Genomic DNA, 70,405 nt, shown 5'->3' on the forward strand with positions numbered 1-70,405 from the left:
CACTGTGCAAACTCTTGTGTTGTCACAGTCGAGCAGCAACAAACTTTACTGGAACCACAGAGAGTCGTAGAGACTAAGCACATAGAAGAGTACACTAATCCAAAGTTCAGTCGATTGGCTTTTGGTGATGTAATTTAGTATTGAATCGAAATAAAAGTAATGCAAAAAACATTTTGCCGTTGAAATGCATGAAATGGCATGAGGGAGATTAATGTTTGCTTGAATAAATCCTTGCATGATAAGTCTTCAAGCTCAAAATCAAGGTGAAAATGCTTTGCATGATCATATAGATCACTTAGAAACGCTTAGTTCATTACGTGGCATCTATTAATTGTCACACTGGGTTCAAGTAACACTAAACAACTGGCACAGCACCCTTTGTGGGCCTTTTCCAACATAGAACAAATATGCAGTGGCTCTCCTTTTGGCTAAATGAAATAACAACAAAAAAGACAAATTATTATTACCACTGGCAAACTATTTTATGATTCTTAAATTACATTGCTTTTTGCATTTAGTGTTTTAGTATGTAAAATTCATATAAAATAAAATAATGTGATGGTTGAAGTATTTGTGCCTCGCTAGATTTGAACATATTTGTACTTTCTACTGTTTATTTGTGGTCCGATAATTCGGGAACAACAAAATATCAGAAAATAAACAAATTAAAATTGTTTATTTCTGATAAGTCATTTTTGGGCGTGCGTGTGCGCGCATCCTTGCATTCATTAACATTTTTTTTTATTGTTGTTTCATATGGTTGAAAACAAACAAAGCCATTGAATGAATCAACATTAAGTCTGATTAGCATTTAGTGAGCACACCACAGCCTGCCCGAAATGTTGCTAATATCTCTATTAGATCACTTTGGAAATGATGATAAATGAAATGCATGATCACCGATTCATCACAAAATGGGAGGAGACAAGAGACGACATCACGCGGAAAGTGGGCTCATCCCACTCATTCAAGGTGTATAAAGAAGATAGCAGAAGAAGACCTCACTATCCTGTCTGTTTGGTTTTGAGGCAAGAGAGGAAGTCAGCAATTGGTAAGTTATTCAATATCCAAATCTCGTTACCTTTTCCATTTTCATAACATATAAAATGATCAATCATTCATTCCAATAAAGGATGATTTTTTTACTCACCAATGTTGAACAGGCTGCTTTACCAAAGTAACAGAGACAAATTAAGTACCGTATTTTTCGGACTGTAAGTCGTGTTTTTTTTCATAGATTGGGTGGGGGGCCGACTTATACTCAGGAGCGACTTATATGTGAATTAAAAAATCCGCAACGTAGTGAAACCGCGATAAACGAACCGCAATGTAGCAAGGGATTAGTGTAATTTGAACTGCAAGTGACGTCAGCGGCGCCACGCGGTGGTTGTTTACATAAAGGAGAAAGGATTCGAATCATGGGATGACGAAGATGACCAAGGGCCCCTCGTTTGAAGGATTTAATGATTTGGAGTGACACAAAGTTTGAAAAACTTGTTATTTATGTTATAATTATTTGATATATTTTATTTCGTGTAGCAACTTGTATATGTTTTATCGTTACAGTCCAGTAGTTGTTGGCTCGTATCGTTTAGCCTGTATCATTAGCTTGTTGTCGAATAGATTTGCCCCAGAAGTGCGACTTATACTCTGGAGCGACTTATATATGTTTTTTTTTTATGGCTGGTGCGACTTATACTCCGGAGCGACTTTTAGTCCTAAAAATACGGTACTTGTTCCAAAACAACGTTGAAACAACATGCAATATGGTCGAATGCTTGCCATCAGAGTGGTCAAAGGTACAGATGCCTACTTTTTGGCCAGGGATATTCTGCATTAGCGTAGTGTTTGCCTTGAGGGAACACTCTACACTAGTCTGACAGTATATACTTTGCTTGTTGAACTTTGACATGTGAAAAGCGTTGTTGGTCTCATATGTAATCAGAAGATCACTTTTACACGTTTGAACTTTTGTCATAGTCTACAACAATGCATACGGCCCTGGGTGTCTGGATCTTATCAGCAGTGGTCTGCGTGGGAAGAGCCCACCACCATGAAGGACACGCTGATGACAGCCTCTCACACGTGAGCACGGGAAACAAAGAGTTTGCCTTCCGACTGTACAGGCAGTTGGCGGCTCATTCTTTGAACCAGGACAAGAACATCTTTTACTCACCAAGTAGTGTGTCCGTTGCCTTTGCCGCCTTGTCTGTCGGAGCCCGGGAGGAAACCCTTCAACAGCTTTTGAGTGGTCTTGGTTACAACAGTTCCCAAGTTACACAGAATGATATAAACCGAGCCTTTAGTATGATCCTCAAAAGGCAAGAGAACTCATCAGACATCAATGAAGGGACCGCTGTGTTCTTGAATAACACCATCGAGCCAAAACCCGAGTTCCTGAAAGATTTGAAAGAATCCTTTTATACAGATGTGTCGAATGTCAACTTCCGGCAAACAACAGAAAGTGCTGACACAATCAATAAATATGTAGCGGATAAGACTCATGGGAAGATCGATAAGTTGGTGAAGGAACTGGATGACCGGACCATCATGTATCTCGTAAGCTACATCTACTTCAAAGGTACTTGAGGATAACAATTACTGCTGAAGTTTGTGTCTTTTTCGAGATCTGACATAAAACGTGGTGTTCTCTGTAAAGTGACTCATTTGTGTTCATTCTTATCATACAGGAATGTGGGACAGTCCTTTTGATGCCAAACTCACAAAAGAAGACGAGTTTACCGTTGATGAGAACACCAAGGTTTGAAGCTACATCTTGAAAGAAAGAATACCCATGCCGGAATGGAAATCTCCAACTTCACTCTGAATTGTTTTCCAGGTTTCTGTCCAGATGATGAACAAGGAGGATGATTTTGGTGTCTATCATGACCTGGCAATGAACACGAGAATCTTGCGCCTTCCCTTCAACAGCTCTTACTCCATGCTCCTGCTGCTGCCTGAAAGCCTGGAAGCACTAGAAAAGAAAATAAGCCCAGAACATGTCACCAGATGGTCAAAGGTGATGGAAATGAGGTTAGTTTGTTCACATTTTTGATGGAGGACCTTGCTAGATTGCTCCTGGTGTGATCATTTTAATCACAATGTGCTTGCCTGTTTCTTTTAGGAAGTACAATATATATATTCCAAAGCTCTCTATTAAGACTGACTACGCTTTGAAGGAAGTGCTGATTGAGATGGGAATAACTCACCTATTTGATGGGCGAGCAGATTTGAGTGGCATTTTGGAGGACGGGAAACTGTGTGTCTCCAAAGTAAGGATGCGGTCAACTTTTTCTACTCTTCTTTCCGTCATCGCTTCATCTCACGCCGCCTATTTCATTTCAGGCTGTGCACCAAGCCACCCTTGATATTGACGAGACTGGAGCCACCGCTGCAGCCGCCACAGGTGTTGAGTTCATTGCGTTTTCCTCCCGGTATCCCAACCCTGTGCTGAAGTTCAATCGTCCATTCATGCTTCTTATCACTGAAAACACCACAGATGACATTCTCTTCTTGGGCAAGATAATCAATCCCACCATTTGATCAACAGCAGTTGATGTATCACCATCATTGTTACCATAATAATAAAAAATACAGCAGTCTTTGTGATCGTGATTTTACTTTTCTTGTTAAGTAAAATCTTGCCATCCGTCCATCCGTCCGTCCATCCGTCCGTCCATCCGTCCGTCCATCCATCCATCCATCCATCCATCCATCCATCCATCCATCCATCCATCCATCCATCCATCCATTTTCTGAACCGCTTTGTCCCCACGGGGGTGGATGGATGGATGGGTGGATGGATGGATGGATGGATGGATGGATGACTTTGGCACCATCCTTTGGTGAAATTTGGAACGGGAATGGAGGTTTACTGGTTCAACCAACAAATTCCCCTTTACCAATTTAACAATAGTTAATTTTGAAGAATTAACTTTTAAGTAACCCCTATTCAGGCTCCCTTCTTCAGGTCTTCCATGTCAAGCTTTGAAATTTGGAATTTCATCTTAGCCAATTCGTCTGGGCCAAATCCAATACGCACTCATGCACCATCTTTCACCATCCTATCCACCAATATCACTCGACAATTCCCACCCCCGTTATTGCATACGAATATATTTAGAGGAAGAACTATATGCACTTACTAGATTTGCGGGTTTCTGTACACATTGCTTCAGTCTTTATCTGCACTGTGCAAACTCTTGTGTTGTCACAGTCGAGCAGCAACAAACTTTATTGGAACCACAGAGTCGTAGAGACTAAGCACATAGAAGAGTACACTAATCCAAAGTTCAGTCGATTGGCTTCATTGGTGGGATGAAAGTCGAGATCACATTTTGGTGATGTAATTCATTATTGAATCAAAATAAAAGTAATGCAAAAAACATGTTGCCGTTGAAATGCAGGAAATGGCATGAGGGAGATTAATGTTCGCTTGAATATGTAAATCCTTGCATGATAAGTCTTCAAGCTCAAAATCAAGGTGAAAGTGCTTTGCATGATCATCTCAGCCACCACCGCTTCCTCACAAAATGGGAGGAGACAAGAGAAGACATCACGCGGAAAGTGGGCTCATCCCACTCATTCAAGGGGTATAAAGAAGACAGCAGAAGAAGACCTCACTGTCCTGTCCGTTTGATTTTGAGGCTAGAGAGGCATTCAGCAATTGGTGAGTTATTCAATATCCAAATCTCATTACCTTTTCCATTTTTATAACATATAAAATGATCAGTCATTCATTCCAATAAAGGATGAATTTTTTTATTTAGCAATGTTGAACGGGCTGCTTAACCAAAGTAACAGAGACAAATTAAGTATATTAAAACAAAGTGTCTTCAACAAAAATAAAACGACAGACTACAAACATTTGTTACGCTTAGCGTTAAAGAAATCCAGATATTTACTTTGCAAAAGAATAGGAAGCTGTCAAATGTTGATCTGAGAAAATCATAACCTCCATCATCATGTTACTTGCAGTAGAAGGCATACTTGTTCCAAAACCACATTGAACCCATCTTGCAATATGGTCAAATGCTAGCCATCAGAGTGGTCAAAGGTACAAAGACGCCTACTTTTTGGCCACGGATATTCTGCATTAGTGTAGTGTTTGCCTTGAGGGAACACTCTACACTAGTCTGACAGTATATACTTTGCTTGTTGAACTTTGACATGTGAAAAGGATCGTTGGTCTAATATGTAATCAGAAGATCAATTTTACACATTTGAACTTTTGTCATAGTCCACAACGATGCATGCGGCCCTGGGTGTCTGGATCTTATCAGCAGTGGTCTGCGTGGGAAGAGCCCACCACCATGAAGGACACGCTGATGACAGCCTCTCACACGTGAGCACGGGAAACAAAGAGTTTGCCTTCCGACTGTACAGGCAGTTGGCGGCTCATTCTTTGAACCAGGACAAGAACATCTTTTACTCACCAAGTAGTGTGTCCGTTGCCTTTGCCGCCTTGTCTGTCGGAGCCCGGGAGGAAACCCTCCAACAGCTTTTGAGTGGTCTTGGTTACAACAGCTCCCAAGTTACACAGAATGATATAAACCGAGCCTTTAGTATGATCCTCAAAAGGCAAGAGAACTCATCAGACATCAATGAAGGGACCGCTGTGTTCTTGGATAACACCATCGAGCCAAAACCCGAGTTCCTGAAAGATTTGAAAGAATCCTTTTATACAGATGTGTCGAATGTCAACTTCCAGCAAACAACAGAAAGTGCTGACACAATCAATAAATATGTAGCGGATAAGACTCATGGGAAGATCGATAAGTTGGTGAAGAAACTGGATGCCGGCACCATCATGTATCTCGTAAGCTACATCTACTTCAAAGGTACTTGAGGATAACAATTACTGCTGAAGTTTGTGTCTTTTTTGACATCTGACATAAAACGTGGTGTTCTCTGTAAAGTGACTCATTTGTGTTCATTCTTATCATACAGGAATGTGGGACAATCCTTTTGATGCCAAACTCACAAAAGAAGACGAGTTTACCGTTGATGAGAATACCAAGGTTTGAAGCTACATCTTGAAAGAAAGAATACCCATGCCGGAATGAAAATCTCCAACTTCACTCTGAGTTGTTTTCCAGGTTGCTGTCCAGATGATGAACAAGGAGGATCATTTTGGTGTCTATCATGACCTGGCAATGAACACGACAATCCTGCGCCTTCCCTTCAACAGCTCTTACTCTATGCTCCTGCTGCTGCCTGAAAGCCTGGAAGCACTAGAAAAGGAAATATGCCCAGAACATGTCACCAAATGGTCAAAGTGGATGAAAATGAGGTTGGTTTGTTCATATTTTTGATGGAGGACCTTGCTAGATTGCTCCTGGTGTGATCATTTTAATCACCGTGTGCTTGCCTGTTTCTTTTAGGAAGTACAATATATATATTCCAAAGCTCTCTATTAAGACTGACTACGCTCTGAAGGAAGTGCTGATTGAAATGGGAATGACTCACCTATTTGATAATCGAGCAGATTTGAGTGGCATTTTGGAGGGGAAGAATCTGTTGGTCTCCAACGTAAGGATGCGGTCAACTTTTTCTATTCTGCTTTCCCTCAACGCTTCATCTCACGTCGCCTATTTCATTTCAGGCTGTGCACCAAGCCACCCTTGATATTGACGAGGCTGGAGCCACCGCTACAGCCGCCACGGGTGTTGAGATAACTCTGATGTCCTTCCAACACATCCCTGTGCTGAAGTTCAATCGTCCATTCATGCTTCTTGTCACTGAAAACACCACAGATGACATTCTCTTCTTGGGCAAGATAATCAATCCCACCATTTGATCAACAGCAGTTGGTGTATCACCATCATTGTCACCATAATAATAAAAAAATACAGCAGTCTTTCTGATCGTTATTTTACTTTTCTTGTTAAGTAAAATCTTGCCATCCATCCATCCATCCATCCATCCATCCATCCATCCATCCATCCATCCATCCATCCATCCATCCATCCATCCATCCATCCATCCATCCATCCATCCATCCATCCATCCATCCATCCATCCATCCATCCACCCAAGCAAGCCCAAGGCATGACATCACCTACACCAAGCCTCACAGATTAATTTGTGTGTTTCAGATCATAAGTAGATTTACTGATCCGTTCTTTTGCCATACATTTGCTTTTCCATCACTTTGGTAAAGGTTAGTCTTGGTTTTAATTGTTCATAACATTTTGTTAAAAAGCTTTTGTAGCTAATCTCTGTACTTTGCAAATTCCAATCTGGCCTTCTGATTCCTTTTGGTGATGAGTGGTACAGCATGTATATTTCTTTTTTCAAAGTCTTTATTGACAATGTATCTCATGATGGAGGCCTGTAGAATGAATATACATACATTAATATAACAAGAATAATAAGCTTCAAGTATTTCTTCCCAATTACATTTTCTCTTCCTTTTATTAATCAGAGATGCAAGTAAACTTTTCTAGATTCTTTTTTACTACCACTACTACTACTACTACTACTACTACTACTACTGCTACTACTACTACTACTATTATATATATGGTAATAATAACAATAATAATAATAATAATAATAATAGTTATTATTATTATTATTATTATTATTATTATTATTATTATATGTAATACGTATAGTGATATATTTATAAGTTCAGCAAGAAGGGGATTTTATTTCCTGAAACGTCATAGTTATAACTAGTGAATACATTTTAGAATTTAAAAAGTCAGCGTCATTATACGTATAGGGACACATAAAACTATGTCGTATTAATAGTTGCTCTTGACGAGACAAGACTAGCGTTATTATTTAGGGAAATTAGTACGCATGCCTGGGAAACACTCAGTAGGTGGCGGTAATGCATCTAAACGTTTTGTGCCAACCCAGATAAATCACTAACGAAGAAGAAGACTTCGATGCTTCCCAATTTAAGGCAAAGATGGCGGAAACAATAGAGCAGGCGCCGCTAACCGGCGAATTTCTTCTCAAGGAAAGAAAAAAGTTAACCCCCGAGGAAGAAGCCAAGCTAGAAAGGCAACATTTTTGGAGGATAATCGACGCCTTTAGGTTTTACAGGTGTTGTTATCTGTCAAAATATAAAGAGTAAAAAATGATAGCTTTAAAGGCAGAGTTCTTTCGTAGCAAGTGTTCATTTCTTTTTGTCCATTCATTTTCTAACTGTACTTATTTACGCATTTGTCTGCTTTTTAATCTCTCAATTTGTGTCAGGATGTCTCTTCTATTACTCTGAAATAATATTTCTGAAAGGTTGTAATCCATCCTTATCCATGGAAGAATGATAACGTTTTAGACAGTTGGAATTGATATGACGTTTTTAGATGTTTCACAACTACCTGGATGTATAAATCACCGTATTAAAGTTTGACTCACCATAGCAACAACGTTTATGTTTACCTACACATTTGTAACCTATTTATTCATTTTCTTTAGGGTTCATGTCCAAGAGCATGTCAATCGAGCCGAGCGTCACTTTCGTAGTCTACCTCAGCGCCACCAGAATTTATTGCCGTCTGTTCTGCCCAACCTGGTCCGCATCCGTCAATGTGCAGACCACAACCATGAAGTCCTACAGGCCATTGTCGAGCACAGCATTCACATGTTTGAGAACATTGAGTATGGAGAAAGGGTGAGTCATGGGTTTTTGCTTATATGCCTCTTTTGTACTCGTGTGGGACCTATGTCTACGCTGGCTTGGTTCGATTGTCCAAAATGACGTATACGAATTTAGTTGGAGACTTCCTCATAGGCCTAAATGGTTACTTGTATGTGTTAGGAGTGCGTTTGACTGGTGATCTATCCATCCACGTTTTGCTTCAGCTTGCATGAGCCTCTGTCTAGTAGAGACTGGTGGATGGATATGTTTTTATTCTTTTTTCAGGAGGATCAGAGAAAGGTGTGTCCATCCTCAACATTTGACATGGACAAGCTCAAGTCCACCATAAAGCAATTTGTCCGAGACTGGAGCGAGGCGGGTCAGGGGGAGCGGGACTCCTGTTATCAACCCATCATCCGGGAGATCCAAAGACACTTCCCAAGTGATATATAGTAGGAAGGATACACCATACACACATGCAGAAGGATACTAAAAGTATTTTGCTCAGATTTGTATCGCACACAACGTAAATGTGTGATCAGTTGTGGTCTTGTAAACTCGTGAGTCTTTTACATGTGATATGTGTGTTTTATTCTGTCAGCGATGTATCTAAGGTCAGCGTGCTGGTCCCGGGGGCTGGACTTGGTCGTCTAGCCTGGGAAATTGCTCGTTTGGGCTACATTTGCCAGGGCAATGAATGGAGTTTCTTTATGCTTTTCGCTTCCAACTTTGTTCTTAATAGGTACATTGTGCACAAACATAAATCCTCCATTATATAATGATTACTTTCCTGTAAAGATATGTTTTTCTGTTTCACTCAGGTGTGAAAATGTGAATTGTCTGACACTGTACCCCTGGATTCACCAGTTTAGCAACAATAAGAAGTCTTCCGACCAGACACGGCTTATCAGATTTCCCGATGTCAATCCTCAGAGTTTACCGCAAGATTCAGACTTCTCCATGGTAGCAGGGGACTTCCTGGAAGTCTATTCCGATGCAGGTCAGTAAACTAAAACCTTATTGGGGAAGGTATGTCTCACTATGTGAGGCCAAAAAATGTCTGTGTTGTTTAACAGATGCACACTCAAAAAAGTTGTTGGTACCCTTTGTTAAAGAAGGAAAACCCGACAGTCGTTAATGACGAGACTGCATTTTTTGCCAGAATGCATTATGAAAAGTTTCAGTGAGAATGTCCTTTGGACAGATGAGACAAAACTGGAGATGTGTGCAAGCCACAGCAGATCACAAATGAAGCATTGTAAGAAAAAAAACGCTACATACACTACTGTTCAAAGGTTTGGGGTCACTTAGAAATGTCCTTATTTTTAAAATAAAAACGCTATTGTTTTTTTCCAATGATGATAACATTAAATTAATCAGGAATAGACTCTATACATTGTTAATGTGACGAATGACTCTTCTACTAGATACTAGTACTGCACTATTCTACTAATTATTCAGACGTTATGTATTTAATAAATGGCATGCATCTGTTAGATTCCTGGGACTGTGTGGCAACGTGTTTTTTTATCGACACGGCTCATAACGTCATACAGTATGTGGAAACCATCTGGAAGATTCTTAAACCCGGAGGAGTGTGGATCAATCTGGGTGAGTCCCCATCTAACAATCGTCATAAAAAATAAAACACGTTTGTTACGTTGTTTGATTATATGCAGGCATTCACATTTTCGATTCCATTTTATTCTTTGTAGTAGTTTGTACTGGCCTAAAATTCCAATGATAAAGTGTTTTAGCGATTAACTGCAATTCAGAAAATTATTACATGCTTGTATTCTGTCCATGAATTACAACTGTTGTGAGGTTGAGGCTCAATATTTTCTTTTCTGGGAGAAATTACATAGTTTAATGTCATTGTTCCTTTCAGGTCCACTGTTGTACCATTTTGAGAACATGGCCAATGAGCTCTCAGTGGAACTCAGCTATGAAGACATCAGGGCAGCTATGGTGAAATTAGGCTTCCACATAGTGGTAAACCCAATCATTTTATACAATAACATAGTAATTTTCTTTTTAAGAATGTTTAACACAACATTGTAATGTTGAACACTAAATAAAATATTTTAGGTAAAAAAATATAAAGCCAGCCTCATCCATGTTTGTTTATCTTCAGAATGTTTCATTTCACCTGCTTATACAAGGCTTGAATGGCCTTGTGGGTTATTCTTTTTTTTTTTGATCTGTTAGGCGTTTTATAGAAACGCTGTCAGGAAATGCACGTGCATGCTCTATTTTGTGTTTGTAGACTGAAATCAGTTTGCTGTTTTTCAATAACACCTGTTATCCTACAGGTGGAGAATGAGTCTCTACATACCACCTACACAGAGAACGAGCGTTCCATGTTGCGATACATTTACGACTGCGTCCTCTTTGTGGCACGGAAACCAGAAAATCTGTACTCGAACTGTCAAGCAGAGGATGATCCACAGAATTCACCGCCAGCTGCCAAATCGCCACGACAAGATAACTCAAAGTCTCATACGTGAGTGGAATTTTTTTTTCAGCCAAGGACGGTAAACTTTGATTCGCTTGGGGAAAAAAAAAAAAAAAAAAGAATGACCAAGGATGGAAACTGACCCCGATTATCTTTTTGTTACATTGTGTTTCTAAGATGCCAAAAAATGTGATCAACTCAGGAGAGGGAGACACTTAGCAGAAACTAAGGACGATTCATATTTAAGACAATTTGTGATTTTGACATTGCATTAACAGGGAATAACATCAAGATACATCAAGAAGTGGCTTTTCCAAGCACCTTGTGATAAAACGCAAGTTTATAGACAGGTTTCTGTTGAGCAGATTTTTCGAACGCTGGATGGAATTAGTCAACTGCAAAAAGTGCAGAAAGTACAGTAGATATAAAGAGACTACGCTCTTGTTCAAAGGACTTTTTTTTTTTGTGATATACAGTGTATAAAAAAATCAAGCTTTTTGCACATGCTTTTATCAATGGGGATGTGGCAGTGTTCAGAATTAACTACTCACTTTGAACATGAAGTGGAAGCCAGCTTGGGATGGAAATGAAGCTTTTTTGAAGCACTGAACTATGTTGAATCGCTTGGAAACTGGGTTCAGTTCAATTCTTCAAGCTTTGGTTATAGCGACCTCTCCTGGAGAAAATCAAGGCTGCAGTGTATTTGAAACATCTTTGCTTTGAAATCTTAATATACACAAACAGACTGAATATCACATTTCTACTAATAAAATATATTTTTATAAATAAAGCTGATGAATTTGTGTATTGTGATAGCTATTGGAGAGTACTGCGGAAACGTGTCATAGTTTGGATGTGCGTATTTGGATGAGGCACATTATTTTTTTTCTACCTTTCTGAATTAAGCTGTGATTTTCTTTTTTTTAAACCTCACATCTTCTCCAGCTTTGTAAAATAATTGCTCACAAAAAACAGATGATGCTGGAGTGCATAAAAATGGCTGATACTTGGAAGACAATAGTATAGGGTTAGGATTTTCCTAACCTTGTTAAAGGACCTATCAGCCAGGATGTTGAACAATGCGGTTTCAGATATGCAAAATATTGTCAAATTTAAACAGGTTAAAATCTCTGCATTGTTTGACTAATTTGGGGATTTTTTGAGTTTATAATCACACATTTTCTGTAGTTATGTATCCTGTTCTGTTTTCCCCCTAAAATTCTTTATTTCAATTGCTCCCAAATAATGAGGCATACGCTATAGCTATTATGTGCCAAATTCTAAATGCATACCGTTCCAATATGGCGGCATAAAATACGCATCTCAAGAAGCATAGCCGGAAAAGACGTAGGTATTTATTTTTCCCCCTAAGGCGGGGCCGAACCGTGATTGGTCCGTTACAACTGCGCCGCAATAAGCTACTTCCGCAGATAAAGCGTTAGGTGAGTTTTTGTCAGAAAGTAGCTCCGATAAAATATTGCGCATTTCTGCAATCTTGTGATTTGCTCTTTGATGGCAAAGAGGCTCACCGACTACACTTTGATTTCCCAGTTACCCGTTAAGAGAAAATTCCTGTCCCCTTGCCGTGTTGCTGATCTGCAGCTCGGGAGCATGGCTGTGTACGGAGGCGTGAACCCATCGAGCACACGAGATTTGTTGAATGATCACAGCAGAAAAAGGAGACGTAGCGTAGACATTTCAGAAATTCCAGATCTCACGGCGACAACCCCTGACGCGCGCAAGGAAAGTATTAGTACGTTACATGCGCAGACGTGCGGACGCTATAATGAATCTCTCGACTCCACGACGGCCAGAAAACGACGCCGAGAAGAATATGTGGAATCGGGGACTATCTCTTCTGAGGTTTGCACTAAAATAAGTCAACTAAAAATGTAAATTAAAAAAACGACAAATGTACGTACGTGTTGAATCAAAATCCATTAGCTGACGTTTCCAGAATAGTGACTGCCACTAGATGTCACCCTTTGCCCATTGTTTGTCTTATAGTACGCACTGAACAAGTGCGTGTTTGTCAACCTTTTTTTCTTCGACTTTTTTTTTTTCCAGACAAACATCGATTCTGAAGATTGCACTTACAATTCTTTTCAGTACTGGAGGGTCCCTTTGCCTCAACTTGACCTTTCGCTGCTGGAAGAAACCACAGAACATTGCCAAGTAAAAGACAATTCAAATGTCAGAAACGCTTTGGATGCAATGGAGACCTGAAAACGTCACACTTTGGCAAGCAACCTAAAATATATGTAGAATTGTCAATGTCAATTTCTTGTGACTTGAAACGCGAAAGGGATATGTACAGTTGTTTGTTGACCAAGTGACCAGCACATTTTCCAAAGTTTTCTTTTAAATTGAAAGCTGGTTATATACTGCACTATAGTAACCTGTTACATTTCAGTATACTAATGGTCTTACTAGTACCATTTTTACAGTACTGCCTCCTGCTATTGAATGACGTTTGTGCACGAGTATGGCAACTTTGGCATATTAGTAGGACAACTGCGTTACTCGTGTGGAAAATCTGCTGTTGTTAACACTTTTTGTGCTTCTAAAAATATTCACCGTAGTAGAATTTCACAATGTCACTCGTAATGTAAAACAACCACAATTTAGCCTTTAGAAATAACACAATTACAAGTTGGCCTTTAGGTTCCTCTACCATCATTGAAACATGAAGCCTACATGAATGAGAGAAACTCCCAAATCAACCAGCATGGTCCAATTGTGATAAAAGAAGACACAGACTTGGACAAATGAGAATTTTCAGTAGTATTATCACTGGTATACATTCTACAAGTGAGGAAAAAGCCCACACTAGTAAGTACATTGTTTTTGGCCATCATGTTATTGAGCCGTATCCTAGTTTTGGACATGTAGTGGTTTTGTACATGGTATTGTGGGTGAATTGAGAATAAGTGCACCTATTAAGAAGTTTTATAATCATCTGATGATGATCTAATACAATAAATGACTTTTTCTTACCAGCCTGATCAAATTGTCAAATCTGTTTTGCTTGATAATATCGGAAGACTTTGGTCGCTGAAATATATTGATTAATTAGAGTGTGGAGAAAACGCAATGACCAATGGTAAGTTCACATGGGTAACCATGCCACATTTGCTAAAAAATAATTATGCTGCTCCTCACATCTAAACATACTTGGAAATAAGTGTGTCTCCTAAAACGTTTCATTAGGCTACTATGGTGTACACTATCAGTACACTGTAGTAATGTTGTCACGATACCAGAATTTTGACATCAATACTATACATACTGCATAAAGTACCTTGATGCAATACCGTTACCGTGTTATCAGTGTTATTAGTTATTAAAATGCTATTAGTATTCAATGTGTGAAATGGTAACGGTATGAATATATATATATATGGTATGAATATATATATATATATATTCTATGTATATGAACGAGAAAAAAAGAAAGTTGCGCTTTATTTATGGTGAATATATTTGTCAAGTTATGCCTCCTATTATGGCTTATGTAGCCCTTATTTTTCCATAATGACACATCATCACATTTCAGCACAGTCGTGTACCATGTCCAGGTACTAACGACTGCATTAAAGATAATTAAAAGAATAAATCTTATTTGATTGAGGGTGATTCGTTGACTGGACACAGATGCAGCGTGGATTGATTGAAATCACAGAAGCTGCACTTATTGTGTAAAACAACATCGAGAGCATTTTTAGATATTGAAGCGAGTTTTGTGGGAAATCAAAACTATGGAGGAAAAGAGGTAGGGTGCTAAGTGCGTCAAGGCGGAGACCGCGACCGTCTCAAGTCTACTGTCAAAGACTCGGTCATTACCCTTTGGACTTACAGTATCATTTCTGATAACAGTGCCACTTTTGTCGGTTACCAATGAGAAAAAGCGTACTTAAGACTTTCGAACATTAATAATCACGTCTGAAACTACCTCATTCCTCCAGCTATGGTGAGTTGCTGAGTAGTTATATTGTAACAAGTTTAATATGTTTCTATTACATTGCAATTTATGAGGGAGTTGACGTGCGTGATGAAACTATTTAAGCGACAGTGCTTAAAGTCCTAATAACTACTATCTGCATGTATTCTTAATTAAATCAAACTTGAGAGTCTCCTAGTATTTGTTTACGCAAACTTTCGTGTTGGTGACAAACGAATTGTTATTATGCAGAACTGAGATGCTCAAACGCGCAAGTCATGAGGACACCTTTGATATCCCTGTAATTTTTTCTTTTCTTTTTCCAAATTCCTTTTTAGCACCAAGATCAGCTTTCCTAATTTGTTACATTTACCGTTCAGTCAGAACAAAACACATAGCAAAATTGGCATTGTGTCTTAAGGAGGTAGGGCGTCGACTGCAAACGTACACAAATCACAGGAAAAAGATGTGACGTGTATTTCCTTCCCTCAATACATCACGTCGGGCCTTTTTTTTTCTTTTTTTCTTATTAAATGTTGCTTGAATTGCTGGACTCGGGAGACGAAGAGACCTTGAGAAAGAAGAAGCGGTATGAATAAAATACTGCTTTGAACCACAGAGTCAAATTGGGCACCTAAATTGGGAACCTTAAAAGAGATCTGATATCCTGGCAGAAATAATGCAATTTAGGTCTCCTCTGACTGTTCTCTGCTTCACTGTTTAAAATTCTATTAATTGGGCTTAAAACCCCAAATATGTTTTTTTCCTCATCTTCCAGTCACATAAATCCTGGATTGAGGAAACCTTCTCCAAGAGAGAATGTGTGAAGTTTATTCCCTCCTGTCGAGATCTACACAGGTATAATTGTATTTCCTTTAGTATCAAGGAATTATTTTCCTCACCTAGCCAACATTCACAGTGACCTTACAATAGAAGAAGTGGGTTTTAAATTCCCAATTTTCTGCAAATGTAAAACCTTGTGCAACCGATGTGGCTGTCATTTTATTTTTCCAGAAAGCACAAAGGACAAACCCAAATACTGATTAGAAAATAAAAATATTGGATTTGCCACATATAATCTACAGAAATAGGAACCACGTCATCTACATTCTAAAAATCTAATTTCTTACCTTTTCCAGATGCATTCCAGTATGTCAAGTATGTCAAAACCTGATCAGGTACGATTTAAGAATTACGTGTATGTAATTACAATGTCTTGCAGCAACTCACTATTCGGGAACTCTCAATTCCAGCATTAATTAAACCCTTAAAGTCACTTTTTCAACACTTTTTTTCCCTTAATTTATTCTTTCGAATGTCAAATTCTTTGATATGTTACAAACGTCTTATGCTTAACTCCACCATCACTTGTGCTACTATTTAATAAAAATATTGTTTAGGTGTTGTTGTGGTCGTCTTATGGTCGAGCACTCCTGGCAAGAGGCACCTCCCCCGACATTCTTTACCGATCCTGAACAAGATGTATCAGAGGACTGGTCTTTGGAGCTACACACCAGAGCCAGTCCCACCAATGCCTATGGGACCATCGCATTTCAGGACAGTGCAGCACGTGTGTGTCGGGCCAAGGTTAGTGATTACATGATGCAGTTTGTTGGTCCTGGACCCACAAGGGTCCCCCATTAAAGTTCAAAGTGTGGCAGCATATGCCACACTTCTGCCTGGACCAGAGTGAACAGAGAGGTTTGAACTTTCATCACAGATTAGATCTCTCTGTCTGTCAGTCTAATTTTCATATGTTTCTCTTAATAGTTTGTACGTGTGGCCGTGGACTCAAAGCCAGAGGCACTCCTCCAATTGATGCTGAGGGAATGGCAGATGGATAGACCCAAGCTCCTACTAACTGTTCATGGAGGATCTGAGAACTTCAGCCTTCCTCCCAAAGTCAAGCAAGCCTTCACTAAAGGCCTGATCACTGCAGCTCGCAGCACCGGAGCTTGGATACTTACTGATGGCATTAATACTGGTAAGTGTTTCTTCTTCTTATTATTTTTTTGACAGTATGATCCATATTCCAAATGAATGTTTTCATGGCAACGTCATGGTCATTTAAAAAGCAGAATAACTCATGGTTTATGTAACCAAGAGTCATTCTGCTTTTGTTGATGTTTTTTTTACACCTGAGAGTACAACAAAATCACTTTTATTATCTTTCATCATCTTTTAACCAGGTTTTCATTTCACAAATTATTTTAAATGCTTTGTGTAAAAATGTACATTTCCACAGTTTTAATGTATTTTACAGAAATGTATTACTGTAAGAACCCTGTATAGAATATGCATTGTTTCTATGTGACTCGGTTAAATTCCATAATAAGTAAATTTTGAATGGTATGTTTGCTTTGCCATCTGTTTTTCTTGCCATCTTGTATAGGTGTGTCCAAGTATGTGGGTGAGGCAGTGAAAAGCTTTGGTGGCCACAACCTGAGGAAGAGGAACACAATTGGGCTCACATCTTGGGGAGTCATAGATAACAACACAGACCTTATAGGAAGAGATGTGTGTATTCAAATTAGGTTCTTTGTTCATGTCATTCTAACGATATACCGTATAATGCGCACATCTTTGTCCCCTCCTCTTTAAGGTCTTCAGGCCTTACCAGCCACTGGGAAACCCTTTAAGCAAGAGGGCCTACCTCAATAGTTTCCACTCCCACTTTCTTCTGGTGGATGACGGAACGTTAGGAAAATTCGGTTGCCAAGAAGGCCTCAGGAAGAAGCTGGAGAAACACATTCAACTGCTGAAGATCCACACTCGTGAGTTCTCAGGACTTTGGTTTAAATCAAGGCTCTGTCCTTCCTGTGTGGAGTTTGCGTGTTCTCCCCGTGGCTGTGTGGAATTTCTCTGTGTACTTTGTCCTCCTACCCCATTCCAAAAACGTACAGTGCATTTGTCGCTGATGTAAACTAGCTGTTCCTTTTCAGAAATGCATGCCAACATCAACATTCAGCACTTTGCGGCAACAGCGTTTTCCTATCTGCACCCCATAGGATTGAATCAAAGAGTGCCAATGGCGTGTGTGGTCGTAGAAGGAGGCCCGGCCATTGTGTCCACAGTGCTTGACTACGTGAGCAGTAACCCACCTGTACCAGTCTTTGTCTTTGAGGGATCTGGAAGGGCTGCGGACCTGCTTGCCTTTTTACATAAGCACACTGATACCGACAGGTATGTACTCTTCTTCTACTCTACCTCGTGGGACATCTAGTTGCAGTCCTTGAGATGGATCAAAAGGATTGAAATAAAATAACGTTCATATTGTTTCAGGCAGTTAGCTGCAGACATTAGAGAGGGCTTCCTTGTAAGAATTGGGGAGGTTTTTGGAGTTGATAGGAAGGAAGCATCTCACCTTTGCAGTCTCCTTCTGGAATGTATGGATCACAGACAATCTGTAAGTGAAAGAACAAGTCCACTTGATTTGGTATGATCAGTCACATATTCGAAATGCTTGCTTCTATTTCACTGTGTGTTTCAGATAACCATCTTTGATTCAGAGTCAGAAGACCAGATGGCCCCAGATGCTGCTATTTTGAACACTATTCTCAAGGGTACTCACTTTCAATTGTTTGTAACTGGCATCTGGTGTACCTTGGAAGAAGTAGTGAAATAGCTACTGGAAAATATCTGTCCAAATGAAGAGTTTAAATTTCTTCTATTCATCTGTTATGCACAGGTACAAAGGCCAGCGCTGCAGAGCAGCTGAGTATGACTCTGGCCTGGGACAGGGCTGACATTGCACAGAAAAATGTTCTGGTTTATGGACAACATTGGCAGGTAAAATTAAGCCAACAGTTCAAAAATCCAGCTTTTGAATGACAGTGCATTTTGCATTTTAGCTTCATCTTCACCCGGGAATCAAGTATCTTAACTTTCTGCGAGTAATGTTTTTTTTATGCATTGATTCAATCCTATTGAAAAATAGCTCCTGACTTGTAATTAAATTTAATTTAATAACATTTTCAATTTGATAACATTTTCAATATGATTACCGTCTCTTGAATTTAATAATTGAATTAAATTAAATTTCATTGTGAATGTGTGACAGATTGTCACTTCTAATCATTCATGGCAATGAAGATTTAACCCATTCATTTCTGCTGTTGTGAAATCATAGGTGGGTTCATTGGAACAGGCCATGCTGGATGCTTTGATGATGGATCGTGTCAGTTTTGTCAAACTCCTGATTGACAACGGAATGACTATGAGTCATTTCCTCACCGTGGATCGCCTGGAGGAACTTTATAACATGGTTATTGTAAAATATTAACTCGTCTACAAGTAGGCCTATTTGTTGTTCTCAATCACAACAGAATACTTTCTTCCCCTTGTTTTCCTTTTTACTCTTTCCTTTGAATGTGGTCTACCCTTGCTGCACGCACAGAGGAAATCCACTTTATTTCTTTGTCTCTTTTGAAGCACAAATTGTAAACAGTGGTTGTGATTGAAATCACAACAACAGCAAACCCAGGCCCAAGAGATTCTTTGTGCTTTTTGGTCATTTACATTCATTTCAATTGTTTAGAATGCCGTTAAGACCGTAGGACTCTTTATCGTGTATACACTTGATTCTCCTCCCCTTCATCTTTTGTGTGTTAAAGTGTTTACTTATTTATAATTCTAGTATAATAAGTCCCCCAAAGAAACAAACTACAGCCAGCGCCACTGCTGAATATACAATATTTAGACTTCTTTATCTGGCTGCTACATCATTAAAAAGTAACCATCATAATTAGGGGTTTGCATCTCTCCAACAAAGACAATTTAATGCGAATCTCACCAAACAAAGAGCAATACAATTTAAGGATGGTTCAGTTTTAAAGTTGAATATTTCGATTCGGTTCGATTCAGGGTTAATTCGATTTTATACGTGATACAAGCTCACTTTTATGATTGTGATACATATCTCAAAATATTTACAAGCGGAACAATTCAGTTTGATGCGTTGCACTCGCACTTTTTAAATCAAAACCGATTTTCCGATTGAAATTGGTTTCATTTCACCCCTCATTAGAATTTTGTTCTCCTCCTATATAGTGAACTATATATTGTTTGTTATTAATAATAATCATGTAAATGTTTGCTTTCCAGCCAGACCAATTTCTTCACCACCTTGTTGAGGATGTGAAACAGGTAACTGTTAAAGTAATAATATTTTTTTGGAGGCATTATATGTACAGTATGATGTTAACTTATCTGCGTACGTGTGTGTGCAGACCTCGCTACCTCTTGGTTATCGTCTGTCTATCATTGACATGGGCTTGGTCATAGAATACCTCATAGGAGGTGCATACCGCAGCACCTATACACGCAAACACTTCAGAACTGCCTACAACAGATTGCAGAACAAGGTGAACAAAATTGGTTATTTACTCTTTGATTCTTCATTCTAGTTCCGTTCTCCTGCTTAGTTTTGTGTGTACAGGAAAGTAGACGCGTCAGTACCGCATCCTTGTCTGAACAAAAAATGGGAATAAGATCAAAATCTCAATGGAGTGGAAGTCCACAAGACCCCCATTTCTTTAGAACTGCTCAGCCTTACAAACGCAAGGTGGGTGGGTGATTAATCCTTTCAGTAGGAAATGTCAAATCATCTGGAAGTAATGCAACAACTGTTTCAGAGCTGGAGAAGAGAAATGCTCTTATTTCACAAAATACTGCAATTTGCAGGATTGATGTGATCCTAGAATAATTGACGAATGAAGAGATTGACAGTTTGTAGTCTCATTTAGTAATTATGATTATGTCATAATCATTTGAAGTAGCCTGCACACAATGTAACTTGCACAGTACTTTTTATCACATCAAATGACATGTTCTTTGGGAATGAATATTCCCAGAATTTTTTCTCCGTTGTCATTTTGAATTTGCTATTCTATTCTGATAGAAATTACGTCTTTCATTTTAATCCAGGACCAGATAGTGCTACGTGGTACCAGTGAGAAGGCTGTATGGAATCCTGGTCTTTGTGAAGCGCCACTGGTTTTTTCTTTCAACTTTAATGACGTCTTTGTGTGGGCCGTGCTTCAGCAGCGCCAGCAGATGGCGCTGTTCCTATGGCAGCATGGGGAAGAGGCGCTTGCTCGAGCCGCTGTGGCCTGCAAGCTTTACCGCTCCATGGCCTTTAAGGCACGGCAAAGCAGCATGGATGACCACATTGCAGAACGATTCAAAGCTTATTCACTGTGAGTGAGAAGGAGGGTATTGAGTCAAACACTTATGATTCATAACAATGTTGTCCTGTGATGTTTGCTCACCCATGTTTCTTATTTCCTGATACATTTCTAAGATCATTTATTAACATGGGAATCGTCCCCCCCCCCCCTATTGCTTTTATTTCTAGTCGTAGTGCTGCTGGTTTTGTGTGTTTTTTTTTTTTTGGTCATATAAAATAATAGTGATCGTATTTTTATTCCGTGATGTGTCCTAGTGAGTTTGGGCAGCTGGCGGTGAATGTCTTGGACTGTGCATTTCGTCAGAATGAGAAGATGGCCATGAAGCTGCTCACGTCTGAGATGGAGGCATGGAGCCACTTTACCTGCCTGCAAATAGCAGTTTCTTCATGTCACAGACCTTTTGTTTCACACTCTTGTACGCAAACCCTCCTCACTGATCTCTGGACTGGTCCACTCAACATGAGAAAAAACTCATATTTAAAGGTAATGTGAGCAGAGTCATGTTTGTGACCTTGGGAAATCTCTTAGTCTATTTTGATGTATAGAAGATTAAAACTTGTTGAGACTTGTCATGCTTATGCATATGTTTTAGACTTGGTTGCTGTTTTTCAGATCATTTTGAGCCTTCTTCTGCCTCCTGCCATTCTGCTGTTGGAATTCAAAAGTAAAGCTGAGATGTGTCATGTTCCCCAGTCTCATGAGGCAATTACTTTTGGACGTGACACTCTTAAGTCAGGAGAAACACATGATGAAACTCGCATGGTACGTGCTGACAACATCATACTCGGAAGGCCTCAATTTCCATCCAATTTTGAAATTCCCTTTTTCAGGCCAAGAAGGATGCAGAGCATGGACTGCCATCCCAGGACCAACGTCTTGGTTCTCGGTGGGAGGGTCTTTTCCCAATCCTTTTGCATACGGTGTCCTGGATGACAAGACTCTATGAATTCTACACAGCTCCTGTTGTTAAGTTCTGGTTCCATACAGTAGGTGACACGCATGCTGCCAGGAATAAGTACATTTTAGCATTAATTTGTTTATTTTCTAAGACACTCAAGCACTCTTAATCATTTGGAATGGAAATGCCTTGTATAGCTTTTTTACTGGTTTTTTTTTTTTTTTAATCTCTTCAACCATAGATATCATACTTAGCCTTCCTGATGTTATTCTCCTACACCATCTTAGTGAAGATGGACGATCAACCAGGTGTTCAAGAGTGGTTGGTCATTTTATATATCTTGACTACAGCAGTGGAGAAAACCAGAGAGGTGAGAACACCAGGTATAAAATGATCAAATGTGCTACTTTGATTATTAATAGTTGTCACTTACGTGTAACCCCCTTATCAGGTGTTAATGTCGGAACCGAGAAAGCTGAGTCAGAAACTGAAGATTTGGTTCTCAGAGTACTGGAACATATCTGACTTCCTTGCCATCGTACTCTTCCTGTTTGCTTTGGTGATGCGTTGGCACGCTGACCCATACCGGACAGTTGGACGGTTGGCCTACTGTCTGGACATTATATTTTGGTTTGTGAGGGTGATGGATCTACTGGCGGTCAATCAACATGCTGGTCCCTACCTCACAATGATCACCAAAATGGTATGTATGAGGGTAATGTACATTTATTTCAAAAGTACAATATTTTGTTCATCACTATTTGTCTGTTTCTTTCTCTCTGTCCATCCAGACCTCCAACATGTTCTTCATTGTGGTGATGATGGCAATTGTACTGCTGAGTTTTGGAGTATCCAGGAAGGCTATCCTGTCACCAGATGAGGACCCGTCATGGAGTTTAGCTCGTGACGTTGTGTTCCAGCCTTACTGGATGATCTATGGAGAGGTCTACGCATCAGAGATAGATCGTTAGTGGTTCAGTTTGTGTGTGTGTGTTAGGGGTGGATCAGGGGATGGTTTTAATGTGTGTGTTTGTGTTAACAGCTTGTGATGATGGTCACCCGTGTGCTCCTGCTTCCTTTCTCACGGCATTCCTTCAAGCTGTCTATATGTTTTTTCAGTACATAATCATGGTCAACATTCTCATTGCATTTTTTAAGTGAGTGCCTCAGCAAAAAATATGTCCAACATAAAAGTTTGAGTATCGAGAGATACGTTTTAACCTTTCGAATGTCTTTTTTGTTGTCAGCAACATCTACTTTGATATGGCATCAACATCCAATAAGTTGTGGAAGTACAACCGCTATCGCTACATAATGACCTATCAGGACAGACCGTGGCTGCCTCCTCCCCTAATTTTCCTCAGTCACGTGACTTTTGGTTTGCGAGCCATTTACAAGCGACTTAATGGAAATGCCGAGGGAGATGAAAGAAGCTCTGGACTTAGTGAGTTTGTCTACATCTAATTTTCATTCATTTTTTTTAAAAATATAGATACATTTCTTATTATAGAGTATGAAGTGTGTAGTAGGTACTACAGTGTCTTTTCTGTTTGAACATGCTTTTGCCAGAGCTCTATTTAGCCCATGATGACCGCAAGAAGCTCCATGAATTTGAGGAGAAATGTGTACAGGCCTACCTCTATGAGAAGAATCAAGATCTTCACAGCAGTCAGATGAACAGAATCAGAGTCACAGCAGACAGGTTGTATTGCTACTCTGAATTGTTTTGACTCACGAAAATCATTGCTTGTGCCATAGTTGATTTTGACAATTTGTACCGTATTCTATGTTGCTTTAGTGCCCATGTGTGAAACTTGAGGCCCACGAAAGCTTGTCACAAATTTCAAGATAATGTATTCCTTTCTGTGCTACAACAGGGACTTCAGTTATTTTTTTAAATGTAGTTTCAAAACTAGCCATTTAAGGTACATTTATTATAATAATTATAATACAACATTTTTTTTTTTGCAATTGAGAAAAACATTGATGTACTGCTATAGCGCAAGAGACTTATTTTGACAAGTATGTGTTCAAATAGAGCTGAAGAGATGTGCACAATGGTGGGGGAAGTCTCAGAGAAGGTCAACATCATTCAGGACAATCTCACGAAACTGGACTCTCAGCTGGGTCAACTTCAGGACCTATCAGCACTGGCTGTGGACACACTGACCCTGCTCTCTGCCTCTGACAATCTACATCAAGAGGAGGCTCGCCTGACTCAGTCCCAACTAATCCAAACATCCCAACACGTCCTTCCTCACAGCTGGACTTTGCACAGAGGTGGCTCGGAGTATGATGTGTCAAATATGAGACGATTGATGTGCAAGTCTTGTAAAAGTACTTCTTTCTCGTTGATCAAAGGCTACATTCTTAGACATGCGCCACAGGAGTCCCATCTGGGAATCAGAGGGAGTAGGGGAGAAGGGGAAGGACAAATGGAAGAGGGAGAAAAAGAGGTATCTTGTCATCTTTCTGCAACTCTCAACTCTGCAACTGATTTTCTTTTTTCTTATGAATTACAGTTGCTTGATGCTCACCATCCTCCTGAGTTGTGTGTGGGTGTCTCTCCAAGTGCATCCCTCTCTACAGTTTTGCACCTTTATGGAGTTGGAAACCATCTGAGTGGTTTCACTGATCAGGCACCTGATGAGTCACGTGGAACATCTCCCTGTGGGTCTCCTCTTTCTTTCAAGATTGCTGACAGAGGACTGGAGTCACCACATTGTAAGCTGTGGAGCTGTGATCTACACCCGTACCCAAATCATGAGGAAATTGACATGGAAGAGGAGGAAGATCAAGGAAGTGAAGATGAAGATGAACAGATAGTGGATGAGTCCAGAGTGCGTGATCATCTTTCCAATTTATAAGTTTTGAGACCTGGTACTAGCAATGTTCTTTCTGACCCTGGAAAAGTCACGAAAGATTTTGAAAATTGTATCTTCCGTCAGGATGACACCCAACTGCATTCTGTGAGCAGACCTTTTGTAAAGTCTCCAAGGTCGGGCTGTCTGTCAAGAGACCACCCCTATGGCTACTGCAGATCCTTGTCATCCAGTGTGGAGAATATGACTTTCTTTGGAAAATCCCAAATTCCACGGGGGGGATCGTTTCCTTTTCTTAACAAAGTACTGAACAAGCAAGGCGGTAAAAGAAATTTCAGAGATGACACATCGTTACAGTGGAGCAGGAGCAGAGGTACTATTGTCATTTAAAATGTTTGAACTAATATTCCAAGACATTTGACTGTAAGATGTCACACGTCTCATTTAACATTTTAGTCTGCACATTTTTTCCTGTGTTTCTGGACCAGCATTTCACAAAATACTTGAGAGAACATTGAAATCCCAATTCAGTGCATTTTATTAATTACTTGGAATCCTTTTGGAATAATTTGCTGTGAGTGTCTCTAATAATTTGTTCTGCAGAGTGGTCCAAATCATCTGACTTCCCCCAAGCCTTGAACAGAAGAAAAACCCCAAATAGAAAGATTGTTAAAATACAAGAAAGCACCCCAGCCAACGTAAGTTTTTTTTTTTTTGTAATAGTGTAATATTCCAATATTGTAATATTTAATTATTGACTACAGTATTATTGGTATGTCTTTTCCTAATACATGCACTTAAAACGATTCTCTTTTTTTTTTTCAATAGGGAACCATGCATATATTTTTGTCTGATGCTGGCTGGAAAAGAAGGCAAAAATTGAAAGGAGAACCTGCATGCTGGTCAGCTTCGACTAGTCTCAGTCACCTTAGTAAGCACCGATTGGGTTTTTTAAATGAATCAATTGAGTGTATACTTAATTTGAGCTCTCAGCCAGCAAGTGTTTGCCACAGTGTAGAATATAAACTGGTTAAGAGAGAGTATCAAAATGCAATTTTATTCAATAATTAACTTGTCGAATATTATTGTTTAAAATGTTTTTTGTTGTTACATTTTTTTCAAAGATTTTGAACCCTTGGATTTGCAGAAGCAAGTGTGTTCTCACCAGGTACCGTAAATCTGACCAAACGTATCAGTCGACATTATTTGATACTTTTGGGGAATATATATATTATTCAGGATGCTTTGAGCCCCACTCATTCAGCATGGAGCAGCTGGACAAAATCAATGAGTCGCAGATCTTCGTAAGTCTGACTGCCCTTTTTTGGCTGACCGCAGTATATATGGATCATTAAATCAACAAACCTAAATCTGTATGCCTACTCTAGACTGCAGAGTGCTGTTGCTGTGGAAGGTAATTGTAAAATACGTTTTTTATATGTATTATATTATATTATATATTTTATGTTATATATATCATCTATAGTATGTGTGTAAAATAGTTGTACAGCATGAGATTACTGTCCTGATATTGTTTCAGGTAGTTCCTCATTCCAGTCCACGGATTTGTTGTATTCACATTATTCAGGTATTAATTAAATGAATTTACTATAATATACAATATTGTATGTATCCTGTGTTCTACACCCATGATACAGCTATTGTTAGTAAAGTTTTGTCCTGATTAAATTTGTATGTTTTTGTGTATGTGAACAGCCATGGAAAGGAACAATCTGATGCGACTGGCTCACACAATCCCATTTACTCCTGTTTCCATTCTGGGTACCCATTTTGATGCCATCCACATCAAATCATTTGTGGCTTTTAATTTTAGATGATCAAACAGATCAATTATGATACATTATGCTCATATTTATTCCCTCCACTCCAATTTCTTGTAGGTGGTGAAGAGGTGAGCATTTACTCCCTGGAGGAAGTTCACTCACAAGCTGACCCTGAATCCAGCACAGCCTCATCATGGTCCTCACGGGGCCTGTCTGCAATTCTTCAGCACCTCCCGAGTGAAGAGGGATCACTGGATGGGGGTCTGCGGCAGGGCTGCAGGGTGCTATGCACGTGGGCCGAACAGGATGTGCTTATTCCTGGGATGGTGTATGTGGTCAAAGCCTTCAGACCAGAAGTGGTGTCTGCATGGCAGAAGTACTTTTACGGTAGCACAGCGCTGCAGCTTTGTTTGAGAGTGAGTTCATAATATCTGAAAGGTACAAAATAATTTAGACTACCAATTGGAGGCAAATTGTGCCCTTTACATTCCTCTCTGCTTTGTTGACCGTGACAGGAATACTACTTTCAGCTAGTAATCACCGACGATTGTCCATTGCCATTTTTAACGTGAAATTCTGTGTCTGTATTTAAAGGAGATTCAGCAGCAGAGGGCAGCACACAGGATGATGCAAGTGTTTAACCAGATCAAACCTCCTAACATTAAACATTCACCAAAGTATGTGTAGCAGTGAGATTTTACTTGCACTTTTACACACCATTAATTCTGTATTAATGTCGCCAGATTTCTGGATGTATCATTGGTCCTTTGGCATACAAATGGCCAGTGGCTGACTATCGAAAGAAACATGTCCGGGAACTTCCAAAAGTACAACAACAACACAGGAGAGGAGATCACCCCTTCCTGTTCACTGGAAGAGCTACTCCTCGCCTTCTCACACTGGACCTATGAGTACTCATGCAGAGAAATGCTGGTGCTTGATGTTCAAGGTGGGTGGCTCTCACTAACCTATAAGACTTATAGGTATGTCTTATAGTATTTGGCACATATATGTAATATAACAATAGTTGAATGCACTATAACTTTCACAACTTGCTGTTGTCTAACAAGAGACTAAATACATTTAAAGTAAACTTTAACCCAGTTCAATTCAAGTATTCCGAGTCTAAGATGCCGCTGAACAATTGAACAAAAGTATCTTGCCGTCAGGAGGCTTCTAACACGTTGTTCTCAGAGGAAAGTAGCCACTGAGCTTTAAATGTCACCATTAGTTTGGGGCAAAGATACAGGGAGACTGGAGGGGGTACAGAAAGTCATGGTGATGTTTACCAGGTGGACATGTGGATTCAAAATTGAAGAGAAGGTCCAATTAAGTTCATTTGAAAAGGTAATAGTCACACCCCTAACTTTTTGTGTATATTTCATACGACAGGAGTCGGTGAGGAGCTGACAGATCCAACAGTCGTTATGGCAGATATGCACGGGTATTACAACAACTTGAACTTAGTTTAGCTCAAGTTCTGTGGAGGTTGTCTCACGCAAGTTTGACTTCAAATAACAATTGTCATCTTTGCTGCTGTCTCTGTTCCTTGCACAGTAGCAGCATGGGCGAGATGCTATTTGGCCCGGACAATCTTGGAGAATCTGCCATCAAGGCTTTTCTGCAAAAGCACTCGTGCGGTGCTTGCTGCCACACATTGGGCCTCTCAGGTTAGAGCTTTTGGATTTAAAATCAGAGAAGGAGCTCGAGTTGCATGTATTAATGCACTGTCACCTCAATGTTGTCACTCAGGAGGCCAAAGTTGGCTCTGAGATAAATCCCCAACAACTTCAAATGAAGACAACACATATCAACAGCCAGCTAATTAAGCCGCGAGCGTTCGTTTATTTCTATAACAACTGTGGTGTTCGAGGCGGGGTGGCTGGGGGTGGCTTCTGCTTTGTGCGTTTGCGCTGCATCGCCTTTGATTACGTATTAATCATGTCTTTGTGCTGGCAATGTGCTGCTGAGACATTAGCTTTGATTAGCTATTAATTAATGTCTCTGGGTAGACACGAGACCAGCATCTAGAGGATAACTTGCTCGGAAAGGAACTCTGCTCAAAAACAAACAAGTGCAGCAAACAAACATACAGTCACAGTTGTTTTGATATTTCAAAGGTACGTTGTGTTTCCTCTTCCTCCTCTTATGTCCTCTCCAAGATTTCTATAACAAATCAAACCAAATTATTCATGATGGAAGCACGGACTTCCTCTAAGCCCTGTCAGTATTCTCTTTCTTGTGCTAATGACGATGATATTGAAGCGACATGTGGCTTATTGATGTATCTCTTGTTCAGCTTTAAGGAGGCATCTGGACACATGCAAGAACAGCGGTGAGGCAGAACCTACGCCAGGGGAAACAGAACAAGAGGATGAGGGAGAAAAATAACGTCTAAGCTAAAAGCCTCATGTTACTTTTATCCCTTGAAGCAGGGGGGGGGGAAAATGACGTGCTGATATTGCAACTCTGGTCAAATATTGGCAGGTTTGTGCGTTAGCCATTACACACAGCGTTTATACAAGCGCTCAAGTAAGCAATAATGTGCATGTGTACGAAAGAAAAACGAGGCAAGAATTTCACCCATAAAATTTATTGTATTTTTTTTTCTTCCCACAACAAAATGTCTACAAAAGCGATAAAATATAGAATTTAACAAAATCACTTCAGACCTTCACATTATATATATACACATATCAAAGGAGGACTCAGTAAAGGGCCCTGCATAGCTCTGAACTTCAACCCATTCTAATCCGTAACGTGGGTGTCTACGACACAATTAAATGCAAATTTATACATGCATTCACGCATACGCATAATATCATTCTGATGTGAAAAAGAAACTGTTTATACAGAGGCGCTCATGGATTGATAGTCAGAGCTCAGAGTCCTGCAGAGTCCTAGATGACTAAATGAAGAAAGCATCAAATGTAAAAACTTGTTTGCCAGTGTATTCAAATGCACATTTTTCCTTGAGTTGACTCTTTTTATGATTGGTTTCTCAAGTGAACTCATCTACGGCTCACTTCCAATCATTCCTCTTCTCACTAGCTATGGCACTTTGAAAACAAAAGGAAAAGATTTCCTTTTGTATGTCGATTTTTTTTTTTTAAATGTTGTTTTCTTAGTCCTGTGTAAAAGAGATTCTGTAAGGCCAAATACCTTTTTTACAGGTATTGTTTACAGATTGCTACATTTGATTTGATTTGCTCTTGCTTGCACGCAGACATTCTAAAAAATAAATTAACAATTTTCAACACTATTTGAACTGCACGCATGTGTAATGCATCGAGAAAGTTTCAAAAGCATCGGTAGACAAAACATTGTCTCAGTCTCACTGTATCTCCCTCCGTCTCTCTCACGCACACACACTCGGGTTCTTTTTAAGAAAGGTGAGGACGGTTTCATGGGTGTAGTTAGTGTCTTGGACAAAGTGTAGGAAATGTAATTTAAAAAAACGAGTGTATTCAAATGTCCGTGCATTTTGTCAGAGCCATCATGTGATGAGTTTTATTGTGCGCTTTCAAATGTACTGTTTTTGTCTGTCTGTGTTGATGGAGTGCTAAAGGCGTATTGAGTTCAGTCCCTCACACTGAACAAACAGACTCCATAACATTCAGAAAAGTTTGCCTCCGACCCACAGCATGCGTGTAAGAGTCTCTGATCCGGTTCAATAAGGCCAGTACAGAATGGGCCGTTCACTGACTGGTGATAGCAACTCACACATTCAAAGGTTCCAGAAAAAAAACCAAGAAAAAAAACAAGTCACCCAGTTGAACAGTATTTCTTAAATTCCTTGTGTATAAATAATAATATTTTATTTCAAAGTCCTTCATATTGTTGGAAAATCACTTAGAGCTGACTTCATTCTGGATCCCGTTTTAAACCCACCCTGCCGTTTATCCCTCCCAGAAGGGTGACAAAACACCAATATGCCCAAAATGTTTCATTGCAATGAAACGTCATGCAAATAGAACAGAACAACAATAGGCTAATAGTAATAGAGAATAGTAGACATAATAAGAACAATAATAACAGTAAATAGTAATAAAATAAAAAAAGAATCTTACAATGCAAACATGGCAGTAGTAAATGCCTCCAGTTCTTATTGCTACAGTGTCTTACTTACAGTGTTATGTTACCACTCGTTTTTGCCAGCACATCCTCTCACAACCCCATCCCACCTCTCTGATTCACAGTCTAACAAGGGAAAATAAAAAAAAACATCTCACACAAAAACTTCAGAGTTGGATTTCACTGTCCAGCGTTGTGATGTTGCATGATTCACAGTTTGCCAGTGAACTTCCCACATGGTCCCCATAAGCAGCAAAATAAGCAGTAAACATAAGTGTACGCAAGTGATGACAAAAGCACGCTGATATGGAGCAATTTGAGCTCTCCTTGTGCTAAACGTCACCGTGCTTATCATAAAATCTGGACATAAGATTAGGACAGTGAATTCATGCCCTGTGCACACGCACGCACGCACGCACGCACACACTAATCAAAGCCTTGTCTGGGCAGATTCCATTGCTAGCATATGCTGCTTTTAATCGCAAAAAGTATTCCTATTCTCATTAAAAACTTTTGTTCTCATAAATTTGCAAAAATATTCAACCCTCTTCTAATGCAAAGTCAGCAAAGACTTGCTCCCTGAGAGATGCTATGTAGTGCATCAAGCCTTAATGAGCAAGTGATTGTCTTACAGAGTCACTGGCCACGGGTTGTGGAGTGGGGTGGGGTGGGGTGAGAGGTTGAATCAACTAAATCCATATTTATTGAATTCATTTAACAAGTCACAATGTCCATGCATACAGCAAGCATTACATTTGGCCACTGTGTAAAAAGCAACAATATTGAAATTTCAGCAAATGTCCATTCTAACACAATTGAAAGACTTGTTCAAGAATTAATAATAATGCTTTCCTAAATTGGTGCCAATACGAAGAATTAATTTAGGTGAAGCCTTGTCATTCTTCACCAAAAATAGTGCATACGGGAGCATCTAGTGGCTAAAAGCAGGACTGCACAGACCTTTCAAACCGACTCTGTACTTTTCATGCAAGTGTCCTTGCCTTGGAAAATTCTGTGTGCATTTGTTACTCAGTGGCCAAATTGAAGTGAAACCAATATTAAGGCAGAACAATTCAAAACAAAACGTCCATTTGTAAGTGCTAATAAATATGTAACTCCTGACAAAAAGCAAAGCTGATTGATTGTCTATCACGTTTTTCTGTGTACGTTTTCATTTACGGAGTGATCATTGGTATTTAGGATGATTTCTCTTCACACCTGGCAACCAGTGCTTTGCGTATATTCTAACCACAGCCCATATTGTGTCTTGCTAAAACACTTAAAAACAGCCTGTGATGGAATTTAGTACCTTCTAATATAGTGCATTTTAGTAGAAATTGCTACCCTGTTCCAAGCAAAACAAAAGGAAATCTTAAAGATAAAATAAAAAAAATAAAAAAGAAGAAGGCAGGATAAAAGTTATTGCTCACTGGGTTCCTTCATATTCACAGCCCGGAGTGGCCCAGGATGTCCAGGGACTCGATTGTGCAAATAGTGATGGGAGGGATGAGGAGATACAGCAGTAATTCAGGTCTTTGAAGATTAGAACGTTACCTTAAATTAAGATGAAGTTTCATTTCTCATCTTGCTCTCCAGTGGTAAAAAATTCCCACCACCCTGAAGTCAGGGCCCTGTCATACAAGGAATACTATATGGGGCACGGTTATGGGAATTGTCTTGATTTTGAAATGGCATTTTTATATTGGTTGTTTCTCCGTGATTGTTAAAAAGCAATCCAGCTTTTTGGATTCAGTTATTGCAGCAACAATATAGAATATTACCGTATCCATCTTGAAAAGTAGCTATTATTATTTTTTTTGTTAATCCATCATATGTTCTTCTTTACATCTCTACATGTTTGCATCAGAAGGATGCTGTTCCTTCTCTACGTATGAACAAAATTCAGACAAGGCTTCTATATAGAAAAAAATCGACTCCCAGTTTTACCCAGTATTCCTTTACAAGTCTTAACTTTACAAATTCTGTACACGAGAAAGTATCAGTTAAAATTAAAACACTTAGACAAGGAATAATCAGCCACGGTGGACTGTTGTATATTTAAATTAGGACTAACTTATTTTAACAGAAGTAATACTGGAATCTGCTCTGTACTAGGAGAATATCTACAATAGCTTTTCTAGTTCCTCAGTTCCCTCCCCCATTCAGCCTTTTAAAACAATTTCTTCATTTCGGAGAAAGAAATCGAAACAAAAAGGTATTTCTTTTTCAAATGTAAAATAAATTGGATGTACCGATATTTTAAGACCAACAGTATAAATTGTTCTTAGAATTATTATTATTATTATTCTTTTTTTGAAGTCTGTACATTTCTGGTCAGAAGACAAGAAGTAACCCCTGCTCAGGTTGTGGCTTGGGGCATGTTTCATTTCTATATACATTCTTCAGACTGTATCGGTGAACAGGATGGGACAAGTGCTGGACATTCCTAGTACGTATTGTTGGCGCTAAGTGTTAAGTTTCTGTCGGATGACCACTCACCTCCCCAGTCTCGAATGAAACAAGAGGAGCTGTGAACTTGGTAGATATTACCGACGTCGTCTTGTCAGACATAGCTGTCCTTGTATTCTTTTGTTCCTCCACTCAAATTGTTTGTTGCAATGGCGCAATAGGCAGTCAGTCACTTGGGCATGGACATGGCAGAGTTCGGGTCTGGATTGAACAGTTCTTTATAGAGTGGCGGGAAGAGAACGTTGACTGTTTCTGGATGAAGCTGCTGGAAAGCTTGAAGCTCCTCCGTGTGGAGCGTACACAGAGCAGACAGTGTCGGGATACGACTGATCAGCTGACGGGGAAGAGGAGAAAAGAAAAATGGTTAGATCAATGCATCGGATAGGAAGCGCACTCAAAGTGACTGAGATCACACTGGTTGTTCAAATCCCATTTGACATAAAGGCAAGCATGCGGCACATTGACCTTTGCCTTCGTTAAACATGACAACCACTAAAGTACACAAATGCACATTCTGCGCTTAAGAAAAATGTTGAATTCTCCATCAAATGGGAAAAATGAATGCATTGATGAAAATGATTTCATCATGTACTTTTTCTATTGCTACATTCAGATTTGAATAGGAAATCTGAAACAAAATACAACTGGAAAAAAAAAAAGTTCAATTGTACCTGTATTTGTCACGTAATGATAACATTAACAGGTTTTCAGGCGTTTTCACTTCCCATACATTAAAAAAAGTTACGTTTTTTTTTTTTTTTTAAAAACAATACATATTAACGGAGTAAAAAGGAAAACAATTTGCAGATATGACGGGTTGGTTGTCTTACCTTAGCCAATGCATCTTCGTCCATGTGGTTCTTCTGCATAATGTGCTGCAGAGAAAAGTAGATCTTCTCCTGGAGTTTCTGAACTTTGCGGGGCTCCATTAACCATGGCCGATCTGAAAAGAGATTTGTTCATTTTTCATGCGCAACACGATTCCATCGTTGTTTCCAGAGTAACCAGAAAGGTGCATATTAAGGGCACAAATACATTTCAAAAGCCACAGAGGGTCTGTAATGCCAATTTATACCACGTGAAATTGTACATCTGTAGAATCTGATAATTATTACATCTTACTGCATGTCTGTTGGAAGTCATTCAGACACTGTATATTCATTCTTGTGAACGATTTGCACGGCCATGACAATTTGTTGAAATTTGAATGTGCTACTTTCATTCGAATACAATCAGTGGTTGTTCACTGACCTGTGGAAATGAGGACAGCTGCCGAGAAGAGAGCGATCTCCTCCTCCGTCAGCTGCAGTGAGCACAAACTCTTGGCAAAGTCAAACACTGCGCTCACTAAGTCGTCACAACCTTGAAAGCGAGCACAGAAGGAGAGAAATAAAGTCATTCCTCTTACTGTAGTCCTTCATGCTCAGAGGAATTTGACTATTTTACGGGACATTTTTTCTTCAATTAGCCCTGACTGTCATTCATACCCGACAAAAATGTACTGCTAATCTAATCTATGTCTTACCCAGAGCTTTGAACATCTGCATGCCTCCATACTTCCCCTCAAAAAGCACGGTGTTGTTGAGTGGGTTGAAGGCCCTGCACATCCTCACCAGGACGACCTCTAAACAACCTGAGCCAGATGGACAACAGAGCTAACGTTGGAGCCTGAAATTCTTCTTGGTGCATACAAGGGGGGTAAGAGACCAAACAGAAGTGGACTCACCTGATTTCAGCAGGAGGATCTGGTCATTTTGACACAGCTCCATAAACCCTGAGATGCGCTTGGCAAACTCTACCACGTACTGGATGGCATGTGTGATCTGAATGGCACACTGCTGCCACAACACGTCCCGAGGCTAAACCGGACCACATGAAAGTTGGCAATGTTATTTCTATCTTGTAATTGCATTTGATCTATACTAAGCATGAATTCATGTTCATGAAGAATATGAATTCAGTGACATCTCAAATCCGAGTACAATGCATGACTAGGAGGGGAGCGAGTGGGAAAACTCCACAGGAAACCTGAAATCTAAATTGTTCACATCAAACAAGGGGGAATAGTGTCATAAAAGGAAACTCACCTTGCTCTGGTACATTTTGACTTCCTCATAGGAGTGTGTTTGCCAGGCCAACTGTTGCAGTTCCTCTGAGGTGTACTGACACGTCTCCAGATGAGACTTGATGATATTCTGAGCAATGCGGTCTGGGAGAGAGGAGGTAAGTCAATTCAGTATGTGCTTAACTAACGCATGTATACATTTGACACAGAGGTGTCTGTTTCTGTGTGTATTTATTATTGTGCTTCGATACAATCTAAGAGTGATGAGAGCATTGGTGAATTTGTCACTTGATCTTTACCTAGTTCTCCCATGCTGACATTGTTGTGTCCCAGTTGACTATCCTGGTAGCCAGCATAGCTGAACAGGTTGGGCACTGGCGTCAAGTCGTAGACTGGCTCCTGTTTGATGTGCTTCATGCCCGACATGTCCAAACCTGACTGGTCTGGAGACGGCTGGGTGGAATCCATCCCGTAGTAGCCCCCTGGAAGTCCAGCGCCATTGGCGTGGCCACCCTTGGGCAGGTCAATGACGTGACCATTGGCATAAGTGCCCCCAATCTCATGGTTGAGGGTTGACAGTCCATTGGTTAGGCTGGATGAGTAAACCCGTGCCAAAGCTTCCGCTTCCCCCGTCTGCTGTTGCCGCTGCTCCTGTAGTCGGGCCTGATGCTTTTGGACCTCTGCATACAGACTGTCACGTTGTTTCTTTGACATGCGTCCAAACTTCACCGCTAACAAAGAAGAGGGGCAGAGAGATGCCAGATGCGGGATTAGAATACCAATCGTGGGATTTACCTTCGTGCATCTCCCGTACGAGATACTCTGGTAAATTGTAGACCAAAAGGGCCTCACCATCTCTGGACATTCCTAGGGCTAGACACTTTTGAAGGCGGCAGTGTTGGCATCGGTTGCGGTTTGTTCTGTCGATGAGGCAGTTCCTCTGGCGGGGGCAGGAGTAGGATGCGTTGTTCTGCTGACTCCTTCGGAAGAATCCCTGTTTGCACGTCAACGCAATGCATTAATACTGACTCGGGGTATTTGAACAAAACATACCAACTCCTTTTGTGATGTTGTGTTGTCTTCCACTTTGTGAAATCTTACCTTGCAACCCTCACATGTGATGACTCCGTAGTGGATGCCTGATGATTTGTCTCCGCAAATTTTGCACGGTATTACTTCGATTTGAGCTGCGAGCAGAGAAAGGTGCAAAGAGAAACATGTTCAAATGTGAGGGTGAAGTCAAGCACAGTGAGAGGACTTAGTCAACTACAATTGGCTGTAAAGCCCCGAAGAGTTATAAAAAGACCTTCACAAGGGCAGTGTGACCTTGTGTACGTCTTTGCAAGAGTTTCTCTAATGACTGCAAGATCTTGGAGTGTATGCTTGCTCCCAAGTACACACTCAAACACCTTGGTGACAAGGCAGCATTAATTGTGGGTCTCTTCTTTTGTGCTCCACTTGAAGGAAACACCCCTGCGGGTTCGTAATGTCACGCGTAATGGAAAAAAAAAAGATATTGCATCACTACCTGTCACTTTGCACTCACTCGATCAAAATGTTCACCCACGTTTGACATTTTCAGTCTTTCTTTTACATTCCACGCACTGACTTATTTCATTTTTTTTCCGTTTAAAGTCTAAATTTACGGTATTTGTTTCCCTTTTAAAATATTACTCACTGTGTATAGGCAGCTCCATGTGCAGCCAAAACCAAAGGCACAGTATAAAAACAACAGAAGCTGTTTCACTGTAACACACAAGCGCACCTGTTGCAAGTGTAGTCCATAGTCAATGGAAAGCAAAAAGCTGCAGCTCCTCCTAAGTGATGCGCACATGTATGCAGTGATAGGCAGGTCTGTCTGCTGAGATGGCACACTCTCTAAAGAGATTACACAGCCTATCTAATCCTAAATTATTTCCCAACAAGATGGTGGTAGTGCGGAACACTCTTTTAAAATATCCATCCATTTACCAGTAAGCTCCATGTATTGTTCGGCAAGTTACGTTATTTTTTTTCAAGAAATTAATCTGGTCCGAAATGATCGTGCTGCTTTTCCACCCGTGTGCCATTTGCTTGGGCTCCCACAAAAATAAGCTAAACCTGAGTACATTATATATATTATAGTATGAGTATAGTAAAATATTATTTCGCAGACAGTGTTGATGTGACCTTACTGTACGATTTTAACTGTATGTTGTTAAGATGTATCAAATAAAAAAAGTGACTCAATGCGTCATACGTATATTTATCCAGAACCTATATTTAAATAGTACGTTACATTTTATATCCGCTCACAAATAAAATGATTGTGTGTGGGAACGAGTGTTCAGTGTGTATAATTGGATAATCCCACATGCGGATCAATGGAGACACTTCTGTCTAATACGACTGAGTAGTTATGGACGGGTACTGCTGCACCCCGAGTGGTCTTTCTACTCCAACTCCTAGTATGCAGATGAGTAATTCCACAACGTGGTGCACAACAATAGTTTTCAGTTTTGTGTCCACTGGGAAACCAAATGTCATTTTTCTCCAAACAATCCAAGTGCTTTTTAGGACAAGAGGCAAAAAAATGAATCATTTTGTCGCTTTGGACTTGTTAGTCTTTTGGTGAAGCAATGATGGAGGGCTGCACACTTTTTTTTTTTTTTGAAATGCAATCTAGTACCACTCATGCTGTGAGTTGTGTTGCAGCTCAAGACCTGACCCATTTCCACCCATTCCTGCCCAACTGGCTTTAAAATGGGTCAGAGCAGACGACGCACAGTTGACACATGCATGGCCAGTAAGGCACTTTGAAATGTCTCAGTTGTGTCTGGGACCATCCAGACTTGTTAGTAAGAACATTCATGTCTGGTGTTTTCAATTCTCTTACCTGATCTTATGATTCAGTTGATTTTGCTTGCTGTGACGTGGATCCATGTACTGTGCATTTACATTGATTTCCTACAAAGGTTTGTGTCTCTATGAGCATGTGTTGACACTTCTGCTCCAATGATGACAATATATCTATCTATATTCACCGCATGTCTTCTGGGAGATTGTACTCCTTTTTTGTACTCGTACATATGCCCAAAGGAGCACAAGCGTGTGGGCATGAGCATTGTTTCAGTGAGCGTTTGTGTTCCAGTGACTTTTTCCACAAATAAAGAAGACAGGAACAGTGAAGTACGTGTATGGCACGTGTGCGTGTTTGCAAATGTGTGTGTGGGTGTGCGTATTGTGGACCATGTGATGTGCTCATTGCCAGCGGGGACTGTCAGGTAGGATATGGGGATACGGTCATGACAGCATCGCTGTTGCCAGGGTGACCACCCACTCGCTGCACTCGTCTGGCTGTCGCAGCAATGATGTGCTAAGCTGTCACACTCTTAAAGGAAGTGATGTCACCGAGTGTCCCGTTTGCACCCCACCTCCCCTTCCCGTCTCGTTCTATCACGGCTGCTGAGGATTTAGGAATTGCTAAAGCAAAGGACTCCCACTTCTTCCTTTTAGTAGACAATCCTTGCTTTTTTATACCTCGGCTGCACGGATGGATTAAAGCAGAATTAAGATTTATGTGTGCTCAAACTGTGGTTTGTATTGATTTGAAAAGTTAGACTGATCTTTACACGAACTTGGTGATTTTCTACAATAAAGTACTTGAGGCAAAAAGTCGTACCAAGCTACTAGTGTATGATTCAACAACTCTTTTCTTATTTGTGTCTACACAGTTAGCTCATCTCAGCCTACTGCCTTTTTTCATCTATGTAGATTCTGAGTCCTGATAAAGCACAAAATCGAAATCGATGAAACTGGAATCTTGTTTTTTTTTTGAAGGTGTTTCTCCTCTAATTCCAAACGTTGTAAAATTTAGGTGTGGAGTCCCTAGTTCTTGTTGATGGAGCAAGGAAGCTCTAATTTTCTTGTGAAATTCAGGAAGTAATACAGAGCAGTATCACAGTTGGACCATACGTTGCTGCTAGGGAGTGGGGAGGACGCCTGAACTCAGTGACTGACAGCCCTGTTGACCACCGGGAAGTGTGAGTGTTTATCTTGAGGTTCTTATGTAAGAGCAGGACTGCAACGCTGGCGATTCCTCAGCTAAGAGGAGGATCAGTCTCAAGCTCATGAGAGAGAGAGAAAGAGAAAGACAACTTCAGAAATAACAAGGCCAGATAGCTGTGCTGTTAACACTGCGTGTGTGTGAGTGCGTGTGCGTGTGTATAGCTGATTGTGGCCATGAGGTCTATATTACACCAGCACGTGCATTATCATAATTGATTTTTAATGAAGTGAGGTTCTCCTGTGTATTTCCTGGGCTGCCCCTCTTTAAATAGAGTCCTAATTATCTACTAGGGGGAATGTGCTACTAGGGGGGAAAAAAAAGCAGGCCGCCGCCGCCGCCGCCGCCGCTTTCTTTACAATGTTTCATCTTACAACACACACTTATAAGGGATTCTGAACACAAATGCATGTACATAAACAAAGTGAGATGAATTTTGATTCTATATTCATCATGTAACTACAAATGCAGTCCACTAGATGTTGCTGTGCATGTAAAGCTTGTATGTGTGTGTTGTTGGGAAGAGCCAGACTGGACATGCATGTTTCATTTCTTCAGCCTGCGGGATGGCTCCAAAACAGAAAAGCTCCCAGAGCAACTCATAGCGCACAAATGGAGTGAATTGAGGTGCTGCCGTTTCCCCGTCTAACGGAACAGTCGATATCACTTTCTATCCTAACTTTTGCCAACGTGAGGCACTTCAGTAAGCCAAACAAAACTCCCGAGGTCCCAGGGGGTGACTCGTATGTAGAGGATGACTGTGGGTGGTGTTTCTATGTTATTAAAAATATGAATTGTTTCTTTTCCAAGTTAACGAGATACTATCTGGTGGCAGAATGAAGGAGATCGACATTTTCTCCTTCCCTTCCCTGAAGCCTGCTTGTTAAATGTGAACAAGTCTGCCGCCGGTCTTAGATGTCTCTCACGCACTCGGAATTATCTTATCACTATTCGCCATCCCTTCCGCACTTCATTCTGTTTGACATTGCCGCACGTCTCTGAGTGTTCCTCCACGCTGTAAGTGGCTGTGTGACTTGGAAATCATCTCAGTTTCTGTATTTCATGATCTATTTCCATCTCACGGAAGAACTCCTTGTCGTATAAAGCCAAGAGAGGAAGGAGCTGCTTTTTTTTTTCCCCGTCCGCTGATGATGAAAAACACTGCAAAAACTTCTGGTGCTGTGATTGCCAAGTGAATTAAGTCACACTTCTGGGAATAGCGTATAAGAATACTGCTTGGGTTATCTCCCCTGTGTCTCCTCTCATGTTTGCACATCTTTACTGTCCCATTAAAATCAATGAAACGCTCCTCTCCCGATGGATTCAAATGGACTTGAGCAGCACGTCGGCTCACTTGCTGAGTGAAACATCTAAAACTTTGGACTTTGCGCTCTTCTTGACAAACTCATTTTCAATCATTGTTTTTTTTCAATCATCCATACTACTTGTGTTCTTTGCCTCGCAGACGTCTGTGTTTTTCCGCGGGTGTCTGTATACTGTATGGGAATTTTTACTTTGCGGCACGCCTGCTCGACCTCACAACTCTTTCATTTGACTTTAATTCCCAGTCATTTATATTCAATGAGTGTATGTATTGAAAACAATACTACACTGACCATCTAAACACAGCAATATGCTCTGGATAGCTCTAAACCATCGGCGTTTGTTTTGAACGGCCGATTCTCAATTCAATTCGAGTCACCTTTGATTTGTGCACAGCACTAAGTAAATAGTCTGACATGATACTAATGCAACAGAGCGTAACTTGTTTGAAAAAGAAAAGCCAAAACTGGCTGTCTAATCCCAAAACAAACATTTGATTTGCATCAGAAAAGTAACATTTTGTGTTTACCAGTCATTCAACTGCAACGTTTCCAGCTCCCCATTTTAGTTTCATGACGAGAGTGGTTGACACACTAAGCAGAAGTGAGGCAAAAAGTAGCTTCCAGTTATTTTAGTAGACCTCACAACTTTAAAATTTGGTCAGATTGTTTCCATTTTATGTATTTAGTGACAGATATTGAGTCACAGAGAACACCTGCTTCCACACTAACATGAGGTTTGAAACATCCTGTGTACAGGCCGCTGTTTTTTCAAATAATAATCATAATGCCACACAGCAGCAATAGCTTGCCTCCCCCTTGCGCCGGGTCCCACCAAACATGTCATTGTCACGCAGTTACAGCATGTACGGTGACTGAACACATTTATTAGACCCACCACCATGGATTTGTCTCCGAGACCATCCAGCATTTTGCTTCTCCCAACCCCGTGAAATCCATTGTCACCAAAGCCCCCCGGCACAACGGTCTGTGCACACATATGTAAAAAAAAAAAAAAAACACTACCTTGCCCTAACCCCCCCCCCCCCATGCTGTGTGTCAGAGGGCATGAGCTTGTCCAGCTTGCCATACAGCCACAAAGCACTCTGGGTAATTGCTCAGATAGCAGGTCTGGGATCAGCTGCAGTTTGCTCAAAGAATATTGTGCTGCAGCATGATTGGACACCACAGAGAGGGAACAGAAGGGGGCCACTGGCTGTTATCCAGCGCATCGATTCGCTCACACACACACACGTGCACGCGCACAAAATTTGCAACACATTCAGATATGCTCCAATGCATAAATTACTGTGAGCTCATTTTGGGGGGAAAAAAAAACAGACATTACTGTATGACATTCTATGCTTAACCCCCTCCCCTCTCTCTCTCACACACACACACGACACACACACACACACACACAATCTCCCACCCAATGCAGCATGTGTCCTCAAATGGATAAGAGGAGAAGGAGGCGTGGGAAAAAACCCACAGGGTAAACCCAACCCCTACCCCAAAACATATACACACACACGCACACAAAGTCTGCCCATCTGCCTCCTCTGATCTCACCTCTAATGGCCACTGTACACACTCACACACAGACGTACACTCACGCCCTTCAATCCCCTGGGTGACCCCGTAGGACCCCGACAGCCTTTGACCTTTCCTTAAGGACCGAGTGAACGCATCAGGGTGGAACGGGTCCAAGTGTGAGAGGTCTGCATCTGGTCATTAGGATCCTGAAATCAGCCATGAAAATGAACACGCACCACACGCACATGGCTTTCTGTCTTGTATGGCTCACTGTCATGATTTGCTCTTCGCATCAGCACACATGCACCGACGGGGTGGTTGTGTCCATATTTTGCTTGGATTGAGGCAATGAACGTGCAGCAGAAGATGTTTGCACACGCTGAGTGAGGTCGTTCCCTCCTGGGGTGGGAAAATAATGTTTGTTGGCGCTGGCCATGTCCTCATCCTCCTTCAATGCTCCTCCTATGGTGTTTCTCTTGAGTCTAATTGTAGTTGACAGTGTGTGTGTCCGTGTGTGTTTCTTTGAGGGGGGAAGGGAGAGGAAAAGGTGGCTATCCCAGAGAGCCAAAGAAAGGTTAGAGATACTAATATGAGCGAAGGAAACCACATGCATGCAAAGACAAAGAGAAAAGTCTTAATTTCTTGCAGAAATTGGAAGGACTGACCAAACTGGTAAATGCAACTGAAGCGGGGAGGGGAGTTTTCTGAGTAAGGCCTACTAAATTGTGTATCAAATGCAAAACCGCGTAGGAGGCTGCGATTCACTCGAGAAATATGACATTTTAAGATGAAGAGGAGGAAGAAAATAAATTGAACCTAATTATGCCTGTACACTTTCGGTCAAATAAAGCACCTCATAAGGCTCGTATTTAATAATAATAATATTAATAATAATATATTTGAATTGTATAGCACTTTTAAAGGGCCAAAAATCATTTAATGAAATTCATTTTTATTGATTGGTGACCATAAGATGATTGTATCACGCACAAATTACTTCATATTAAGACACCCATTGAAATACAAATAAAGTGTCTTTCAGTCTATTTTATGTACTATTTCTTACAGTCATGTCAAATTGTGTTTTCAGTCTCATTTTGTTTGTTAAAACTGTCTGGGTGACATCCCACTACTCTAATAGTGGTGCTGGTGGTATCCATTTCAAACTCGTACCTTGAACCAAATATTATATTTTTTCCAACCAAGGGTGTCAAAATACTCTAATCTGTAAAAAGTTGACTTGATTGGAAGAAACTTGTCGGCTTCCTTAGAGACACGACAAAAAAAAAAGACCATAATGACTGCACAGTTAAATGGTCTGAAATTGCACACAGCCCACATAATCCTTAAGTGATTTAGCCAAGGTATTTGTCGTACTTTGGTTGAACTAGCTGATATTTTTTTTTCACACTTGTGACTGTGAAAGCCATTTTTTCCAGTAACTGAATCTTTTGACACTTTACTGCCTCAAGTTAGGATTCTTCCACGCTGCTTGTGTGTTTATGTATTCCTGCGAGTGAAGCCAGAGTGAACGCGGGCATATGAATGAGAGAGGCCGTTGGAGCTGATGTGTGCGTTTGAATGTATGCGTGTGCCTTTCTGTTTAAGTGCGAGAGCATGCCATATATGTGTGTGTCCTCTCTCAGGGATGGCCACTAATAGCTCGCCTCGGGCAACAATTTAACTCAGCCTAACAAGGTTCTCCCCAAAGTGGCCCCAGGGGCATCTCTGGCAGAGGCAAATTGATCACAAAGACTCACACACAGCCTGCTCTGCTCTTCACCTGCTTTCTCTCCATTTCTCGATCTCTCTCTAGTGGCATGATTTAACAGAATACATTATCAACGTTAAATTGGAGTCGAGTGAGTAAAAGTAGCAGCGGTCTCGGTTTCATAATTTCATTCCCTTTACGAAGGAATGATAAGAGACCTCACGTCAACTGTGTGTGTTCTCACACGCACACACACACACATATGAACTTGGGCTGAGTGAGGTTGCTCAAGAGAGAGCGATAGAGAGAGAGGAGAGGATGAAGAGAAGGAAAGATAGTCCTAATAAGAATCTCTTCAATGGGATTACAAGCACTAAAACAGGCTAATCTTTGTCATTAAGAAAAGATGCACTTGGCTAAATCACAGGCTTATTGTTGCGACGTGCAAGCTTTGCACCTGCCAACACAACACCTTCAGTTAGCAGAAATATTCAGAGGTATGATTTTAAATACACAGGCCCGATTTTAAATTACACGGAGCCTCTAATTGTATTTAACTTGTGGCCGATAAATTCCTCTAAACAAATGACTTTTTGTGCATGATCATATGTTTGATTCCCAATGTGTAGCTATGCATATTCATAAAAGGAGGTAGAACTGTAACAGTGACACAAACCTTCAGTCAATGGAGTAATCTGATTTTGTGTTGGATAAGCAGCAGGTTCCAAGTGTGGACTTTGGATGCCACCGTTATGGGCGCAGGCAGGCGTTGGTTGTTCACTGCTGAGCGCAACTACCGTTTGCAAATGTAATCTAATCTCAGTATCGATAACAGTATACGCGTGTATGTCTAGCATTTAGACACAATGTGTATTTGACGCAAATTAACTAAACATCCTCTTCTTTAAGCACACATGCATGCACGCTTACTTTATGATGTAACCCTTAAGACTTTTAATTGCTCTCCTTTCTTCTCTCAGTCTCATTCTCCCGCCCTTCCTTTTATTTCCACCTACAGATTTGAAATGCCTCCTTTAGCATTTCTTCACCTCAAATCTGCTCATCTACAAGATTTCACGCCAAATTTAATTGAAATGAAGAAGAAAACAATAATTGCTGTAACACTACATACCCTCCTTTTCCTTTTTCTACCCAATTTGGGCTCTCATAACTTTCTTTCGACACAAAGTTATGGACAAACAATAATAGCATTTCCTGTTCAGCTACTCTGCAGGTGTTTTTACCCCTCCATAGCTTTTCTTTTAGTAAAACATTTGTGATTAAGAAGAAACAAACTTTTGTCTAAATCTGAGAAAAATGCCAAAATGGAATATTGCTGTCGACATTCTTCCTTCACTAAAATCAGTAAAATTGGCATAAGAGGACTTATGACTTCAAGGCAGATTTAGTTTCGGAGTGGTTCAGTGCTGAAAATCCCTTATGGTGTAGTTATAAAGTGGCTACACAAACTCAAGTGTGCCATATAGCCCACGCTTTATGTGTATTAAGATTTTCAGAGAAAAGAGAGAGACTAAAGAAAAAACGGGGGACAGCGTTCGCCTCATATCCCCGAGATAGCGACGGCGGGATAAAACCAACATGAAGTCGATGCTGAGCTCAAGCTAAACAAACATGAGCTATGATAGCGGCTCAGTGGGAATACAGGAGTGCCATCGGGCCACACGCACACACACACGCGCGCACACACACGCGCACACACACACGCGCACACACACACACACACACACACACACACACACACACACACACACACACACACACACACACACACACAAAACGCAGTTGAGCGGTGTAGATGAATGTATGTGTTGGCTATTGGGACATGAGTCCCACATGTGTGTGTTGCAACAGCATCCAAGCCGTAGCTCAGTCAGTAAGGCTGCGTTGAGGGATTAACAATGTGGCCTTGCATGGGTTTGGGGTAATCTCTCCTCTCTTCTTACATAACACTCGCTATTAGTCAGCACAAACGCACAATAAACAACACAATCGTCACTAACTGAGTCAGACAACAGACCACTCGAGCCCCCAATAATAGTGCACATTGAATATTTCACAGCATGAAATAAAGTAGCAGATTATTTGATGTCTCCGGAGTGAGGTTCCGACAATCTCGATTCAGCCCTGTTTTCGTTTGCTCTCTTTTTGTCTGTTTGGATTCGCTATGGTCTGTACATCTCACTTTGTATGAAAATACGAAAAAAAACATCTTAAATTACAGGATTGAGCTATGGTTGAAGTAATGTCATCTGAGTGATGCACTATAGATTTATCTGAACAGACTGCTTCCGTTGGATTTGATGAAAAATCGATCACGGGATGCTTCGGAATCGGACGGATCAATGCACAAGCCTCCGCAGTAAAACAGGATGAAACTAATTCTATTGGCATGAAGCCGTCATGCGTAGTATTTGACCGTCTGTGTGTGTGTTGAGTGATGCTATCTATCTGTGCGTATAAACACTTTGGGAACAAAAGCAGTAAATTGTATCTTTTGCAATATCTATTTTACAGCATCACCACACCTGTTGTGGCACTTTTGACCTTATCCCGACTTCATCTTACGAGTGGAGTGTTCCTCTCTTTGCATCATCCTATCGTTTCCCAAGTGTGGGAGATTCTGATTGACATATCGCCAGACACAGCAGATCAAATGGCGCTTTGACCGTCCCGCTCCCGCCCGATAGACCCCCACCGCTTCGGCTACTTCATGGTGAACTCTTTGACCTGGGTGCATCCAAGTGGCACAAAGACTTTGTCTGACGTTGCAGCAAATGCAAACACGTCCCACACAAGATGAATAAAACTAGTTGTATTGCTAGTATAAATATTTTATTTGGGTGTATGAATAGGATGGAAAATGTAAATTTGGCAAGGTTTGAAATCAAAATTAAAAAAGTCAAGCATCAAGTTGATGTTAAATACACTTTTTTCATTTTTATATCATTTTGTGAAGCCACAATGTGAAACACGCATTGTTCGACGTGCAAAAAGGCTCTTATTATATTTCTGGATCCGTGTGCAGTTTTTGTTTTCCTTGCCCGGCAAAAGAGTGACATCATCGTCAGTCGGAACTTCAGATGTTGTGGCTACTGTTAAATGAGAATTACCACGGCACATGAGAGACCTCTATTTTTTATAGCCTTGTGGTTGTGAGCACATTTCTATGTAAGGGCAGCTGAGAGACACTCACACACAGGTTGAGAGTGGGGGGCGCTCAGCCCACACTGATTTAATTCTATCTGACAAAACCCTTTCGGGCGTGCAGAGGGAGAGAGGAAGCTGGAGAGAGATAGAGATGGAGAAAGAGGGGTGAGAGAGACGCTTCAGGGGCCTCCTCTGCTAACCGCGGCTGTAAAGTGAAAGCTGGAGCTTCCCGTAGAACCGCCCCCCCGCCCCCTTGAAGCCTCCCATGCACAACAGTGGTCGCTAGAATGTGAACAAAAACAAATGCAAGGAGCATGACAGAGGAGTTTGGTCGAAGATGACAGAAAAGGAGGTGGACTATGTTTGTCTGTTTTTTTCTTTCGTTGTTGGTTTTTCTGGCTCAAGGATGTATTGGCATTAAACAGCAGCAGCAGAAAATGTTAAATGACATCCAAATAAATAAATCATGACAGTGAGCAGAACATACATCCTATAGATGCGGTGCTTGAGGGCTATTTATAATTTTGTATCAATTTGGATAATGTTTGCAATGGATTTCACTGCTGCTGTTGAGATTTATTGTTTATTTTTCCATTAAAAGACATTTTATATATATACAATATATTGTATCTTTGCATTGCAAACCAATTTCATGAATCTTTTAACTAAATAATTCAGTGTCGTTTTTTTAAGAATGATGGTAAATATTCACTACACTAAAAATGATCACATTTATTGGCTATGTCCACACAACACATGTGCATAGTATAGTTGACACCGTTAAAATGATGTTTTTACCAGTGAGGTTTGATATCATTGTTTTGCAGGAACGCATTTTCATCAAGTTCAACGTCCTCTCAGCCTGAATTGCGCAAAAAGTCCCTATAAAACTAAATCCGCAAAGGGATATTAACATTCCAAATAGGCCCCACTGCAACTGTGCTACAACTGCAAACAATATACAATGTTGTTTTATGTCGAACACTGTACATGGAGAAAAAAAATCGGAAAGTGGCGGTCCGCAGGCTTTTGAGCGTGTTTGTAAGTGCATGCGCGCGTGTAGAGCGAGTGAGAAAGACGCGCAATGAGAGAGAGCCAACTTGACTTTGACGTTAAAATTAAACATGCCGTTCAACTTGCAGAGAAATCGGTTAGTGGATCTCACGACAAGTGGCCCTGGAACATCCAATAAACTTTGTACCCAACTCCGAATCAACAAGGCAAACCAAAGGCGAATAAAAAATTGTATTTCCATCATGCGGCAATTTCCGGTTGGCGAGCTGATATGGATTGACTAAAGTGATTGACAAAAGTGATTAACCGGGCGCCACTTTTAATTTCCCCTCATGCGCGGACTTGCTCACCTGCTCATTTGACGCGCGGAAATAAACTTTGATATACTTGCGTAGCTGTGTATCGTAGTGAAATGGACTAGTGAGCAAAAACATACAAACAAACAATCATACCAAAAACTCCCACAATAAACTTCTAAGAACATATAACGATCCCGCCACACCGCGTGCATGCATGCATGCGTGCGTGCGTGCGTGCGTGCGTGCGTGGAGTTGGTGCTCTTACCTCGCATGGTGTTGCTGTTGCGCCTCACTTCCCAAAGCAGCAGTCATGAAGAAATAAACATAAACACTAAAACGAAAAAGGGGCGTCTCGGCGGGCAAGATCCTCTGTTAAATAATAAAACAACTAACAACTCAAAGAATGTCGACGAGCTGCGTCGATGACCGCTGCCCTGATTGGAGGCGGCTTGTGCGCTAAAAGCATCCCAGACGGAGGCGCGGGGAGGCGGACTGAGGTCGGTCGGCGTGTCGGTGGTTGCGCTCTGGTCTTGCGGTCGCTTTCATGACATCTGCGCTCTCACCTCTACGGGAGGCTTCCACTGTTTTCTGCCGGCTGAGGGAGGGGAGAGCGTGTTGGAGAAGCTTTGCCCGCCAGCTCGGATTGGACCCAAGCACTTTCCGCTCCTCCCACTCTCTCCTGCAGCCTACACACACGCGCGCGCGCGCATCCATGCCCGCACGCCCGCACGCCCGCAAGCCCGCAGCCTGAGCGCACTCTGGCGCTAATACTTCGCCTTCCACGTTTAATCAGCCCGGTGCAATATACGGTTGGTTGTTTTCAAACATGTAAAATGAAGTGTGTCAACCATTTATCCTGCCCAGATTTTCTGACTCCATGATTTAAAAAAAAAAAAATCTCATGTTGACTGTGCAAATCAGGTAATCTGATCACTTTTAGATTATTATATATTTAGATCATTCCAACGGAGGAACTGTATCAAGCATTTGTGCATAATATTCACTTTTGAGTGATCAGATTTTCATGCTAAACGATTTGCCTATGAGCACAAAATTGCCGTGCATCATTGTGTGATCAAAATCCCCCCAAAAAATCCACCCATAGAGGAGACCAAAATGGTTGACCCTCTTCTCAGTCATATACATCACTCATACATTAGCTAACAATTGTTTTGCACTTGCAAGGCTGTACAATTCCAGTTGTTTTATGACCAAAAGTCAATTATTGCTGATAGTCAACTTGAATTACAGTTGCGCCACTGTAAAGGTATCTAAGACAAGAACATCTTGTTCTTATCTACTGTATATAGAGGTTAACGATCTTACTGTATGTCACAGAAAGAAGAGTAGCTCCGATGACATGACTTGTCTCAGGTATCCTTAGGGATGACTTTCAGGGTGGGGTCTTCTACTTCCTCTGAGAAATACGCAAATACTGACCTAGCAAATGGACGCTTTAGGGCCACGACGAGTGACACTGTAGGCTTCGGAGATTCTAATCGTACATGTTGTGTTATGCATGACCAAGGTGTTTGGCTGATTGTACTTTTAACTGATAAATACCATAGTTATCAATGATTATCCCAGTGGGGAGCATTAAAGCCTTGACCGAAATGTCTGAAATTTTGCATTACAGCAAATACATTTCAATACATTTCATGTGTTAAATACAAATGTGTAATATGTTTTATGTGTTAAATACAAGGTTGCAATGTAATTCTTTACAATAAAGGGGAGATAATACAGGATCGATGAGAAGGCCCAATGCGCGTTTCCATGTGACTGGATTCGGTAACCTCTGCCACCAGGTCCTTGACCCCCAACACGGACTCCTGGTGATATGCATGCGGTGTGAAGTACATCCGCAAACTTAAAAAGTAATTATATCAAGAAGTTGCCGAAATGAGCGCGTGTCCTGTCTGTCGGAAGGTCTCCCCCTGTCGCACTGGGTTACCGTCACGCCTGGTGCTCAACGTCTGCCATTGAAGTAGTTGTCTGAGAGCTGTAGATGCTTTTGTCAGTCTGCGCGAGGTAGCAAAGAGGCAGGTGTGGGTTGGAGGCACTTTCACCCCCAGTCTCTTAGCCTCTTTAGCTGTGGCCCACGGAGAGAGCGAGACAACCATGGAAAGAGAGAGAGAAATTGCCCCGAGCGCATCTCCACTGACCTACATTTTATCTGTCGCTTTTTTCCACTCTTCCTTTTTTCATCCTTTATTTCTCCCATACCAACAGCTCCATAATTGTGATGTAATGACCAAAGCAAGCGTGATAAAATCCCAGACTGGTCAGGATGAAATGCTTCTTGAAGACAGGCAGACAGAGGGAAGATAGTGAAGGACAGCAATGGGGAGGGGCTTAGAATCATCTCATTTTGCCAAAGTGACCAAAATACAGTATATGTGCAATGTGTGGACTTCAAATAATGTGAGGATTGGTGAGTCCATTGAGACGGACGGATCACCCTCTTTGTTAAACTATTCTTCCAGAGCTTTCAGAGATAACTGGTAATTTATCTGTCCAAGATTGTAGCTTGTGCGGTGAAAGTGAACATGGAAGCAGGACGTCATAAGGTCGAAAGTGTCCATATGGTGGTAAGAGGGAGGAAGGGAGCAGGAGAAGCAGACTGGGCCATGCCTAAGGGCCCAACTTGGAGGAGGAGAAACTGCATTCTGCATAGAGATGCAATCTCTGATCCGATTGCTCTGCCTTTATATTCTTCTGCCTGCTTCTTTTCCTGCACCACCTCCATCTCAATGGTCCACCAAATTGTTTCAACTGAAAATTAACCAATTAAACAAAGTGGTCTTTACGCCCGTTTCTAAGGTTGGGTCCACACAGACGGTGTATCCCAGGGATCTTCCTGTACAATGCTTCTTAAATCTGAGTCAAAGAAAAACATTTGGATGGTACGAATTTGGCCTTCCATCTGTCCAAAATGGGGATCCCATATCAACTCCACTCTTATTTAAAGCAAATATTTGCATGACCCCAGGTTTAAGAAGCAATTTGGGATATACAGTGAACTTTGTGTTTACTGAGCAGCCACACAATTATGACCACTTGCGCAATATCTTGAACTCTAGTAATATTGTACAATTTGGATTGTGATTGTATTCCCTCAACGATATTATTGCTTTTGCAGTAGTGCAGCAGAATGAGTTCAGGTTATCTCAGTTAGTTACATAAGAAAGTCAAACCTATTACTATGATGCAGAAAAATTCCACACCCCAACCTTGATGTTGCATGTATGAGAGAAGGCAAGATACTATAGATTTTTTTTGTTTCGGGAAAAAAAAAACCTTCTTTTTTATATCAATCAGTGATGCCCTTGAATCGACCACCAGGAAGTTAACTTAAATATAATTAGATAAGTTTCCTCTTGAAAATAAGAAATTAGGCCACAGGTCTCAGAGGAATCATCGTCTCCAATCTGACAAGTTCTGCTCAGCCTCGCCTTCTCCCACTGAAACAAGCAGGTGCTTTTCTCTGCAAAGATGCGCTCAAAACACATTTGTGAGCAGCAGAGTGACAGCACATTAGTTTTTAGGATTATTGTTATTGTTTGCCCAGATCCGCCCAAGTGCCTTTGTACATGTCAATACATGACCTTATTGATATTATCACAAGGGTGTCAAATACAAAGGTCTCATATAATATGACATTGACATGTTGACATGTAAAGTGAGAGCTCAGGGATAGAAAATGAGAACCAAAGCGGGAGAGGCAGGAGACGCAGCAAAGGAGAGATAGATATTGAAAATACACTTGAGAAATTTGAGATACCACAAGTGACATAGGCAATTTCTGTGGAAAAATTACTTCATCATAATTTCAATCCCGAGAAGAATTGAAAGGAAAGCCCTGAAGGAGGAGGGCCAAGTCACCTTGAAAGGTGTTAGGAGAAATGCTGCCCCCCCCCCCCAACAACCCCCACACACTACTCAGTTTTATGCATTAATACAAAATGACCCCTATGTCTTCCACTGATGAAGTTATTGTAGTTATTGCTCTGTGTGATTCAGAGATAAAATAAACAGTACTGTGCTGAAGTTATATAGGCCACAGAAAGCTTTGTTGTTTTAATGAACCTGCTTCACAGTCATTTAATTTTATTGTTTGATTGGTTATAATTATTATTAATTAGTATGAATTAATGGTATGGACATGGATAAGGTTAATGGTGGGATGTATAACGGAGCTGTGAATACAATTTATTTATATCTTTGATTCACTGGGGTTGTGTTATTTTCAAATTGGTAAAACATCCACGTCATCTCAAAGAATTTTTGCACCAAAGTGAACAATATCGGTCTGTCTGCTGCTATTAGCATCATCTAATCAAAGACTTTAAAAAACGTTTCATGTTTTTACCTTCCCAGTGTCAATCGTCAGATTTTAATTGGATTTTTTTCTATTTTCTGCTTTTTTTTCCACTCTTTGCCATTAGGAAATGGAATATAGTTTCACTTTGAGTCATTTTCCTCTTCTTGTTCTTCTTAATATACAGTATACAGTAAATTTCTTCCTCAGTAGGCAGGCATGTCGAAAAATGAGTCTTTTGCCTGAGGCACTCTCTCAAAATAATTTAGTCGTCGTTATTTCTTCGCGAGAGCTTAATAAATGTTGGCGTGCAAATGGGGAGGAAATTGCAAACTGTGTGCAGCTTTCATGTTCAGGGCTACTTGATAGTTATGTTGATTTTCTGATGGGGTTTGTAATTGTAGAAAGTCGCAGAGAATAGAGCAATGGCTTTGCAAATCACTCTTGATTTATTTAATGGTGGACGGTCCTTATTGAACAGGACCAGTATATATATGTGTGTGTGTGTGTGTGTGTGTGTGTGTGTGTGTGTGTGTGTGTGTGTGTGTGTGTGTGTGTGTGTGTGTGTGTGTGTGTGTGTGTGACTATTGCTTGTCCTCATTTCTTTGAGGTACAATTAGATGCCTTTTGAAATTTCACACACATTGTGGGTTTGGGTTATTTGATTTTTTTTTTTTTTTACTAATCACATTTTAGTCAGTGAAATTGAGATGTTTGCTGCCTTATTCTCTTCAGCGATCAATCAGTCGATGGACAATAATCCCCCTTTATCAAAACAAACAGATCTATCTTTTAAAACTTCATAGCCCTCTTACACGCAGCCCTTGACCTTTAACCTCAGTCTATCTATAGGTGTTCAGTTCAGGGGGAGGGGGGCTTTTCTAGAAGACCAATAACGGAGCCCAGGAGGACGCCACCCAGAGATCCTCTTACTGTCTGCCATACAGGAGCAACACTAAGCACTATAATCTGAAAGGAGGGGATGGTAGGATGGAGATGATTTGGTGTGTGCGTGTGCGTGCGTGCGTGCGTGTGTGTGTGTACGCAATGATGATGATGATGATGATGGTGTGGGGGTGGGTCTGGACGGCATGTTTTTTAACCCCTCCCTCATCTCCATCCCCTCTGGTTAATCTGGAGTCTAGCATGTGGATTAGTGCAGCACCACTGTTTGACTCAACGCTACATTTCCTACAGTGCCTATAAGATTACGTCTTTAAGCAGTTTACGTTCACAGCTCAGTGAGAATATTGGAGTTAGCACATTGGCTAATGACATATATGCAGAGCTGCTTGTGCTTGATGATCATCATTCATGTTCAAGCAATGTCGAGTTGTGTGCTTTTTGGCACAGAGTGGCATGACAAGTGTTTCCCAACAGATGCCCCTGTTGTTTTTGATTCCTCGTCTTGGAGTCGATGCCAGATAGAGCGCCAGCACCACTTAGCAATGCACCGCCCCACAAGCACACAAGGTCTCATCATGTTAATGCGATCATCACCTTTAGCATTGGATGGATGAGTTGACATCTCTCTTTGTTTGGGTTGAGGTAAAATGAGTCTGTTAGTCTGTTAATCCACCGGGATTAAGAAACAACAACAATCTCCCATGGAGTGTGTGAGTTTCTGTTTTGCGCGAGTGAGTGAGAGAGTGAGTCTGTGCACGTGCGTTTTACAGCGTGCATCTTTGGATTTTGACTTCAGTTCCTCATGGGTTCATATGTGAACGCAAACGACCACCAACACGAGATGTGGAAGGTGCTGATGTTGATGGTGCTGCTGCTGATGATGATGATGATGAGAAGAATGAATGATGGGGGGGGTTAAAGGGTAGAAGAGTGTAGGGATTAGTTGATATTTCCCTGGCATTACGTACGCTTTGGCGAACATCTACTTAAGTCCTGCCTTATGCGCCGCTGTCTGGAACACACACACAAAAAGCCCTCTGTCCCATTCACACACACAAAGACTATTAGTACAGTCCAGCTCATCCTCTCAATGCGCAGAAGAAAAGAGAGAAAAACATGTTAAGTCTTTGTCCTCTTCTGTCTGGGCTCATTCATTCTCTCATCCATGGGAGGAAGAGTAATAGGGTGAAGAGAAAGGAAAAAATTGGAAAGACATAGATGATTTGTTCATTGAGATTGTGGTCAAGTTACTTGAGAGTAACTCCAGCGGATGCGTGTAAACTTGAACAAAAGGCATACAGTAAATTGTCATGAAATTATGGTAAATAACCTCATATTTGCTTGGAATTATTATGACTAGACGCCATTACAAGAGAAATACGTCAGGATCAATAGCAATTTTGTTTGTGTTCATTTTGTGTTATTAACACTGTATTTTTGTAACTTTAGTCACTTTTTTACATCATTAGAAAAAGCATTAGAAAATTGCACTTTTTTTTCACACATTTTGAGACACTGCTACATTGCTGTTTTTAGTTGAAGGTGTTAAGGCATATATTTTGGGGTGGCCCATGGCCCTTCATCCCACTATAATTGATCCGGACCACAACTGAGCAGCAGCTGAAGGCCAGCTCCAAAGTCAAAACTAAACAAGGAGCAATCTGTCGTAAAATGAACATACTGGAGGATCATGAATGTGATTTGATCACACTGAGTAGGAAGAGGGAGAAACCGTCTATCTTCACAGAAATTAAATTACCACGTAAATCATTTTTTGTCTTTGCATATCTAGGAAAGCTTCATTAATAGTAGTCGTGGTAATCCCCATCGCTCACTTTTTCGACAGTGCCCACAACTTCCCATGCAAACTCCAAATGTCCCCAGGGCCGTAAGTTGGGCACTGCTGTATTACAGTATTTGTAAATATTTGACCGACCATCTAAACGCGCTTATGCGATGAGATTTGGATGTAATTAATCATGACAATATTGCCAGACTGCAAAAAAAGTTTACCAACAGTCATGATTCATTTACAGAGACCATTTCAAAGGAGAAATCCAGACGTTCTGCACATGTAGCCGAGTTTAAAAGTTCATAAATTGTTAATTGATGACTGTTCTCTTTACCGGGGAAATCATCTTTAAAGAATGTGAAATATGCAACAATGAATATCCTAATGAGAACTGGGTAATAATAATGCATTGGGATGTATGTTCTCAGTGCAGGCCTCCGATACTTCAACGATAATGCAACGTGTCTGCTATCTGCCACCTGGGATGTTTTTTCAACAGTCTCTCCTGAGTTTCTTTTCCGATTCCTACTGTACTTAGCCATCGCTCTCCTCACTTTGCTTCACTGGCTGCCACTTTCAATATCTCCTCCCATCCCTTCCCCCTTTTAACTCATCCTGAATTATCCATAGCTGCATTGCTGCCTCGCTTTCCCTCAACAGCCCCCCCCCCCATTCCCCGTCTGCACGTTTGCTCCCTCCGTCTCCCCTTCTATCGTTTTGCCATCTCTCAATTTATTCTCGTGCTCCGTGCAGCCTTTCACTCTCTGCACTCTCATCTCTCGTGTCTTTCTCCCCCCCCCCCTATCTTTCTCTCCATTCCCTTGCTCGTCCCCTCTCTCCCTGTTTCCCCGCGTCTCTCGCTTAGTGTAACTGTAGGATATAGGTCAGCGGGACGGCTTGGCTGACTCGTGTCTAGACTCAGCTTCAGTCTTGGGGGCATGCAGTCACACAGTGGAGCACATTGACCAACGCAATCAGCGCACCACTCTGAAGCTCCATTGACTGCTTTGCAGTGCACGTGTGTGTGTGTGTGTGTGTGTGTGTGTGTGTGTGTGTGTGTGTGTGTGTGTGTGTGTGTGTGTGTGTGTGTGTGTGTGTGTGTGTGTGTGTGTGTGTGTGTATGCGCGTGTGGGCGCTCGGAGGTGCGCGCACACTTAGGCTGAGGGGCAAAGTTCTTTCAAGGAGCCTTTGCTGCACGCCAGGCATTACCAAAGACATTAACACCATCTGTAAAGGAAAACAGTGGTAGAAATGTCAGTGCAAATGTCATTCGGTGGCGTGTTGATATTTCAACATGAACAAAGATTACCAGAGGCTTTCAGACATGCACAAAAGTCAACTCGGAGGTAAAACATTTTCATGTGCCATTATTTGAGTGCATTTGTTGACTGTAGAGGAAGGCGAAATGAAAATTTGATACGGCATGCGTGCGGCTGCCCGAGTTGAGTACACGGTAACCGCTGTAAAAGGGGGGGGGGGGGGGGGTTGGCAGCTGTATGGCCCTGGATGCTGCAGGGTGCGACATGCTGTGGGGAAGGGTACATGGGATGACGCTTTGTGTGTTAGGCCAATGATTCATTCAAGTGAGTATGTTATGGCCCGCCCCTCTCACTCTGGCTGTGGTCCAGATGTGATCCCCCATCTTTCTCCCTGGATACTGAGTCAGTGCCCCCACCCGAGCAGAAAGTTCTCCGTCTGCGTACCCATTAAAGTTAGGGCTGCAACACAACATTTTTTTCCATCCATCCATCCTTTTCTGAACTGCCTATCATTGTTTATTCACAAACCATAATCCAAGTCTGAAAGTCAAGTTGTTTGTTTTTCCAGCAAGAGCGGGTATGTGTGATTGATTTGATCAAACGCAACGTTCTTCACCTACACCATTACTGTGAGTGTGTGTGCCCAGGCAATATTGTTGTGTAATCTTAACCACATAGAGTTTCTGCCTAATAATGCCTTGTAATAAGATTCCCTGCCTGTCAGCACCCTCTCAGTCAAAACACAATGAAATTGGTTTTGACACCGACACTTACTTGGCTCAACGGCGAAAAGAATAGAGACAATGGACTGATGTTTGGAAAGGCTTTAAAGAATGACTGAGCCAGCTGGATGATGTAACCAGGTGTGACTACACATTCTGTGTGTAGTAAATGCACAGCCATCTATAAATTGTATGTGTGGATGTCTGGCCAAGCATCCGTTCACATCATGTGTCAGAATACTATTTGGGGATGCCGTTGGATGATATGTTCAGCTTGGAAAACTCACAAGCGTGTCAGTATTGGGTCAAAAATGGAGTTAATTAGTTGAAGTGGGTTGAACATTATTAAAGGTCAGGTCAGTTTTTATATGATTCATGAAAATAAAATGCTGACATTACATCATCCTTTCCTTTGATTATTGTTCTTTATCCTCTTCAGAAATAGTTCTGATCAATGATAAACTTATAAACAGTCTTTAAAAAAAATAAAAAACACACCATATCATTGACTAGTTGAGTAACAATTCTGCACAACTGCAACAAAGGTCACAGTGCACATATCATGTATAGGCTTTGAGTAAGGTAAAATAATGCAGCCGCATCCAAGGTCCAGCTACAACTCTCGCCTTTTCTCATGTGCTTCTCATTTGAAGACATGGATGACATCAAGATGTCCCGCAATGATGAAGCTGCGGAGGATCCTGGAAGAATTCTTCCAGGAGTGCATGAAAGCATGGCGGAGAAGGCTAGGGAAGTGTGCTGGACTCCAAAGGGAATAGTTTGAAGCATTTGAAATAGATCCTTTGTGATGCCACTCCGAGATCTTTTCTGACATACCATGTATGTACACTGTTTATGTATATATACGGGTATGTGCATTGCAACATGAAATTGACTCATGTAAAAGTACAGATCATCCTCCACTTCCCAATCACTTTTCCATCTCTTCCTCCTCCTCTCATGTTGCCCCAGGCGCTAATGCCATTTCCCATCATGCCCAGCTCAAGCAATAAACATGACGACGACATGTCAGCGCGGTCGATCATGGATGTTTCACTCGCTGACTAGGTTATCATCTTTACATTGTTTGTACTCATATTAATGCTTTTGTTTTTGTCAAAAAATACATTATTGTATTCAATATACTTCACACTTTTTTTTTTTCAATTCGGCATGGTAATTTTCTCTAAGTGTTCTGCAAATAATCAACATTATTGAATGTAAAAGAGATACAATGTGATATTTTTAACTTGTACCAAAGCAAATTGATCAGTTCATTCATGAGCAGGCATGGGCTCATGGGAAAACTACAGCTGCACAGAATCAATGGTGGTCAATTTACAAGCCAACCATGGGCATTATCCATCCTAGCATTGAAGCAAGAATCACTTCTCTTGTCAGTGCGCCTAATTATTCATCTGTATCATGTACCTACTAGATCATAACAATTCATTGGTTTCACCACGATGTAGCTGCATCCTCAGCAGTGACATTCCTTTTAAAACATGATGATGATGATGATGATGATGATGATGATGTGATTTAATTAGTGCTGTGGTCCATTTGATATAGGGTCGCACGGATAGATTGAGAAAAATAAAGAAGTAAATAATGTACGTCCTTATTGGGAATACACTCTGCAGGCTGCATGGGTTCAATTCTCAGTGGTATTGTGAGCCGTTGTCTGTCTCTATGTGCCTGACTGGAGACAAGTGTAGTTGGATTTTCACCTAAAACCAGCTGGGATAGGCTCCAACATACCTTTGACCCTGAACAGATAAGATACATTGAAAAAAAAAAAAGATGATGAATGAGGTTGTATTATTTTGTCCCATGATTGATGATGATGATGATGATCCCTACTGAATCACAGATTTTTAACACAAGATCTACTGGAAAATATGCTGCGTAATTAAGCGCAAGAACAAAAGGCAAAAAAGTGAATGGTGTTTTTTGTTCGGTTTGTATGTGTTACTGTGCTCTGGGCTGAAGTAGCAAGTTTTTGACAGCTTAAAAATACTGTAGCATCTAGAATAATTCACCATTTCATAATATTTGGTAGCACAAAGCTATTGCATTTTCATTAAATGAAAGAGTAAGGATTGTTTGATTATTTAGCTTGTTGAAATATACAATGTTTAATTCTCTTTTGTTTTATTGTAATTTTCATCATGAACTTCAACTGCAAAGGGCAAACAGCTTGAAGCAAGCACACTTGGACTTTATTTGGAGAACTGTGCAAGCAAGAGAGTGACAATAGGTGCTAAGAAATACTTTAAAAGTATGCTTTAATAAGTCTAAGTGTGTTTAAAGAGTGTGGGGGTAAAAGGATTGAAAAATATACGTATATTCTCATATGGTCTTCCTAAATGGGCGTTCACTGTACAATTATTGCTTTTAGTCCATCCAACTATTCATCCATCCTTCCTGCTCCCACAATAACGGTTGTATGAAACATTCAATTCTAACTCAGACCATCTATATTTCATATAGCATTTTGCAAACATCAGATGAATAAATGATACCGTGAGTGTGGGCATAACCTCTGCATCAGCATATCACGGAGCTGTGGCCTATTTCTAGCCTTTTCTCAATGGCCAGTGTGGCCGTGCGTTTGCGAGTGGGAGGGATATCTGTACGAGAGTGTGTATTCTCACCCTGTGTATTTCATTGTGCCAGCGTGGAGCATGCGCACTCAATGTGACCAGGTTTAGGTGTGAACTCTTGAAGAGTTCATGAAAGCTCAGCTGTGCCCCCGGCGTGAAAAAGAGCAACGCTGTTGTGTTCACCAGCTCACCATCACCTCTGTCCTCGACCATTATTGCCCCCAGAAAGACTCTCTTATCTAATATGTCCGACCATTAATGGAAAATAACACTCCTCTCCAACAAAGAACAGACATATAATTACCAATGTGAATGGCACTGCTGCTCCTTATTCTTCCCCAGCAAGAGAACATGAGAGTGCCACGGAAGGACAGAAAAAGAGAGCAAGGATTGAGAAAATTGATAAGCATTTAGTGAAAGAGGATGTTTGAACCATATGACGGGAGTGAGGTTAATAAGAACACATACGCTGTCATAATGGAGTGTTCATTCCAATGAGGAAAACTCCATTTAGCCAATCAAAAATTTTACACAAATGGAATATGATACCAGAGACAATTAGGAAGTCTCTTTCATATTATCATGACGAGATATGATAGAATGACGGCAGACAATGTAAATTAGCCATTTGGGCAACTCCACTTCATTTACAATATTATGACTCCTTAATAATGGACACTCTCTCTGTTTGCAATTAATACATTGAAAAAAAATCTTTGTTTTGCTTTTTCTGAGGTGATCAATGCGAGTCACCGAGGTAGCACTGAATGGATCAAGGCCCTTTAGGGTCATAATGGCCTGCACTGGTAATAGCCAGACAGAGAGTCACACTGTGCTCCAAATTACAATGCATGTGCACTTATTCTTTCTTTTCCTTAGGCTGTTATCTCACTGAGCGGTGAATGCGTGCAGACGTAACAAATTTGGGGTTTTTTTCTCATCAGGGTTTGTAAAAGCTTGCACAGAGTTGATACATTGTGAAATACATTGCAAAATAATCGCAAATTGCTATTTATTTTAACAAACAGCGTCGACACACGTTACCTTTATTTTCACACAAGATTGCAAGATGTCCTTTTCAAGGCATGTTTATTTTGAATCTGGCGTAACATTGAACATTTTGTTTTCTTCAGTAACATTTCATGAATTTATCCATTGGTTGCCTACCGAAGACCAATGAATCTTGCTGCCAGGTATCGCACATCTATTAATTTTATGTTTTGTCTGTTTTTCTTGTGCATCGCTTAGAGAAGCAAAACATCCATGGAGGCAAAATTGTCATCACAACCTCGTATCTTGGTCTGGAGCCTTCCTTCCTCGCTCCTTTCCCTTAAACTTATATGATTATCTCTAGTGCTGAGAGAACACGGATCCCCTGGTCACCGCACATAGCCGAAACACAATCATTCCTCTCCCTCTCAGGAAAGGGGTAAAAAAAAAAAAAACACACAGATATATTGGACAGAAAACAACATGTTTTGGACACACATTAACTGCTTGTCTGTTAGTCAGTGACATTTTCTGCCAGTGCTTTATTGAGTGCATGCGTGAGTGAGTGAGTGAGCAAACATGCCATTGGCAAAGGCACAGCCATTCAAACATATTGCTCATATCCAGAAGATGGACTAAAAACAATTGAACTCACAGTGGGGGGCAGGTGTGTTTCTCCATTAGTGTGTGCGCATGTACTGTATGTGCAGGCATTTTACATAATAGTCTTCCTGTCCGCCTGTGTTTCTTCATTGCTATGCATCCAAATGCTTATTATGCTGAAGAGTAGCGTGCATGGCTGCATTATGACTCATTTGTGTGTTACAAATCCCCTCCTGAACACATCTAACCTTCATGGATCAACATCTGGGTGAGTTCATGTGTTAGTCATCACATGGACATGGGTTACTAGCCCCCACTGTGTAAGCGGCTGGAGAGGTGCTACTCGATAGGTGATCGTAACAGTGCCTATGTAGCCATGTGCTGTCTTTTCCTTTCTCTCAACGTGATCTTTTCTCGCAGCATCAGCAGAGTCACCGGAAAAGAATAGGAGAATATTCTGTTTCTTACGTGAAGCTGTCGGACATCATTAAGCGGAGAGACAGAAAAGTCATCTCAATTGGGAGTCTATTGAATTAACATCACTACTGCATTTAATTAACGTCAACAAAATATTTGACTTCCCTCTTTTGGAGCCTTTGTCCTCCCATTTCTTCATAACTTATTTGGATGAAGAAACACTGTTGATTAAAAATTGAAACATCATTTCCTGAATAATTTATCGGCGAGTGGCATATGTTAAATACGTGTTGAAAGCATGCATTAGATTTGTTTTGTATACAGATCAGCTGCAGGCGTTCACCCTTAGGGGGGGAATCGCAGCCTGGGAGAATTGCCATATACCGATGCTTGTATTATTTAGATTGCGTAGAGAATATTCTTTTGTAGCATCTGTTTATACCGTGTGTTGGCTGTTGGAGCTGTAAAGTCAGTTGAAATACTACAAGGCTAACTGCAGTGAGATTTGTATGTCGGAAATATATGATGTAAATTGGGTAGGAAATTTTAAAATATTTGATAGGGTGCAACATCTTTAATCCCAGTTGTAATTTGGGATTTATTATTCTTTGGCGCTCGTATACTTCTTCCATCTGTGTATTGAATTAATTTCACGTGAATTGTGCCTGTGTGGATTTTCTCCCGGTACTCCGGTTCGCTCCCACATTCTAAAAAAAAAACCATGCATGGTAGGTGAATTGAGCACTCTAAATTGTCCTTTAGGTGTGAATGTGAATGGTTGTTTTGTCTATAAATGCCCTATGATGGCAACCAGTTCAGGGTGTTCTCCACCCACTGACCTCCAAAGGCGACCATTGTAAGGATAAAACGGATCGGACAGTGAATAGATAGATTTAGAGTAGGATGAGGCTGTTGGAAAAAATGTCAAATCATAAAATGCAATTAGTCTGAATGGCATGGACATGCAGATAAAATAAAACACAAAATTAGTTTGTAATTTATTGGTTCTATCAAAGGATCCAGAGTATAAATGATGCATAAATGGTATTAGTGACATATGAAATGTGGCATGTGGAGCATATACAGTGCACAGCTGAGGCTTTATCACTTTAATCACAAATGTTGCCAATGTCAAATTTGGCAATCTGAACTCCTGCCAACGCTTTGTACCATCTGTGCCTACTTTAGCCGGAGTGACGGATAGCAAATGGCAGAGACATTGTGAACCTTAGCAAAATGAGCAACAAAGTGTTGAATTTTGAGTGAAAGCGAATATGGTGGGAAGTAAAAGAAATAAGAATTGCTGTGAGGTTTGAAAGTGTGTGTGTTGGGGTGGGAGGGGGGGCTTCGCGCACTAACACAGATCATGATCATCATGTTGGCAGGATCTGAAAGATTACACACATCAATAGTTGATGAATCTCCGCAGAGTTGTGCTCAATTCCCTCTTCTATAAATTACTAAATAAGGGCATTTACATCACAGTGCCATTGCAAACTTTTTCCTTTTCCCCACTCTTTCTTTTCATCTTTGCTCATTTTAACTTGGACGCAGCCCATTTGACCCTTGTGAACTCATGAGTGAGAAGAGAGATGAACAGAGAGAAGATTGCGGAAAACATTTTCAGTGCTCTTTTAATTTGTGAGTGAAGAGAGACAGAAAGTGAACAAGAGCGAGCGAACGGAGAAGGAGACATGGTAGACACAAACACCTAAAAGACAGACATAATTAATAGATGTGGCCCGCCGATACACATTAATTATGCAACTTTTATATTCAAGAAAATTACAAACACAATCCATCGGGAAAGAATGGAAAGGAATCGTTATCTGTAGACTTCAACCTTTGTACATTGCACCAAATTTTGAATAATTCATCCACATAAACAAATAACACATTAATAAGGAACATTGTACAAGCCACCAAAGCCACGAGAGTTGCGCAAACTTCTTCTGTAACTTTCTTTGTGCCCTGAGAGGATCTTGATGATGAACATCAGGAGTGATCATAATGATATGATTGTAATATTTTGTGAATTACGACGTCATTTATTGAGCAAAAAGTCCAGATCAAGCTGCAAAACTTTCACTCTGATGTTTACTAATAATTTAGTCGTGGGCAAAAATGTGATTTATATTTCATCGTATGTTTTTTTTTTTTTTAACTATAACTATGGGCATTTTGATGACAATCTTTCAACAAATGCTTGTGAAACAAGCTCACACACGCACACACAGACGCACACACAGCTATCAGACCCATGAGAGCAGGACAGTGAATATGTCAGACAAGGTTAGAGTGGCCGTAGCTGAAGCGAGTGGAGGACGGGAGGACGCCCTGCAGTGACCACACAGCATTGCCCTTCGGGGGCTCTGACTGGAAATGAGCAATAACACATACACACACCTCCCTATAGTCACCTTCAACACACCATATGTTTCACATTGAGAATACAAGGAAAAAAGGAGCATGGTTGTGAGTGTGAATGGTTGTCTTCTTCTATATGTCCCGGTGATGGAGTGGCAATCACCCCGGGGTGGAGTCCGGCTTTTGCCTCAAGTCAGCTGGGATGGATTGCAACTCCCTGCAAACCTGAGCAGAATAAATCGGCGGTACTATATAGATAACGGTGATTAACAATCCATACATAGTGATAGTTTGAAAAAAAAAAAATACACCCACCCACATACATCAGTTTTCCATCAGTTAATGAGTCAATCAAAATGTCTTTGTAATATTTGTGAGGAAGGTCGCACCATTATCTCACCATCCAAGCTACAGTTTAACTGTAAAATTGATCGATTCCACTGTATATGATTCCTTCCCATGAGACAAAGTTTTTGAAATTTGAGCTTCCTGTATTATTTTTGACTCATGGTTGCACTGTATTTGTCTTCCTTGGTGATTCGTGAAGCCAGCCAAGGTTCAGTCAGCATGGCTTGGTAGGCGGGGCGAGTCCAGCTTTTGTCTCGATGGAGAGCAGCCGTTGTGTGCTTCCTAATTGCTGTGGGCCAAAGAGACTCGGGAAGCCAATCAAAATGGTCAATCTCTAAAGATGAGCCCAAACTAATTTGTTAGCAATATACTTTGCTCCTCCAACTCTCTCTCAGTCTCATGGTGCTAGTCAAAGGTTCATTTCAGTGCTGCTGTGGTCATGACCTCACTATTCCTCTGGAGCCTCACGCTGAGTTCATCTCCCGTGTCGTTTTGGTCACGACCTGGCTCTTACAAATATGATGAGAGTAGAAATATCAGCATATAACAACACTTTCTGGATGCCAAATTCTGGCTTTCTTAATGGTACCTCAACTTCTTCCTGTGTGTGTCCATACGCTTGCTTGTGTTTGTTCATTTGACATTTTCTGCATCAGCATTTCAAAGTTACGGACAAAAAGTAAAGGAGACGATGTGTATACCACGATAAAGTCGTGATTATTGGCGTGAATGCACGCAATGTTATGCACACATGCACACACCCCACACACTCCCAGCTGAACAAGGAAACCTAAAGCTAACGCGTGTTCTCTCTGGCTGCAGCTGCTCTACTCTCGCACCCCTCAGGTGTCCTACACACACACACACACACACACACACACACACACACACACACACACACACAAACACACACACTTACAAACACACGCATGATACGGAAACATATCATTCCTCAAAATGTTTTTTTTTTTTTTTTACTGTCAACTATAGACATACTTTGCAGAATTCTGGTTTTGATTACTTGACACAATGAAAAAAATCCACACAAAACAGTTTTCCCTCTTACAGGCTGGTACAATATTGTTTGATCGTGCCCTGAAGTGTTGTAACCCCCAAACCTTAGTATCATTGTCAACAATCTGCTATTGAGTTCACTGCTTGTCCATTCAAATCAGGAAGTAGATAATTGCAATTAAAATTGTATTGACATTGATGAGAGTGATATTTTTAAAGTACTGCAAGAACAGCATTTGATTTGAAAGTGACAGTGAAATAAAAAAATTTATAAAATGAGGCATGTTTTAAGTGATCATTTCAAAGTGCCAATCTATTTTCATCTATTGTCACCTTGGGAGATCAGCTCCGTTTTTGTGTGGACTAATTGGATTTCAAGATTTATATTGAAAAAAAGTCTAATTAGAAATCCATTACATGGGGAACTCCAGCGTGAGCATCTCCCTCCATGCAGGTAGTATTCCTTCAGCGACACCCTTGTCTCTCTTGTGCCTCTGGTGTCGCCACTGTGTTTTTCAATTATAAAGAAGGGCTTGACCATTTTGTCACGTTCAACTAACCCCAGCGCTTTGAAAAGCTTACCAACCATTTAAAGACTAGTTTCCACCTCATCACTGTCACTTGATCACTTCTGTCTCGGCCCTGAGGTAGAGCTTCTATTGTTAGGTGGTCAAGGGTGCTCACAGGGGTCGCCAGAGGTCGACACAGACATGGCTGACTTGGTTCAGGTCAGCAACCCGGGGGATCATCATAAAGTAGACTTTACCATGCAAGGAGAGTTTTAGAAGAGGATGCAATTGAGATTTGTGTTGCATTCCCTTGTTGCATCACAAGAGATGGCATCACAAGAGATTGCAAACATATTCACTCAAGCCACAAGTGTCAAACCCAAGGCCCAGGGGCCAGACACGGCCCAAATCATATTTTTTAAATATTTGAACAGTTTTTACTCGTCTGATTTGATAACGAGTTGACAGTCATAATGGCCCTTCGAAGGAAACTTTGACTACAATGCGGCCCATGACAAAAATCAATTTGACACCCCTGAAACAAAAGTGTGGACACGTCTAAAATAACTGATAAAAGTACTGATTCAACTCTGGTACTAAAGTAGAGAGAATGGTTACAAATATGGTACTTAAGTATGAAAATGTGTCAATCTGTTTATGCATTGTGTATTTTGTGTCATCTGAATTCGGTTTTTTACCTTTTACCCACCCTTTTAAAATATACCCAGTCTCTTTGATTCTGGTAGACCCAATGCTCCCAAGTCATGACCTTGAGAGTGTGACTGCAATCCTGACATATCCCCACAATTAAGAGACTTTTTTTGTGTGTGTGGCGTGTCCCATGCTCCTATCAAGGGGCCCTATCCCAGTTGATCACCCTGAACTGGTTGACAGTCACTCACAAGTGCACGTACCAACACCCGTTCTCACTTATATACACATAAGACCAAGTTAGTGTCTTCTATTACGTAACAGCATGCATGTTTTCAAATGTAGTACCTGAAAAAAAAAACATGCAAGCACAGAAAGAACATACAAATCGTGAATCAGATGGGCTCATCACATGACCCACTGTGTTATTTCATAATATACATAATAAGATGCATCATCTGCATCTCCTGCTTCCAAGACACCATTATTAGTAATGGGTGTGTTCCTTTGTGGGTGTTCTGATGTCACATAAAAAAGGGTGAATGATGCACGTTTATTGTCGTTGTCATTTTGTTTGTCTTTTGATGTCAGGTAACATCTGACAAGACTTTTGCAGTCTCAAGTTAGCAAGCAAACACATCATCGTGTTTGTGAGGAGGTGCTTGAGTGATAGCCATGAAAGGCAACAATCAAGCTGCCGCTGGAGGGCCTGAAGTGGAGGCTGCGTGTACGCTGTTCCCTGCTGAATGGTTGTTTAAATGAGATTAGCCTTGACAAGTGAACTTCAACTGGTAATAAAACCCCTTTTTATCTGCAAAGCAAACATTAGAGACGCCCACCCGAATGAATACCTAACTCCCGAATTAGCATAAGAATAGCTCAGCTGAGTGCACTCCTAATGCTTAAACTAACAGTGCAGGACACACACACAACACAAACTCATGTGCACGCACATACAACAGCCACGCTAATGAGTCACTGTTTGAGAATGTTGCCCACTTAGGGGTGGCGGCCTTGGTGGCAGCGTCACCGTGACGATGAGCGGGAGGAATGCTGAGAATCAGACAATATTGTTCTGCAGCGTCCATCCGACACTCCCACAAGGTGTCTAAAAGCAACACACACACACACACTCTTCACCACACGCACAAGCACACACATGAAGTGAATGTCCCAAAATATGGCAGGATAAATTCTTGCTTTTGGAATAACGGATGATTCTCAAATGTAATGAGTTTAGTGACCATCTTCATTAGCATCCTCCAAATTACCTGCTCCCATGGGGCCTCGGAACCAGTATGGGTGACTATTAGACCATCCGGTGCTAGACCCTCTCTTCTCCCCCCACTGCTCCTCACATTCTCCTCTGTCCACACAACACACCCACAGGACCACACCGTACCCCACAGAGCTGTAGCGCTGACCGGAGCTGGATCAGGGTGCAGAAAGCAGGCCGTTGGTTCCCAGGACTGCTGAGCACTTGTCATGTAAATGAAGAAGTCACAACCAATTAGAGTAATTGCAGAGCGTCAACTCGTCTTCGTCACGACGGCTGAACTGAGGAGGGGCATGGGAGACGGGGGCTAGGAAGTGGGGGGGGGTGAGGAAGTGAAGCAAGTGATGGCGACACCAAGGCGATAAAGAAGGTGGGAAAATAGAAGAGGCTGATACTGTTGTTTTGTCCATTTGACGCTTATTATTTGCACTGAAATATTTCATGCATTTCACGAAGAAGATGCTGTGTTGAAATTGGATCTGAACTTTGTTGCTGTGGTCACTTAGACTACTAACATACTTTTTGTTTAATGCTTAAATTAACAGTCATTAGATGTAATTTATGGATTACACTTCTAATATAATTATACGTACTGCATTTTTTCCCCATTAGGTGATAATAATATAGAGCGAGTGAAAACACCCTATCAGTGCGTGTGTGTGTGTGTGTGTGTGTGTGTGTGTGTGTGTGTGTGTGTGTGTGTGTGTGTGTGTGTGTGTGTGTGTGTGGAGAGAGGATGAGTGAGTGTATCTCAGCAGGTGGTTGGGGCTAATGGAACCCCCTCTGGCCTATCAAGAGTAGGGGGTGATGGTACAAGTGCGTGTGTGCGTGCGTGAGTGCGCGTATGTGTGTGTGTGTGCGAGCACGTGTCTTGATGTTTCTATGTGGAAAAAGAAAAATAGCTGGAGCGTAATTGTTGGTAAAGGGGGAAAAAAGTGTTTGGTTCTGACTAGTTTTAAATTGAGGAGCTACAATATCTTCTCTTCATGCACTATAGGAGGAAGAGTGAGATAGAGAATGGAAAATTTGACCTGAGGCTTCAATCTCCATTTCTGTGGTCAGTGTAATGTAATGCTTTCCGTTCATCCGTCCATCATCCATCCAATCATGCTCTGTCTATGGGATTTAGCATGAAGCCCGAAGGCCTGAGGCATCCTATACAGCTTACAAAAACACAGCATGGGCATGCGTTCTTGCATGTATGTGTGTTTAAGAAAAAGTGAGGCGGAAGGAGTGTGTTTTAATGTGTATGCCTGAATAAAACCCTCTTGTAATGTCCTGCAGTATCCCAAGAGGTCTAGACAGCTCAGCTAAAAGAACACTCCTTCTAGTCCATACTGCACTTGGAGTTGTTGCTCTTATAAAACACATTCAAACAAACATGCTTGGCTAGATGTACAGAGATGCACAATGATGCGGTAACAAAAGTCGATAATATGATGATAAACAGCTTATTTACTTTACTGGCTGGAGCACATACTGCTGCGAGAGGAAGTGCTACGTAATTACAAGCTGTATTTAACACTCTAATTATGTTATTTGGTGCTTTTTGTAAGAGCAGGGTGAGTGGGAATTTCATATATCATGCATTATGAATGTTTAATTAAACAATTTTGAAAATGGTGTGTACTCCCTTAAGAGAAAATGGAGTTTACATCCTGCCTTGCTCAAGGGCACCTCAACAGCGTTGCAGACTAACATTTTGACATCTGAACAATTTCCCTATGAGCTTCCTGTTTTGTACAGATGACTATTAGCTCAATTAACTAATTATTTAAACATTTAACAGCAACTACAGGGTTTTTTTTCTCCTTCAATAAATCACATGATTTTGAGTTGCGCTTCAATTTGAAACATGTAGCACATGTACACACAGAGCATATTTTGATACTTTGTAAATAATACTGCACAGCATTTCCACGCGTGTGTATGTATCCATCAGAGGCCTATCCCAGGTAGGAGTGAAGATTCAATAGGCCTCCATTTAGGTCCTGAAACTTGCAAGTCAGTATGCATGCACACTTGCAGGACAGCGGTACAGAAAAAAAAAAAACTTTGAAAATTTAAGAAATATATCATATAATTAACTTTAAAAATTAAAGCCAAATCCTTATCTTTGTGCAAATATCGCTTCAATATCCAGTATCTTGCAAAGAACTCCAACTTATCCTGTGTCTTATGGCCCAGGAAGCTATCGCAATTGTTGGTATATATATTTATCTGCTTATCAATTATGAA

At 40.9% G+C, this 70,405-nt stretch overlaps 6 protein-coding genes across 7 annotated transcripts; 5 read left to right on the forward strand and 1 right to left on the reverse strand.

The window, feature by feature from the left end:
- The first annotated feature begins 925 nt into the window (after positions 1-925).
- Positions 926-3,602, forward strand: LOC147057924 (alpha-1-antitrypsin-like). Its single transcript, XM_085910930.1, has 6 exons — positions 926-1,051; positions 1,981-2,581; positions 2,691-2,761; positions 2,840-3,033; positions 3,125-3,272; positions 3,346-3,602. The coding sequence occupies exons 2-6, from the start codon at positions 1,990-1,992 to the stop codon at positions 3,541-3,543; spliced, it is 1,203 nt and encodes a 400-aa protein (XP_085767056.1). The 5' UTR covers positions 926-1,051; positions 1,981-1,989; the 3' UTR covers positions 3,544-3,602.
- Positions 3,603-4,567: 965 nt separating this feature from the next.
- LOC147057925 (alpha-1-antitrypsin-like) lies at positions 4,568-6,859 on the forward strand. The gene is made up of 6 exons (XM_085910736.1): positions 4,568-4,669; positions 5,240-5,840; positions 5,950-6,020; positions 6,099-6,292; positions 6,384-6,531; positions 6,605-6,859. Exons 2-6 carry the CDS (start codon positions 5,249-5,251, stop codon positions 6,797-6,799), a joined length of 1,200 nt encoding a protein of 399 aa, XP_085766862.1. The 5' UTR covers positions 4,568-4,669; positions 5,240-5,248; the 3' UTR covers positions 6,800-6,859.
- A 992-nt stretch (positions 6,860-7,851) lies between these two features.
- Positions 7,852-11,833, forward strand: carnmt1 (carnosine N-methyltransferase 1). 2 transcript variants are annotated; one of them, XM_085910687.1, is made up of 8 exons: positions 7,852-8,049; positions 8,434-8,629; positions 8,882-9,048; positions 9,198-9,338; positions 9,418-9,596; positions 10,094-10,207; positions 10,485-10,588; positions 10,909-11,833. In XM_085910687.1, exons 1-8 carry the CDS (start codon positions 7,922-7,924, stop codon positions 11,101-11,103), a joined length of 1,224 nt encoding a protein of 407 aa, XP_085766813.1. In that variant the 5' UTR covers positions 7,852-7,921; the 3' UTR covers positions 11,104-11,833. The 2 variants fall into 2 exon arrangements, with proteins under 2 accessions (XP_085766813.1, XP_085766812.1); XM_085910686.1 differs by having other exon boundaries at positions 7,855-8,058; positions 10,909-11,832.
- A 607-nt stretch (positions 11,834-12,440) lies between these two features.
- LOC147057927 (uncharacterized) lies at positions 12,441-14,049 on the forward strand. The gene is made up of 2 exons (XM_085910688.1): positions 12,441-12,914; positions 13,119-14,049. Exons 1-2 carry the CDS (start codon positions 12,564-12,566, stop codon positions 13,275-13,277), a joined length of 510 nt encoding a protein of 169 aa, XP_085766814.1. The 5' UTR covers positions 12,441-12,563; the 3' UTR covers positions 13,278-14,049.
- A 95-nt stretch (positions 14,050-14,144) lies between these two features.
- On the forward strand, positions 14,145-30,171 carry trpm6 (transient receptor potential cation channel, subfamily M, member 6). Its single transcript, XM_085908958.1, has 43 exons — positions 14,145-14,154; positions 15,017-15,021; positions 15,770-15,849; positions 16,131-16,169; positions 16,392-16,578; positions 16,762-16,975; positions 17,384-17,508; positions 17,594-17,765; positions 18,000-18,174; positions 18,274-18,397; positions 18,482-18,554; positions 18,680-18,780; positions 19,121-19,261; positions 20,095-20,136; positions 20,220-20,354; positions 20,429-20,554; positions 20,917-21,188; positions 21,434-21,662; positions 21,792-21,941; positions 22,010-22,165; positions 22,319-22,447; positions 22,529-22,780; positions 22,869-23,043; positions 23,120-23,234; positions 23,325-23,521; positions 23,647-23,779; positions 24,116-24,357; positions 24,439-24,533; positions 24,600-24,917; positions 25,026-25,272; positions 25,503-25,597; positions 25,728-25,830; positions 26,024-26,067; positions 26,139-26,203; positions 26,288-26,313; positions 26,440-26,487; positions 26,616-26,681; positions 26,801-27,099; positions 27,278-27,360; positions 27,427-27,632; positions 28,076-28,127; positions 28,247-28,353; positions 28,983-30,171. The coding sequence occupies exons 1-43, from the start codon at positions 14,145-14,147 to the stop codon at positions 29,072-29,074; spliced, it is 5,745 nt and encodes a 1,914-aa protein (XP_085765084.1). The 3' UTR covers positions 29,075-30,171.
- Positions 29,261-37,003, reverse strand: rorb (RAR-related orphan receptor B). Its single transcript, XM_085909901.1, has 10 exons — positions 36,970-37,003; positions 36,393-36,478; positions 36,144-36,285; positions 35,591-36,022; positions 35,314-35,435; positions 34,953-35,085; positions 34,752-34,859; positions 34,478-34,588; positions 34,057-34,169; positions 29,261-33,560 (listed from the first exon to the last, which is right to left on the reverse strand). Exons 1-10 carry the CDS (start codon positions 36,986-36,988, stop codon positions 33,396-33,398), a joined length of 1,431 nt encoding a protein of 476 aa, XP_085766027.1. The 5' UTR covers positions 36,989-37,003; the 3' UTR covers positions 29,261-33,395.
- Positions 37,004-70,405: the final 33,402 nt, after the last annotated feature.

Source organism: Syngnathus leptorhynchus, chromosome 4, assembly GCF_054491065.1.
Source record: "Syngnathus leptorhynchus isolate UIUO chromosome 4, UIUO_Slep, whole genome shotgun sequence".
NCBI classification, from domain to species: Eukaryota; Metazoa; Chordata; class Actinopteri; order Syngnathiformes; family Syngnathidae; genus Syngnathus; species Syngnathus leptorhynchus.

What these genes read in the sequence shown, in the direction of transcription:
- trpm6 (XM_085908958.1), top strand. An exon ending in ACTGCTGAAGATCCACACTC is followed by an intron (nt 17,766 to 17,999) that starts GTGAGTTCTCAG and finishes TGCACCCCATAG; the next exon opens with GATTGAATCAAAGAGTGCCA. An exon ending in TCAATGAGTCGCAGATCTTC is followed by an intron (nt 26,204 to 26,287) that starts GTAAGTCTGACT and finishes TGCCTACTCTAG; the next exon opens with ACTGCAGAGTGCTGTTGCTG.
- LOC147057924 (XM_085910930.1), top strand. Translation starts at nt 1,990, where the DNA reads ATGCATACGGCCCTGGGTGTCTGGATCTTATCAGCAGTGGTCTGCGTG. An exon ending in AAGCTACATCTACTTCAAAG is followed by an intron (nt 2,582 to 2,690) that starts GTACTTGAGGAT and finishes CTTATCATACAG; the next exon opens with GAATGTGGGACAGTCCTTTT. An exon ending in TCAAAGGTGATGGAAATGAG is followed by an intron (nt 3,034 to 3,124) that starts GTTAGTTTGTTC and finishes TGTTTCTTTTAG; the next exon opens with GAAGTACAATATATATATTC.
- rorb (XM_085909901.1), bottom strand. An exon ending in TCAAAATGTACCAGAGCAAG is followed by an intron (nt 35,086 to 35,313) that starts GTGAGTTTCCTT and finishes GGTCCGGTTTAG; the next exon opens with CCTCGGGACGTGTTGTGGCA. An exon ending in ACGAAGATGCATTGGCTAAG is followed by an intron (nt 33,561 to 34,056) that starts GTAAGACAACCA and finishes CTTCCCCGTCAG; the next exon opens with CTGATCAGTCGTATCCCGAC.
- LOC147057925 (XM_085910736.1), top strand. Translation starts at nt 5,249, where the DNA reads ATGCATGCGGCCCTGGGTGTCTGGATCTTATCAGCAGTGGTCTGCGTG. An exon ending in AAGCTACATCTACTTCAAAG is followed by an intron (nt 5,841 to 5,949) that starts GTACTTGAGGAT and finishes CTTATCATACAG; the next exon opens with GAATGTGGGACAATCCTTTT. An exon ending in TCAAAGTGGATGAAAATGAG is followed by an intron (nt 6,293 to 6,383) that starts GTTGGTTTGTTC and finishes TGTTTCTTTTAG; the next exon opens with GAAGTACAATATATATATTC.
- LOC147057927 (XM_085910688.1), top strand. Translation starts at nt 12,564, where the DNA reads ATGGCAAAGAGGCTCACCGACTACACTTTGATTTCCCAGTTACCCGTT. An exon ending in CGGGGACTATCTCTTCTGAG is followed by an intron (nt 12,915 to 13,118) that starts GTTTGCACTAAA and finishes TTTTTTTTCCAG; the next exon opens with ACAAACATCGATTCTGAAGA.
- carnmt1 (XM_085910686.1), top strand. Translation starts at nt 7,922, where the DNA reads ATGGCGGAAACAATAGAGCAGGCGCCGCTAACCGGCGAATTTCTTCTC. An exon ending in ACATTGAGTATGGAGAAAGG is followed by an intron (nt 8,630 to 8,881) that starts GTGAGTCATGGG and finishes TTCTTTTTTCAG; the next exon opens with GAGGATCAGAGAAAGGTGTG. An exon ending in TCCAACTTTGTTCTTAATAG is followed by an intron (nt 9,339 to 9,417) that starts GTACATTGTGCA and finishes TGTTTCACTCAG; the next exon opens with GTGTGAAAATGTGAATTGTC.